This window comes from Micromys minutus (assembly GCF_963924665.1).
Source record: "Micromys minutus genome assembly, chromosome: X".
NCBI classification, from domain to species: domain Eukaryota; kingdom Metazoa; phylum Chordata; class Mammalia; order Rodentia; family Muridae; genus Micromys; species Micromys minutus.
Window position 1 is genome coordinate 55974744 of NC_137970.1, and position 72089 is coordinate 56046832.

The 72089-nt window shown below is 36.9% G+C and overlaps 1 protein-coding gene across 1 annotated transcript; it reads left to right on the forward strand.

The window, feature by feature from the left end:
- Window positions 1–12040: 12040 nt before the first annotated feature.
- CYLC1 (cylicin 1) lies at window positions 12041–39774 on the forward strand (the record flags this gene model as incomplete). The annotated part of the gene is made up of 6 exons (XM_080910117.1): window positions 12041–12054; window positions 14537–14590; window positions 33423–33463; window positions 35240–35355; window positions 36318–37997; window positions 39742–39774. 6 exons carry the CDS (start codon window positions 12041–12043, stop codon window positions 39772–39774), a joined length of 1938 nt encoding a protein of 645 aa, XP_080766243.1.
- Between the last annotated feature and the right edge of the window lie 32315 nt (window positions 39775–72089).

Genomic DNA, 72089 nt, shown 5'->3' on the forward strand with positions numbered 1-72089 from the left:
TGAATCCATCTGGTCCTGGGCTTTTTTATTTGGGATGCTTTTGATGACTGCTTCTATTTCTTTAGGTGTTATGGGATTATGTAAATGGTTTTTCTGGTCCTGATTTAACTTTGGTATCTGGTATCTGCCTCAAAATTTATCCGTTTCCTCTAGATTTTCTAGTTTTGTTGAGTATAGGCTTTTGTAGTAGAATCTGATGATTTCTACAATTTCCTCAGTTTCTGTTGTTATGTCTCTCCTTTAATTTCTGATTTAGTGAATTTGGATACTCTCTCTTTGCATTCTAGTTAGTCTGGCTAAAGATTTATGAATCATGTTAATTTTCTCAGAGAACCAGCTCCTGGTTTTGTTGATTCTTTGTATGGTTCTTTTTGTTTCTTCTTGGTTGATTTCTGCTCTGAGTTTGATTATTTCCTGCTGTCTACTCCTCTTGGGTGTATCTGCTTCTTTTTGTTCTAGAGCTTTCGGCTATGCTGTCAAGTTGCTAGTGTATGTTCTCTGTCACGCTCCCACGCTTCCCGCCGCTAGGAACAGGCATGCAACAAAACAAACAGCTTCTTCTGCGGATAACCTTTATTGAACAGCACTTTGAGCAGGGGCTTCTTGAGCAGAAAAATTCTCTCTGGGCCGGGGGCTCCCTACCGAGTTCTACTGTCTAGACGACCTCTCACGCGCAGTCCCCCATGATCGATCTTTCTGTCCAGTCTCTGTCCATGCGGGACCTCCCGCAATCTCTCCTATCGGGTCCCTCTCCAAGTGGTGTCTCTCCGCCATCCCTCCACATGGGGTCTCCTGCAATCTCCCCACTGTCTTCCTCTTCCCCTCACGTGGGGGAAAAAATGCACTGCTATACATGCCTAGGAGACTTGTCTTGCTACCTGACTGGTGCATCCTCCTGTAGCTCAATCACGTGCCCCGGGGGTGGGCTGTGACTTATGCGGTGCATGCGCATTAAGTCTCTTGGCTGGGCAACAGCTCTGTTTGCTGAGTTCTCGGCTGGAAGCTGGCACCATGTTTGGGTGCAGCACAAACGGCTCCCTACAGTTCTCTCCATTTACTTTTTGGAGGCATTCAGAGCTATGAGTTTTCCTCTTAGTACAGATTTCATTGCATTCCATAGGTTTGGAAATGTTGTGTTTTCATTTTCATTAAATTCTTTATTTCTTCTTTGACCATGGTATTGTTGAGTAGAGCATTGTTCAGCTTCCCTGTGTATGTGGACTTTTTGTTGTCTTTATTGCTATTAAAGACAAACCTTAGTCCATGGTGATCTGATAGAATGCATGGGAGTATTTCTGTCTTCTTATATCTGCTAAGACTTGTTTTGTGACTGACTATATGGTCAATTTTGGAAAAGGTGCAATGAGGTGCTGAGGAGATGGTTTGTTATTTTTTTTTAAGATGAAATGTTCTGTAGATGTCTGTTAATTCGAGTTCATTCATGACTTCTGCTAGTTTCACTGCATATCTGTTCAGTTTCTGCTTCCGTGATCTGTCCACTGATGAGAGTGGGGTGTTGAACTTTCCCACTCTTATTGTGTGTGGTGCAATGCATGTTTGAGCTTTAGTAGGCTTTCTTTTATGAATATGGTTACTCTTGAATTTGGAGCATATATGCTTGGGATTGAGAATTCATCCTGATAAATTTTTTCTGTAATGAGTAAAAAGTGTCCTTCCTTATCTTTTTGATAAAGTAGACTTTTGGTTGAAAGTCTACTTTATTCAATATTTGAATGGCTACTTCAGCTTTTTTCTTGGGGTAATTTGCTTGGAAGGATTTTTCCTAGACTTTAACTCTCAGTTGGTGTCTGTCTCTGTCTCTGAGATGAGTTTCCTGTATCCAGGAAAACACTGGGTTCTCTTTATGTATCCAGTCTGACAGTCTATGTCTCTTTATTGGGGAATTGAGTCCATTCATGTTAACAGATACTAAGGAATATTGATGTTTGTTTCCTGCTATTCTTGCTATCTAAGTTAGAATTATGTCTGTGTGTCTTTATTCTTATGGTTTCCTTGCTTAGTTATTTTGTTGCTTTTTCTAGGATGTTGTTTCACTCCTTGTGTTGGGTTTTCCATCTATTTTCCTTTGTAGGACTGGGTTTTTGGTCAAATATTGAGTAAGTTTTGTTTTTTCCTGGAATAACTTGGTCTCTCCATCTATGGTGATTGAGAGTTTTGCTGGTAACCTGGGCTGACATTTGTGTTCTCTTAGAGTTGGTATGATGTCTGTCCAGATCTTTTACCTTTCATAGTCTTTGCTGAGAAGTCAAGTGTGATTCTAATTGATCTTCCATTATATGTTACATGTCATTTTCCCTTACTGCTTTCAGTATTCTTCCTTTGTTTTTAACAATTAGTGTTTTGACTATTATGTGTCAGGAAGAATTTCTTTTCTGGTCCACTCTATTTGGAGTTTTGTAGGCTTCTTTCATGTTCATGGTCATCTCATTCTTAAGGGTAGGGAAGATATCTTCTATGATTTTGTTGAAGATATTTGCCTCTTAGTTGATATTCTTCACTCTCTTCTATTTCTATTATCTTTAGGTTTGGTATTCTCACTGTGTCCTGGATCTCCTGGACATTTTGGGTTAGGAAATTTTTGGTTTTTGCATTTTTCTGACTATTTTGTCTATGTTTTCTATGTTGTCTTTGACCCCTGAGATTCTCTCTTCCATCTCTCGTAGTCTGTTAGTGATGCTTGTATCTGTGACTACTGATTACTTTTTTAGGTTTTCTATCTCCAGGGTTGTCTCTTTTTTGTTTTGATTATTGTTTCTATTTCCATTTTCAATACTTTCACCAGTTTGTTTATGTTTTCCTGTAGTTCTTTGAAGTTTATTTGTGTGTGTGTGTGTGTGTGTGTGTGTGTGCGCGCGCGCACGAGCATTTCTTCTTAAAAAGCTTCTATTTGTTTTGTGTGTTTTGTCTTGTAATTGTTTAAGGGAGTTATTCAGGTGCTTTTCCAATATCTCCATCATCATCATGAAGTACGATTTCAAGTCTATGTCTTGTTTTTCTGAAGTGTTTGGCAGTCTACTACTTGCTATGGTGGGAAAGCTGGCTTCTGATGTTGCCAGGGTGTCTTTCTTTCCATTGCTTAAGTTCTTTTGCTTTCCTCTTGCCATCTTGTTATCTTTGATTATATGTGATCTTGTTTTCAGTGACTGGCACCTGTCTCCCCCATGGATCTGAAGGCCTGTGGGCTCAGGAAGAAAATTGCTTCTGAGTGTTTAGCTTTTTGTGGATGAGCAGTGAATTGTGTTGGCAGGTACTCAGTTGTGTTTGTGGGCTCAGGTGTGGGAGTTTTTGTGAGGCTGTTCTGGGAGCTCTCTCCTTTGCCCACTGGTCCTGAATACTAGTGGTGGGGACCTGGCTCTTTCTCTAGGCTAAACATGACCCTTTTCCAGGGAGGACAGCACTCTCTGCTCACTGAGAAATCACAGTGTGCCCTCCCTGGGCCTATGTTCAGTTTCACTTCCGGTCCTGGTGTAAAAGTGCTTGTGGTGCTCATCTTCCAGTATCATTTTTCCCAGGCAGATCAGGATTTTCTCTAACACAGGCCCAGGCACTACTGCCAAGCACTCTCTGTGCTCTGGGTACTCAGGGTGCATCCTCACCAGGCCTGTTCCTTAGGTAATCTGCTGGTCCAGGTAGACCAGGACATCTGCACCTGGACATCTGATCCACAAGTACAGCCTTTCTGGGCAGATACTGATACTCCCTTACTGTGGGCCTGAAAAGAATCTTGCAACAAGCACTGCTACCAAGCACTCTCTGTGCTCTAGGTACTTACTGTGTAGCCTTACCAGGCTTGTGCTCCAGGTTATCTCATTATTATTATTATTATTATTATTATTATTATTATTATTATTATTATTATTATTATTAATTATTAACTTTATCTCCCATTCACTGCCCCTCCCACTAATGATACCTCCCACAATTCTCTCCCCCACTTCCTCCTCCCCTTCTCCACTGAGAGGGTAGAGCCTCCTTCTGTGTATTCCCCCACCCAGGCACATGAAGTCTCTACAGAGGTAGGTGCATTATCTCCCACTAAGGACAGAAAAGGCAGGCCATATAGAAGAACATATACCACACACAGGCCACAGCTTTTGAGATAGCTCCTGATCTAGTTGTTTGGGACACATATGAAAGCCAAGATGCACATATGCTATATATGTGCAGGAGGGGATAGGAAGAAACTAGGTCTAGGCCTTGTATGCTCTTGGTAGGCTGGTTAAAGCTCTAAGAGTTCCAAGGGTTCAGCTGGGTTAACTCTCTGTTGGTCATCTTGTTGAGTTCCCTTAGACTACAATTCTTTCTCTTGTTCTTCCATAAGAGTCCCCAAGCTCCATCCACTGTGTGACTGTGGGTCTATGCATCACTGATTCAATTTCTGTGTGGACAGCAAATAGACTCCTGTCTGAAAGAGTGGCAGAGTATCATTAATAGTGTCAAGGATTGGTGCTTGCCCATGTGATGGGTCTCAACTTGGGCCAGTTATTGGTTGGCAATTCCCTCAGTCTCTGCTCCAACCCTGATACTGCATTTTCTATAGACAGAATAAACTTGGAGTTAAAATCTCTGTGGGTAGGTTTATGTCCCTATTGCTCCACTGGGGTTCCTTCCTGGCTACAGGAGGTAGTCTCTTCAAGTTCAACATCGCCAATGCTGTGAGTGACAACTATGATCTCCATTGTTTGTTGGGTGTCTTATTTAATACAGGTCTCTGACATATCCTCAAGATGTCTCCCACCCATGCCAATTGAATGTTTTTTCATTTCATTTTCATGATCATCTGCCCATATGACTTGTTCCTCTCCACACCTTATCCTGAAACCCACATTACTCTCAATAACCCCTCACCACAGTTCATTGTTTCCATATGCTTCTTATGACTATTTTATTCCCACTTCTAAATGTGACTTTAGCATCTTAGCATGGGCTTTTCTTCTTTACCATCTTTAGTTTTTGGAGTACATCTTGGGGATCCTGTATTTTAGGGTTAATGTATAATTGAGTATGTACCATGAATGTCATTCTGGGTCTGGGGTACCTCACTCAGGATGATATTCTCAAGTTCTGTCTATATGTCTATAAATTTAACACTTTTCTTGTTTTTAACAGCTGAATACTATTACATTGTGTAGATGTGCCACATTTTCTTTATCTGTTCTTCAGTTGAGGGACATCTAGGTTGTTTCCAGTTTCTGGATATTACAAATAAAGCTGCAATAATTTGCAAAAGACAAAGCAGTCAGGACCACAAAAGAGCCAAGGACCGAGGAGAAGGTTTAAACATGTGTCTTTATTTTTGCGTGCTTCTCTCCTTTGTTTTGTCCTTTTTAAACAGCTCAGGATCCAACCACCAGATTCCCATTCATTTGCCTCTAAGATTGACCATAGTTGTTTTTCTAATGCTACGTGTGGTGTGGTGTGGTGTGGTGTGGTGTGGTGTGGTGTGGTGTGGTGTGGTATGTGTGTGTGTGTGTGTGTGTGTGTGTGTGTGTGTGTGTGTGTGTGTGTGCAGAGGAGAGACTTAGGGAGTGGCTGATCTGGCTAGAGTCTATGTCACTCTCTCCTGTAGAGGTAGGGTTTGGGGCTTGCCTAGAGATTTGAACATCTGCCCCATTGTGGTGCATCCAGGCAAAGTGTATTTGCATGGGAAGTTCAGAAACACCTACCAGTTGACAGTTACCTGTCTTCCGGTCTTTGACTGACATCAACCTTTTGCATTTCCAACTTTGATCCTTCAAACTCACATGCCACCAGCAATGGAGACATGTTCCCCTTGTTCTATATCTTCACTAGCATGAGCTATCACTCCAGTTTTTTATCTTAGTCATTCTGACAAGTATAAGATGGATCATCATAGTGTTTTGATTTGCCTTTCCCTGATGACTAAGGACTTCAAACATTTTTTAAGTGCTTCTTGGACATTCAATATTCTATGTTTGGCTCTATAACCCATTATTTAATTGGGATATTTTGTTTTATGGGTGTCTAACTTAATTGAGTTCTTGATAAATTTTGAATATTAGCCCCCTGTGAAATGTAGGGTTGGTAAAGAGCCTTTTTTAATCTGTAGGTGGCTTTGCAGTTTCATGAGGTCTGATTTATCAGTTCTTAATCTTAGAACCTAAGCCTTTGGTTTTTCTGTTCATGAACTTATCTCCTGTACCAATGCATTCAAAGGTATGTCCAACTTCATCTTCTACAGAATTTAGTATTTCTGGTTTTATGCTGAGGTTCTTATTGCTCTTGTACTTGAATTTTGTGTAGGGTGGTAAGTACATATCTCTTCATTATTCTACATGTAGAAATCCAGTAAGTCCTATACCATTTATTGAAGATACTTTCATTCTCTTTTGCATGATTTTGGCTTTTGTATCAAAAAATGTGTCCTTAAATGCATGGGATTATTTCTAATTAGTGATTCCACTAATCCACTTGTCTGCTTCTATACCAGTCTTTTTTTTTTAATCACTAATAATCTATATTACAGTTTCTGGCGATTTCTCCCAAAGTTCTTTTATTGTTCATGATTGTTTTTGCTATCCTGAGGATTTTCATTTTCCATAAAATGTTGGGAATTGCTCTCTCAAGGTCAATAAAAAGTTGTGTTGGAACTTAAATGGGGATTGCCCTGAATATGTAGATTGCTTTTGGTAAGATGACCATTTTCACTATATTAACACTTATCCATTAGCAAGGGAAATCTTTCCATCTTCTGATATCTTCAATATCTTTCTTCATGGACTTGAAGTTCTTGGGATACAGATTTTTCACTTGCTTAGTCAGAGTTATACCAAGATGTTTCATATTATTTGTGCCTATTTTGAAGAAAGTTGTTTCCTTAATTTTTTTCTCAACCCAGTTATTTGTATAAAGGATGGCTCATAATTTCTTTGAGTTAATTTTTTTATCCAGTCATGTTGCTGAAGGTGTTTATCAACTGTAAGATTTCTCTGGTAGAATTTTTGTATTTGCTTATGCATACTGTCATATCATCTGCAAATAGTGATACGTTGGTTTCTCCCTTTTCAATTTGTATTCCTTTGATTTTCTATAGTTGTCTTATTGCTCTGGCTAGAACTTCAAGTACTATGCTGAATAGTTAAGGAGAAAGTGAGCAACACACCAAGAAAACTTTGACTAATTCCGGGTTACATCCTTTTTTACATGTACTTTTTGCTCATTGTAACTAGTAAGACCTTAATTCACACTATCAAACCTTTGGGAAAAAAAGCCAAGCACTGACAAAAATGTATTCATATACATTTATGCAAAATGCTTAAAATTTGTTCTTTTATCTTTGTTTTTTAAAATAAAATTGTTCAAAAAAAGTGAGCAACTTTGTCTTGTCCCTCACCATTTAATTTGATGTTTGCTATTGGCTTGCTATATAGTGCTTTGATTATATTTAGGCATGTGCCCTGTATTCATGATTTCTCTATTACCTTTAACATGAAGGGGATTTAGATTTTATCAAAAGCTTTTCAGCATCTAATGAGATAATCACATAATTAGAGTAATTTTCTGTCAATATTTAAAATAATTCTTTCGTTGTTGTGTCTCTGTGGTTTAGCTATCAGGCTGACTGTGGCCTCATAAAATAAGTTTCACAGTGTTCCTTCTATTTCTATTTTGTGAAACAGTTTGAAGAGTACTGAAATTAGCTCTTCTTTGATAGTCTAGTAGAATTCTGCATTAAACCACCTGGGTCTATTTGGGGGGGGGTGTTGGAAGAATTTTAATGACTACTTCTATTTCTTTATGGGTTATGGGTCTGTTTAAATAGTTTACCTGATCTGGATATAACTTTGGTAATTGGTATACATCTAGAAAATTATCTATTTTATTAAAATTTTTCCAATTTTGTGAAGTATGGGCTTTTGAAGTAGGAACTAATGATTTTTTTTTAATTTCCTCAGTGTCAGTTGTTATAACTCCCTTTTAATTTCTGATATTTGTTTATTTGGATACCGTCTCTCAGCCTCTTTGTTAGTTTGGCTAAGGTTTTATCTATCTTTTTGATTTCCTCAAAGAACCAACTCTTGGTTATGATGATTCTTTGTAATGTTTTCTTTGTTCCTAACTAATTTATTTCATCATTCATTTTGATTACTTTCTGCCTTCAGCACCTCTTTGGTGTGCTTACTTCTTTTTCTATGGCTTGCAAATATACTTTTAATATAAGAACTTTCTAATTTCTTTATGGGGTCTCTTGGTTCTATGAACTCTCCTCTTAGTACTGCTTTCATTGTGTCCCATAAGTTTAGGTATATTTTACCTTTATTTCATTAAATTCTAGAAAGTTTTTTAAGTTATTGAGCTATTTTTATTGGTGATTCTTTGTATTTACATTTCAAATGTTATCCCCTTTCCCTCCAATCCCATGCCCCTCCACCTCCACTTGTTTCCATGAAGATGCTCCCTCTCCCAACCACCCTTTCCACCTCAGCACCTTGCCATTCTCCTACACTGGGAAAATGTGCCTTCACTGGAACAAAGGCCTCTTCTCCAATTGAAGCCATACAATGTTATCCTCTGCTACATATGCATTTGGAGCCATGGGTCTTTCCACATGTACTTACTGGTTGGTGTTTTAGTCCACAGGAGCTCTGGAGGTTTTGGTTGGTTGATAATGTTGTTCTTCCCATGGGGTTGCAAACCCTTTCAGCTCCTTCAGGTTTTTCTTTAGCTCCTTCATTGGGGTCCCCATGTTCAGGTTGATGGTTAGCTGCAAGAATCCTCAACTGTATCTGTATGACTCTGGAAGACCCTTTGAGGAGGCATCCATATCAGGTTTCTGCCAGTAAGCACTACTTGGCATTAGCAATAGAGCTTGGGTTTGGTGGCTGCATATGATGTGGATCCCCAAGTGAGTCTCTGGGGTGACTTTTTCTTCAATTCCTGCTCCCCTATTTGTCCCTGTATTTCCTCCTTTGAGCATTTTTCTCCTTTCTAAGAAGGACTGAGCTTTGGGGGCTACTATCTCCTTAGTGAATGCATACCATGTGTGTCTTTTTGAGACTGGGTTACCTCACTCAGGATGATAGCTTTTAGTTCCATCCATTTGCCTAAAGATTTCGTAAAGTCATTGTTTCCAATAGCTGAGTAGTACTCCATTGTGTAAATATACCATATTTTCTGCATCTATTCCTGTTCTGGTTCTGTTAGGGTAGGAAGTTTTATTTGATTTTCAGGGAGATGTCTAAGTAGGAAACTTACAGAGGTTGGGGATATGGAGACTGAAGTAGCCAGCTCCTATAGCCAGTTGGGACTTCAGTGGAGGAAATAGGACATAAACACACCCATAAAATCTTTGACCCAAAAATTATCCTGCCTACAAGCTGTGCAGAGATACACATGGAGTAGAGACTGGAGGGAACTGCCAACCAAAGACTGCACCAAATTGAAACCCATCCCACAGGAGAGAGCCAATTTCTGACACTATTAATGATACATTATTATGCTTGTAGACAGGAGGCTAGTATAACTGTCTATAAGAGGCATTATTAAGCAGTAGTTGAGAGAATAAATGCAGAGACCCACAGCAAACATCCAGAGGAGCTCATGGAGTCTTGTGGAAGAGTAAGGGAAAGGATTAAGGGAGTCAGAGGGATCAAGGACACCACAGCAAGGCCTACAGAGTCAATTAACTGGGCCTATGGGGGATAGCAGAGACTGAACCACCAACAAAACAGCATGCAGGGGTTGGACCTAGGCCCCTATACATTTGTAGCAAATGTATAGTTTAGTCTTCATGTGAGTCCCCTAACAATTATGGAAGGGCTGTCTCTAACTTTGTTGCCTGCCATTGGATCCCACTTCCTGTAGCTGGACTGTTTGGTCTGGGCTCCTTAGGAAAGGATACACTTAGTCCTGCTGTGACTTCATGTCCTAGGCTGGACTAGTATGGGGGAGGTGCTTCCCCTTCTCTGAGAAGAAGAGGAAGTAATGGGGGAGGAATATGTGAGGGTCAGACTGAAAGGAGAGAAGGTACTGGATATAAAGGGAATAAAGACATAAATTAATGAAAAATTGCTTAAGCATAAATATTTATTTAAAATTTGAAGTAACACTGTATCATTGCATATTGAAACAGTATGAAATGATAAAAGAAGTAAAAAGGTAGATTTTTTTTAGAAAAATAGAGATTTTGAAGCCATCCATTTTTATAATTTAAAAATAAGGTAAGCTTCTACCCAACTAGAGGCCAAACCTATATCCTAAACCCCATTCTTGGCATATTTTAACTTTCAGTGACCATGTCTATGAGTCACATCCTTCCATTTTTAAGTGCATTGTTGACATTGTCTATGTCTGTAATCATATCGCCTCTTTTTAGCTATTGTAAGTACTTTCATGACACCACATTGTGCTTTCTTAACAATCAAGAATAATCTGATTCCAAATTTTTAAATTACAAACAAAGTTGCTTTTATCCTGTGAGATAATATATACAGTTTACAAAGATTGAGATATGTATATTTGTGTGGTGTTCACTTATCATCCTTCACCAGTGTTTAGTATTTATTTCTTGAATGAATGAATTATTAAAAGCTATGTCATTCTTTTTGTTCAAATTTGAGGATTATCTTATATAATTACTAAGGAATACAATATCAAAAACTATGACTATAACAAAGGTAGAACAGAAATAAATAGGACAAGAAGGAAGTAAATTTTTCAAAAACTGGATTTGAAGTAGATAATTCATGCATAAAATGAGAAGTGATGAATTTGGAGAGTAAATTTTACTCCACCCCATATTCAGCAAATTATAATTACTCAAGTATATTGAGCAATGTAATCCATTTGAATACTAATATGAAATACTAAACTGTTAGCTAGTTCTGATAGTACATGTGTGGAATACAATCTACTTCATAGGGTAAGGTAAGAGGATCACAAGTCAGAGATTATGTCTGTGTTTCAGACTGAATTCAAGGCCACCTAAGGCCTTGGTAGAATTTTGCATCAAATACAAAATCCAAGGACTTTAAATATACCTCACTAGTAAGGCCTTTCTGTGGCACATGGGTAGGTCTAGGTCATATGTGTCATATAACATACACGAATACACAAAGGTTTATACAGAGAGAGGGGGGAGGGAGGGAGGGAGGGAGGGAGAGAGGGAGGGAGAGAGAGAGGGAGAGAAAGAGGGAGGGAGAGAGATGGGTGCAATGGCTTTTTCTTTGAGAATTTAGTACATGGATATGCTGAGTCTGAGTCATTTCTCCCCATTCCCATTACCTTCTATTATTTTCCTCTCCATCCCAAATAAACAACTGTTGTTCTAAATAATTCCCTTCCTACTTTTATATTTTTATGTGGAATTCATATAGTTTAATTGCAGTTGTTTTCTGTCTTACAGTTTCTGTGGCTGTGAGGAAACATCATAACCAAAGGCAAATTGGGAAGGATAAGGTTTATTTAGCTTACAGTTCCATAACAGTGATCTTTAAGGAAATTAAGACAGAAATTCTAACATAGAAGGAACCTGGAGCCACAAGGCAGAGGAGTGAAGCTTATTTACTTGCTCCCATTGCTCTCTCAACCTGCTTTCTTATAGAACCTAGGACAACCAGTCTAGGGATAGCACCACACATAGGAGGCTGGGTTCTCTCCTATCAAATACTAATTAAGAAAATGCCCTAAAGATATTTTCTCAGTTGACACTCCCTCCCAACTGATGACTCTAGCTTGTGTCAAGATGACATAAAACTAGAAAGTACACTTGCTGTGAACATGAGTGGTGCATTGTTTATTGGAATAATGGCAATGTAGTGGTAGCTATACCACTCAATAAAATATTTATTTCCATTATTCCAATATTCACCAGGCTAACTCAGAAGCATTCTGAGTTCAAGGCCTGCCTGTGACACTTAGTGGGACCTTGTTTCAGAAAAAAAAAAAAAAAAAAAAACAACAAAAATGAACAAAGAAATAGAAAACACTTGAAACAATACAAGAATATAAACAATACGTGATTACTACTGACATGACAATATCATGGAAACGTTAAACTATGATGTGCAAAGAGTAAGTGTGTTGAGTCTTCTATTAGTTTTTAGTATTTTATTCTTGTAGAAAGGAAGATTTGGGGTATAATAATTTAATAACAGAAACCCAAATGCTTTCTATTCCATTATAGAATTTTATGTTAATGAAATGCTGCCTATATTACTATCACTAGGATAATCTGCTACCTCCTAATTATTTCAGATTTACCCTTCCTTTTTATGTATAAATTGTTTGAGATTGATTTAAACATATATTAAAAATAATTTTAAAGGATGACTTATTTGTAGACATTTCAGGGAATGATTTAATATATTTGAAAGTACCATTTTTTCTTAGAACATAATTTATAAACAATCCACATGTCTAAATCCATGTAAGTCATTTTTGTACTGCTTATTCTATTCCATTAAACTTTAAGTGTCACATTGACTTATGTTGAGAATAAGTTGGTGTGGTAATTGGACTGTATACCTTAAGGCGTGTTATTTTTCAAAATTAGACTTATTTTGAATTATTAAATTTTATTTTAATTATGTGTGTGTGTGTGTGTGTGTGTGTGTGATATTAATGCAGGAGATCTCAGAGGATATCAGATCCTTTAGAAATAGAATAATAGACAGTTTTGAGACTTTCTTCGTAGATACTGAAAACTGAATCCAGACTTTCTCAAAAAGCAACATGTGCTTATAAAAGCTGCATCATTTCTACAGTCCTTGTGCTTTAACTCTTTTTCATATCCCAAATCAAATTTAAAGCCTTATCAAAAAAGTGAAAACATGATTTATCAGAAGCATAAAAAATATGTTAATTTTAGGGAGAATTGCTGTATGTCTTCTAAACACTCACGATGGCATACACCTCCCTTTAATATTTTCTTCAGTTTTCTTCGTTTTATTGACTATATTATTTATTTACATTTCAAATTTTATTCCCCTTTCCAGTTTCCCCTCTACAAGCTCCTTATCCCTTTCTCCCTTTCCCCTGACTCCATTAGGGTACTTACTTACCTGCCCACCTACTCCTGCCTTAGGGGACTAGCATTTTTCTCTTCTGAATCATCCAGCCTCCACAGGACCAAGGGACTCCCCTCCCAGTGCTGCCTGATAAGGCAATCCTCTGCTACACAAGCAGCTGAAGCCATGGGTCACTTTGGTACTCTTTGGTTGGTGGTTTAGTTCCTTGGAGCTTTGGGAGTCTGGTTGGTTAATAGTATTGTTCTTCCCATGAGGATGCAAAACCCTTCAGCTCCTACAATTCTTGCCCCAACTTTCTCACTGGGACACATACACTCAGTCCAATGTTTGGCTGTGTACATCCACATCTGTATTGGCCCAGTTCTGCCAGAACCTCTCAGGGGACAGCTCTACTGGGCTCCTGTCAGTAAGCATTTCTTGGCATCAGCAATAGTGTCTGGGTTTGGTATCAGAGATGGGATGGCTCCCTAGATGAGGCAGTCTCTTGAAGGCCCTTTTTCAGTTTCTGCTCTACTCTTTATCCCTGCACTTCCTTTTGACGGGGGAAATTCTGGATTAATATTTTTGAAGAGGGTAAGTACCCCCATCCCTCAACTGAGGCCTCTGCCTATCCACTGGATATGGTCTCTACAGGTTCTATCTCCCATTTGTTAGGTATTTTTGCTAAGGTCTTTCCAATAATGGTTCCTAATTTTTAGTATAGAAGTATTACATATATATTATTTAGCTCAGTTCAACATATTTGATGTATATATAAAATAAAATAACTAGTATTTAATTAGTTTTTAATTGTTCGTGTGATGGTCTATTTAAATATAATTGGTTTGAAAATTTTCTTTTTCTAATAATCTTAATAAATTAACAAAATTATAATAGTATATGTACAGATATTTTAAATTTTTATACAAATCATTTTGTTTATTTTAAGTAATTATATTTTAATTTCTTACTTTTCTAAAAATGTTATTTGTTTGTCCTTTCTTTTTACTAGATTAAGTTGAGTGTCCCAACAATATGTGAAAACAAGACTAATGAATAACCTTATTTGTTGTTCTTGAGATGGGAGGATATTTCTAATTTTTTGAATGTTTCTAAATTTTTATCATTTAGAATTGTGTTTGATATTTACTTATATATATGCTTTTTGTTAAAAATTTTAAATTCCCAAACTGTGTCCACTATAAATTTTATCAAAAAGTTTTAAGTTTAAGGGATGATTTTATCATGCACTAACATAATTAGTTTTTTCTCTTTTGATGATATTCTAGTATCATAAATTTTGCATGTTAAACTAACCTAGCATAATCACCACTTACTCTTAACTTAATATCCCTCCTAAAAGTTTATTTTACCAAAAAATATATAAGGATACATATATAGCAGCAATAAAGTGTCCTGGATTTTTACTATTAGTGACATTTCTAGGTTTTGATATCAATGCTATATTATCATCATAAAATTTTATTAAGTATTCTCATTTTCTCTATTTCTTTAAGATTTTGTAATTATTATTTGTTTTTATTCAGGGATGGTGAAAAATTAAGTATTGAAGATGCTCAAACTTCCAGATCTTCCTGTCGGTTAGTTTCCTAATAATGAATGTGCAAATAATAGCTCATATTTTCTATTTTTCTTTATTTCAATTTTTGTATGTTTTAAGGAATTGTCTATTTCATCAATATTTTTTAAAATAATTAGTACAAGATTCTTTTTTTTTATTTTTCCTATTACATGAATTCCTCTTATATACACTTTGGCTTTAATTTATCATCCAAAATATTTTTATTTTTCCTTTGATTTTAAAAAAATTTAAATACCTAACATAAAAAAATATCACAAATTGCTATTCTTGGTGTTTTTAAGATGGTATAGTTGTAAAGTACTTGCTGTATAAACCTTACAACCTGAGTTTACATCCACAGAACATGTAAATCCTGTAATGATAGAAGTCTTTAAAGAGGATATAAATAATTACTCAGATAAATGTAGAAAAATATAGTCAAACAAGTGGGGGGTCTTTAAAGAGTAAATAAATTCTTAAAAAACACACAGAAAATAAAAACAGGTGAAGAAAATTAACAAAGTAGTCCAAGACCTTCCAATGGACACAGAAATAATGAAGAAAGCAAAGAAGAAGGCAGCCCTGTAGACAGAAAGCCTAGGAAAGAGAACAGGAACAACAAATACAAGCATCACCAACAGAATATAAAAGATGAAAGAGACAATCTCAGGTGTAGAAGATACAAAAAAGGAAATTGATAATCAAAAAATGCCAAATGTAAAAAGTACCCAACTCAAAACATCCAATATATTTGGGACACAATGTAAAGACCAAATCTAAGAATAGGAATAGAAGAAGGTAAAGACTCTAAGTCCAAAGGGCCAGAAAATCTCATTGACAAAATCACAGAAGAAAACTTCCCTAACCTAAAGAAAGAAATGGCTACAAATGTACAAGAAGCATACAGAACAACAAATAGATTAGACCAGAAAAAAAACTCCCACCAAATAATAATTAAAACATTAAATGTACAAAGCAAAGAAAATTCAAAGATGTAAGAGGAATGGTCAGGTAACATATAAAGGCCATGTAGCAGAATTACAACTGATGTCTCATTAGAGACTCTAAAAGCCAAAAGATCTGGGACAGATTTATGGCAAACTCTAAGAGACAACAGATGCCAGCCCAGACTAGTGTACCAGAAAAATTTTCAATCATCATAGATGAAGAAACTGATTTTCCATTATAAAACCAAATTTAAATAATAGATTTCTACTATTCCAGCCCTACAATGGATACTAGGAGGAAAACTTCAACACAAGTAGGGTAGCTACACACAAGAAAGAAATCATCTTACAGCAAACCCAATGGACAAAAATTAAATAGACACCATGGTACCATGTCCAACAACAAAATAACAGAAACCAACAATCATCTGTCATTAATATATTTCAACATCAATAGACTCAATTCACCAATAAAATGAAACATTATATCAGCCTAGATATGTATACATGGCCCACCATTGTGTTGCATGTAAGAAACTCACCTCAACTATAAGGTAGACACAACTGCAGAGGAAAGAAATGGAAAAGGATATTCTAAGCAAACATTTACAATCTGGAGAAGCCATTATAAAATCTAATAAAATAGACCTTCAACCAAAAGTAATCAAAAGTAATGCAGAAGGACACTTCATTTCCATCAAAGGAAAGATCCACCAAGATAAAGTTTTAATTCTCAACATCAATGACCCAAATACAAAAGCAACCACATTTGTAAAATGAAATTATTAAAGTCCAAGACACATATTAAACCCCCAGAGAATAATAATCGAAGACTTTAACACCCCACTCTCACCAAGGGGCAGGTAATCAAAACAGAAATTAAACAGATGCCATGGACTGAATGGACTTAACACACCGACAGAAACATTCTACCCAAAACTATGGAATTTATGTTCTTCTCAGGACCTCATGAAACTGTCTGCAAAATGGAACATATAACTGAGCACAAAGCAAGCCCCAAAACATACAAGAAGATAGGTATGTCTTTTTGGTAATGACAAACATGTTTTTTAAGAGAATAAAAGGGCCTGTTTTTTCCTCAATATACCTTTAACAGTTTTAAAATTGTTTCAGATCTGGTCAAGTTGAGATGTTAAGAACTTAATATATTTAATGTGTAATAATATTTACAACTTGATTTTTTTTAAAAAATCAACAAGCTGTTTTTCCCAATTTTATTTTCTTGGATATTCTCTGAATTTACATTTTGAATGTTATTCCTTTCCCACAATCCCATACCCCCACCAACTCTGAATGCCTACATAAAGGTGCTCCCTCTCCAAAATACCCTCTCCCACCTCAGTACATTAGGGTCTCCTACACTAGGAAAACAAGCCTTAGGTGGACCAAAGGACTCTGCACCCACTGATGTCTGAAAATGCTGTCCTTTCCTGCATATGTACCTTGGGCCATGGGTCTCTCCATGTGAACTCATTGGTTGATGTATTAGTCCCTGGGAGCTGTGGTGGGTTTGAATAGTTGATAATTTGGTTCTTCCCATGGGGTTTCAGACCCTTTCAGCTCCTTCAGTCTTTTCTCTGGCTGTTTCATTGGGGTACTCATGTTCATTCTGATGGTGGGCTGCAAACAACCATCTCTATATCAGTGTGGCTTTGAAAGAGCCTTTGAGGCATCCATATCAGGTTCATGACAGTAAGCACTTCTTGGGTTTATTGGGCACATATGGGCTGTATCCCCAGGTAAGGCAGTCCCTGGGTGATCTTTTATACAATCTCTGCTCCTCTATTTGTCCCTTTATTTCGTCCAGTAAAAGTTTTGTTCTTCCTTTGAAGAAAGATTTAGGCATCCACCTTCTGGTATTTCTTAACTTTAAGCTTCATACAATCTGTAGATGATTACTTGGATGTTCCATGCTCTCTGGGCTAGTATCTATTTGTAAGTGAGTACAAACCATGTGTGTTCTTTTGTGACTGGGTTACTTCACTCAGAATAATAGATTCAAGTTCCATCCATTTGCCTAGGAAGTTCATGAAGCCATTGATTTTTATATCTAAGTAGTACTCTGTGTTTATGTACCACAATTTCTGTATCCATTCCTCTTTTGAAGGATATCTGGGTTATTTCCAGATTCTGATTATTATAAATAAGGCTGATATAAACGAGGTTATGCTTGTGTCCTTGTTATATGTTAGATCTTCTTTTGTGTATATGGCCAAGAGTGTTATAGCTGGGTCCTCAGGCAATACTATATACAATTTCTGAGGAACCTCCAGACTGATTTCCAGATTTGATGTACCAGATTACAATCCTACCAGCAGTGGAAGAGTTTTCCTCTTTCTCCACACCCATGGCACCATCTGCTGTCACCAGAGATTTGAACATGGCCATTCTGACTGGTGTGATGGTAAATATTAGGGTAGTTTTAATTTGCATTTCCATAATGACTAGGGAGGAATGTTGCACATTTTTTCAATATTCCTCAGTTGGGAATTCTTTGTATAGCTATGTACACCATTTTAATAGGATTCTTTGATTCTCTGGAGTCTAACTTCTTGAGTTATTTGTATGTATTGGATACTACCCCTTCAATCTGATGAAAGACTGGTAACAATCTTTCCCCAATCTGTTGGTTGTCATTTTGTCATTTTGACAGTGGCCTTTGTCTTACAGAAGATTTGCAGTTTCATCAAGTCCAATTTGTTGATTCTTGATCTTAGAGCATAAGCCATTGATATTCTTTCTGCTCAGGAAAATTTCCACTGAGCTTATGTGTTCTAAGATCTTCCACCTTTCTTTTCAGTCAGTTTCAGTACACCTGGTTTTATGTGGAGGTCTTTGATCCACATAGACTTGAGCTTTGTACAAGGAGATAAGAAAAGATCTATTTGCATTCTTCTGCATGCTGAGTGCCAGTTGGACCAACACCATTTGTTGAAGAGGTTGTTTTCTTCCATTGAATGTTTATAGCTACTTTGTCAAAGATCAAATGAACATAGGTGTGTGGGTTCATTTCTTGGTCTTCAGTTCTACTCAATTGATCTACTTTCCTGTCTCTGTGCCAATACCATGCAGTTTTTATCAGGACGGTAATATAGCTTGAGGTCAGGGATGGTTATTCCCCCTGAAGTTCTTTTATTGTTGAGAAAGTTTTTTACTATTCTGGGTTTTTTATTATTCCAAATGAATTTGCAAACTGCTCTTTCTAACTCTATGAAGAATTAAGTTGGAATTTTGATGGGGATTGCATTGAATTTGTAGATTGCCTTGGGCAAAATGGCCACTTTTACAATGTTGATCCTTCTAATCCATGAGCATGGGAGATCTTTCCAACTTCTGAGGTCTTTCTCAATTTCCTTCCAGAGACTTGACATTCTTATCATACAGATTCTTCATTTGCCTGATTAGGGTCACAAAAAGCTATTTTTTTATTCTTAGTGACTATTCTGAAGGGTGTCAGTTCTCTAATTTTTTTATCAGCCTGTGTGTCCTGCAATTAGAGGAATGCCACTGATTTGTTTGACTCAATTTTATATCCAGGCGCTTTGATGAAGTATTTATCAGCAGTAAAATTTCTCTGGTGTAATTTTTGGGGTCACTTAAGTGTACTATCATCTCATCTGAAAATCATGGCATTTTGCCTTTTTTTTTTCCAATTTGTATCCCTTTGACATATTTTGCTGTCTACTGGTCCTGGCTAGTACTTCCAGTACTATACTGAATGGGTAAGGTGAGAGTGGTCAGCCTTGTCTAGTCCCTGATTTTAGTGGGATTGCTTCAAGATTCTCACCTCTTAGACTCATTCTGGCTACCAATTTGCTGTATATTGCTTTTACTATGTTTAAGTATGAGCCTTGAATTTCTGATGTTTTCAAGACTTTTAACATGAAGGGGTGTTGAGTTTTGTTGAATACTTTCTCAACATCTAGAGAGATGATCATGTGTTTTGTTTTTTTTTTTTCATTGAATTTGTTTATATGGTGGGTGACATTGATGGATTTCCTTATATTGAACTATCCTTGCATTTCAAAGATGAACCCTACTTGATCATGGTGAATGATTCTTTTGTTGTATTCTTGGATTTGGCTTGCAAGAATTTTATTGAGTATCTTTGTATTACTGTTCATGAGGGTAATTGGTCTATAGTTCTCTTTCTTTGTAGGTCCTTTGTGTATTTTAGGAATGAGTGTAATTGTGGCTTCAAAGAAAGAGCTGGGTGGAGTTCCCTTTGTTTCTAATTTAAGGGATACTTTGGAAAGCATTGGTATTAGGTCTTCTATGAAGGTCTGATAGAATTCTGCACTAAACTCATCAGGTCCTCTTTCCTCTTCTTTTGGAGGGGGTTGGGAGGTTTTTGATGACCATTTCAATTTCTTTAGGGGTTATTGGGCTGTTTAGATGGTTTATCTGATTCAGATTTAACTTTGGTACCTGGTATCTGTCTAGAAAATTGTCCATTTCCTCTAGATTTCTAGTTTTGTTGAATATAGGCTTTTGTAATGGGATCTGATGATTTCCTGAATTTCCTCAGTTTCTCTTGTATTGTCTCCCCTTTCATTTCTGATTTTGTCCATTTGGATACTGTCTCTGCGCCCTCTAGTTAGTCTGGCTAAAAGTTTATCAATCTTGTTGATTTTCTCAAAGAACCAGCTCTTGGTTTTGTTGATTTTGGGTATAGTCCTTTTTGTTTCTATTTGGTTGATTTCAGCTCTGTGTTTGATTATTTCCTGCTGTCTACTCCTCTTGGGTGTATGTGCTGTCAAGTTGTTTGTGTATGTTCTCTCCAGTTTCTTTTTGGAGGAACTCAATGCTATAAGTGTTTCTCCAGGCACTGCTTTCATTGTATGCCATAAATTTAGGTATATTTTCCCTTCATTTTCATTAAATTCTAAAAAGTCTTTGATTTATTTCTCTATTTCTTCATAGACAGAGCTATCATTGAGTAGAGCATTGTTTAGCTTCCATGTGTATATGGGCTTTTTGTTATTTTGTTATTGTTGAAGGTCAGCCTTGATCCATTGTGATCAGATAGAAATTATGGGATTATTTTAATATTCTTGTATCTGTTGAAGCCTGTTTTGTCACCGACTATATGGTAAATTTTGGAGAAGGTGCTTTGAGGTGCTGAAAAGAAGGTATATTATTTTGTTTTAAGATAAAATCGTCTATATATGTCTGTTAAATCCATTTGGTTCATAACTTCTGTTAGTTTCACTGTGCCTCTTTTCAGTTTCTGCTTCCATGATCTGTTCATTGATGAGAGTGGGAAGTTGAAGTCTCCTGCTGTTATTGTGTGTAGTGTAATGTATGCTCTAAGCATAGTAGAGTTTCTTTTATGAATGTGGGTGGTCTTGTATTAGGTGCATAGATGTTCAGGATTGAGAGTTTATCTTGATAGACTTTTTCTTTGATGAAAAGAAAGGTGTCTTGCCTTGTCTTTTTTAATGAATTTGGTTGAAAAATCTATTTTATTTGATATTAAGATGGTTATTTCAGCTTGTTTATTGGAACCATTTTCTTGGAATTTTTTTTTTCTCAACATTTTACTCTCAGGTAGTACCTGTCATTGTTGCTGAGATGAGTTTCCTGTGTGCTCCAAAATGCTGGATCCTATTTGCATATCCATTCTGATAGCCTATGTCTTTTTATTAAAGAATTAATTCCATTGATGTTAAGGGATATTAAGTAATAGTGATTGATGTTTCCTGCTATTTTTGTTGTTACAGGTAGAGTTATGTTTGTGTGCTTTTCTTCTTTGGTATTTGTTGCAAGAAGATTAGTTTCTTGAGTTTCCTAGGATGAGGTTTCCCTCTTTGTGGTGACATTGTTCATCTATTATCCTTTATAGGGTTTGATTTGTGGACAGATATTGTGTAAATTTTGTCTTTTTCTGTAATATCTTGTTTTCTGCATCTATGGTAAGTGACAGTTTTGCTGAATATAGTAACCTGGGCTGTCATTTATGTTTTCTAGGGTCTGTATGTAGGTTTCATAGTCTCAGATAAAAAGTCTGCTGTAATCCTGATCAGTCTGCCTTAATATCTTACCTGTCCTTTTTCCCTTGTTTCCTGTAGTATTTTTTTTTCTTTGTTTTGTATATACTGGGCCTTTTAGTTAAGACTCTTTGCTCTCTTCTACACCTATTATCCCGAGGTTTGGTCTTCTCATTGTGTCCTGGATTTTCTGGATTTGATTTTTGCATTTTCTCTGACAGTTGTGTCAATGATGTGATGATATATTCTGCTCCTGAGATTCTCTCTTCAAACTCTTATATTCTGTTTTTGATGCTTGCATGTATGACTCCTGATGTCTTTACTAGGTTTTCCAACTTCATGGCTTTTTTTGTTGTTGTTGTTGTTGTTATGTTTTCATTTCCTTCACCTGTTTGTTTGTGATTTTCGGCAGCTCTTTAAGTGATTTTTGTGTTTTTGTGTTTCTTCTGTAAGGGCTTCAACATGTTTATGTGTATTCTCTTGGCTTTCCTATACTTCTTTAAGTATGTTATTTATGTGCTTCTTAAGGATATCCATCATTATCATGAAGTATGATTTTAAGTCTACACCTTTTTTTTCTGGTGAGTTGGAATATCCACTACTTGCTGTGGTGGGAGAACTGTCAGCTTGTCTTCGTTTCCATTTCTTAGAGTCTTGTTCTTGCCTCTTGCCATCTTGTTATGGGCGATGATAAGTGATCTTGTTGTTTCTTACTGGAGCTTGTGTCTCTTGTGGGTCTTTTGGCCTGTGGTCTCAAGAGGGAGATTGTTCCTGGGTGTTCAGCCCTCTGAGTAGGCTGTGAGTTTTGATGTCAGGGCCCAGTCCTGGTGCAACTAGACTGGCTCTGACTTTGGGCTGGAAGTGTATGTTTTCAGGCAGCATTGCTGCCTGCATACCTGTACCTGAGAGTTATAAGCAGCCTTTACCTAGTTAGACAGTGGGGAGTAAGTGTGGACTTACCCCTGTACTAATGAGTGAAAGCCCTCCTGTGACATTTCCAGGCATCAAGTAACCTGCAGGCAGGCTACCAGTACTGATAAAACACAAAAAAGTTTTTAAATACTAAAACAAAAGAAGAAAAAAGAAAGAAATTTTCTCAAGGTTTGTTTTATTTTGCGTTTCCCTGATGGCTAAGGATGTCTAGCACTTCCTTAGATGTTTCTCAGCCATTCCATATTCCTCAATTGAAAACGTTTTGTTTAGTTCTATACCCCATTTTGATAGGGTTGTTTGATTGCCTGGTGTCTATCTTTTTGAGTTCTTTGTATACCGTGGATACTAAGCGTCTATCTGATGTGGAGTTTGTAAAGATCTTTTTTCATTCTGTTGGCTGCTGTTTTTTTTTTTTTTTTTTTTTTTTTTTTTTTTTTTTTTTTTTTTTTTTTTTTTCTTGACCATGTCCTTAGCCTAACAGAAACTTTGCAATCTCATTAAGTCCCATTTATTAATCTTTGACCTTAGCACTTGAGGCATTGGTGTTTGGTTTAGAAAAATTTCTTCTGTGCCTATGTGTTCTAAGGTTTTCCCTACTTTCTCATCAAATAGTTTCAGTGTATCTGCTTAATTGTGGAGATCTTTGATCCACTTACACTTGATTTTTGTACAAGGAGATAAGAAAGGGTCTGTTTTCATTCTTCTGCATGCTGAGTGTCTGTTGGACCAACACCATTTGTTGAATAGGCTGTCATTTTTCCATTGAATGTTTACAGCTCCTTTGTTAAATATAAGGTGACCATATACATGAGGGCTTATTTCTGGATCTTCTATTTTATTCCATTGATCAACGTGCCTAGTTCTGTACCAGTACCATGCAGTTTTCAACACAATTGCCTTGTAATATAGCTAGAGGTCAGGGATGGTGACTCCTGCAGATGTTTTCTTGTTGTTGAGGATGGATTTTGCTATTCTAAGTCTTTTGTTATTCCAGATGAAAATGCACATGGATCTTTCCAACTCAGTGAAGAACTGGATTGGAATTTTGATGGGGATTGCATTGAATCTGTAGATTGCTTTGGGTAGGATGGCCATTTTTAAAATGTTGATCTTTCCAATCCATGAGCATGGGAGATCTTTCCATTTTCTGAGATCTTCCTCGATTTCCTTCTTTAGAGGTTTGAAGTTCTTGTCATACAGGTCCTTCACTTGCTTAGTTAGAGTCACACCAAGGTATTTCTTAGTTTTTGTGAATATTGTGAAGGGTATCTTTTCCTAATTTCTTTCTCCACATGTTTGTCCTTTGAATATAGGAAGGCTACTGATTTATTTGAGTTAATTATATATCCAGCCACTTTGCTGAACTTGTTTATCAGCTGTAGGAGTTCTCTGGTGGAATTTGTGGGGTCACTTAAATACACTATGATGTCATCTGCAAAGAGTGATGTTTTTACTTCTTCCTTTCCGATTTGTATCCCTTTGATTTCCTTTTGCTATCTAATTGCTCCAGCCTGGACTTCCAGTAAAATGTTGAATAGGTAGGGGGATAGTTGGCAGCCTTGTCAGGTCCCTGATTTTAGTGGGATTGCTTCAAGTATCCCAGTTAAGTTTTATGTTGGCTATTGGTTTTCTGTATATTGCTTTTATTATGTTTAGGTATGGACTTTGGATTCCTGTTCTTTCCAGAACTTTTAACATAAAGGGGTATTGAATTTTGTCAAATGTTTTCTCAGCATCTAGTGAGATGACTGTGTGATTTTGTTCTTTGAGTTTGTTTATATGGTGGATTACATTGATGGATTTCCTTACGTTAACCCATCCCTGCATCCCAGGGATGAAGCCTACTTGGTCATGGTGAATGATCCTTTTGATGTGTTCTTGGATTCGGTTTGCAAGGATTTTATTGAGTATTGTTTCATGAAAGTTCATAAGCAAGATTGACCAGACGTTCTCTTTCCTTGTAGATTCTTTGTGTGGTTTAGGAACGAGGGTTATTGTAGCCTCAAAAAATGAGTTAGGTAGTATCCCATCTGATTCTATCTTGTGGAATAGTTTGCAGAGTATTGGTGTTATGTCTGCAATAAATGTCTGATCAAATTATGCACTGAACCCATCTGGACCTGGACTTTTTTTGGTTGGGAGGCTTTTGATGACTTCTTCTATTTCATTAGGTGTTATGAGCTTATTTAGATGGTTTAATTGGTCCTGGTTTAACTTTAGGATCTTGTATCTGTCTAGGAATTCATAAATTTCCTCCAGATTTTCCAACTTTGTGGAGGTTAGGTTTTCGTAGCAGGATCTCATGATTTCTTAAATTTCCTAAGTTACACTTGTTATGTCTCCACTTTCCTTTCTGATTTTGTTAATTTGTATACTCTCTCTTTGCCCTCTAGTTAGTCTATCTAGGGGTTTATCAATCTTGTTGATTTTCTCAAAGAACCAGCTCTTGGATTTGTTGATTTTTTTCGATGGTTCAGTTTGTTTCTATTTGGTCTATTTCTTCTCTAAGTTTGATTATTTCTTACCATATACTCCTCTTGGGTGTATCTGCTTCCTTTTGTTCTAGAGTTGTTAGCTGTGCTGTCAGGTTGCTGATGTGAGCTCTCTCCATTTTCTTTTTGGAAGGGCTCAGAGCTATGAGTTTTCCTCTCAGTACTGCTTTCATTCCCTCCCATAGGTTTGGGTATGTTGTGTTTTCGTTTTCATTGAATTCTAGAAAATCCTTAATTTATTTCTTTATTTCTTCTTTGACCCTGCTTCATTTAACAGAGCATTGTTTAGTTTCCATGTGTATGTGGGCTTTTTGTTGTCTTTGTTGTTGTTAAAGACCAGCCTTAGACCATGGTGATCTGAGAGGATGCATGGGAATATTTCAATCTTCTTATATTGATTGAGGCTCGTTCTCTGTCCAATTATGTGGTCAATTTTTGAGAAGGTGCCATGAGGTGCTGAGAAGAAGATGTATTCTTTTACTTTAGGATAATATGTTTTGTAGATATCTATTAATTCCAGTTGTTTCATAGTCTCTGCTTGTTTTACAGTGTCCTTGTTCAATTTCTGTTTCCATGATCTGTCAATTGGTGAGAGCGGGGTATTAAAGTCTCCCACTATTATTGTGTGGGGTGATTCTACCTCACACCAGTCAGATCGGCCAAGATCCAAAACTCAGATGACAGCAGATGCTGGCAAGTTTGTGGAGAAAGAGGAACACTTCTCCACTGCTGGTGGGGTTGTAAACTGATACAACCACTCTGGAAATCAGTCTGGCAATTCCTCAGAAAATTGGACATAGTACTACCTGAAGACCCAGCTATTCCACTTCTGGGCGTATACCCTAGTGACACTCCAATATACAACAAAGATACATGCACCACAATGTTCATAACAGCTCTATATAACAGAAGCCGGAAAGAACCCAGATGTCCTTCAGTAGATGAATGGATACAAAAATTGTGGTACATTTACACAATGGAGTACTACGCAGCTATCAGAAACAAGGACTCAACCAAATTCTTAAGAAAATGGTTGCATCTAGAGAATATCTTCCTAAGTGAGATAACCCAGTGACAAAAGAACAGACATAATATGCAGTCACTGATAGTGGGATGATAACCCCAGAGGCTCAGACTGCCCCAGAAACAACTCACAGACTGTGTGAAGTTCAAGAAAAAAAGAAAACAAAAACAAACCAAAAAAACATTATGTTCCATCCTTACACACCAAGGAAAAGTTGACTAATTCCGGGTTACATCCTGTTTTACATGTACTTTTTGCTCATTGTAACTAGTAAGACCTTAATGCAGAGTATCAAACCTTAAAAAAAAAAGAAAATAAAAAGCCAAGCACTGATAAAAATGTATTTGTATACATTTATGCAAAAATGTTTAATTTTCTTTATTTATCTTTGTTTTTTAAAATAAAGTCTAAAAAAGATAAAAAAGACATTTGAAAGAAAAAAGAAAGAAAATGAGCATTATGGCAGATATACTGGTTTTTTGTTTGTTTGTTTGGTTGGTTGGTTGGTTTTTTTTTTTTTTTTTTTTTTTTGCTTTTTATGAAGACTGACTGTGCAGGGAAATAAAGCTGTGTTTATTAGGAAAAAAACAACTGAAAAATAAAATAAAATAAAAAAATAATCATCAATTAAAGTGACATCAAGAAGAGATGGACCCTTAGTATCTCAGTGTTGAACAATATTTTGCCCAAAGGAAGAAATAATGTTTTACAAATATATAAGGTAGCTTAAAAGTATTTTTCTCTGGATTCCATTCATCAGAATAAGTCTCTAAACAAACTGAAAGGCAAAATAAAACAATATTTAAAAATGTCTAGTGATATGCTCAATAAACATTCATTGGGTATTTGCTAATACCATTATTAATTTCATAATAAATTCCACTCTTGCTTTCTTCAAAAAAAAAAAAAAAGGAAAAATTTTCTACCAGAAAATTACAGCTGCTAAATAACTTCAGCAATGTTACTGGATATAAAATTAAATAGAAAAAAATCAGTTGTCCTTCATTATACAATTGATAAACAGGTCAAAAGAGAAATTCGTGAAATAAGACCCTTCACAATGGTCACAAATAAGATAAAATATCCTGGTGTAACTCCAACCAATTAAGTAAAACATCTGTATAACAAGAACTTCATACAAGTCCAGGAAGGTGAGGAAATCTCCCATGCTCATAGATATGTAGGGTTAGCGTAGTAAAAATTGCCATCTTACCAAAAGCAATCTACATATTCAATGCAATCCTCATTCAAACTCCAACACAAATTTTTACAGACCTTGAAAAAGCAATTCTCAAGTTCATATGGTAAAAAGCAACAAAAAGAAAAAAACAAAAATAAAAAAAAAGGATGAGAGCCAAAACAAATAAAAGATGGTTTGAAAATATCACCATCACTGACCCAAAGTTATACTACAGAGAAATAGTAATAAAAACTGCAAAGTATTGGTACAGAAACAGATGGGTTACTCAATGGAACAGGATACCCAAATAAACCCACATATCTATGGACACTTAATTTTTTACAAAGAAGCTAAAATCATACATTGGGGAAAAAAAAAGCCTTGTCCACAAATGGTCCACAAACTGGATGTCTGCATTAGAAGAATGCAAATAGATCCATACTTGTCAATGCACATAAAGCTCATATCTAAGTGGATCAAGCACCTCAACATGAAACCAGGTACACTGAAACTAATAGATGGAAAATGGAAAACAACCTTGAACGCATTGGCACAAGAGAAAATTTCCTGAACAAAACACCAGTGATTTAGTCTTTAAGACCAACAATTGATATGTGGGACTTCATGAAACTGCAAAGCTTCTGTAAGACAAAGGACACTGCCAATAGGAACAATGGTAGCCTACATCCGACAAAAGGCTAATACTCAAAATATATAAAGAACTCAAAAAGTTAGACTCCAAAAAACCAAATAACTAAACCAAAAAATAGTGTGCAGAGCTAAACAGTTCTCAACAGAGGAATCTTGAATGGCTGGTAAGCACTTAAACAAATGTTTAACATCCTTAGTCATTGGGAAAATGCAAATCAAAACAACACCTAGATCCCATCTTTCACTGGTCAGAATGGCCAAGACCAAAACTCAACCAACAGCATATGTGGCAAGGGTTTAGAGAAAGAGAAGAACCATCCTCCATGGCTGATGGGATTGCAGACTTGTAAAACAACTCTGGAAATCAATACAGCAGTTTCTCAGATATTGGAAATAGTTCTACCTAAAGATCCATCTATACAGCTCCTGGAAATATACCCAAAAGATGCTCTACCATATCCACAAAGACACATACTCTGCTATGTTCATAGCAACTTTATTCATAATAGCCAGAAACTTGAAGCAACCTATATAGATGTTCCTCAACTGAAGAATGGATACATAAAATATGGTATATTTAAAAAATAAAACACTATTCATCTATTAAAAAGAACATTATGAATTTCAAGTCAAAAGGATAGAACTAGAAAATATCATCCTGAATGCGGTAACCCAGACTCTAAAGGACAAGCATGTTGTGTACTCACTGAGAAGTGGATATTAGCCAAACCGTTCCGAATACCAGCGATATGCCCCACAGACCCAAAGAAGTTAAATAAGAGAAGGCCTAAGTAAGGATACTTTAATCTCACTTAGAAGGAAGAACAAAATAGTCATGGGGGACAGAGATGAGAAGGAAAATAGGTAGGAGATTCAGGGAGGGTAATTGGTATAGGGATGAACAGGAGAGAGGTCCAGAGAGCCAGGAGAATGACTAAAAATATGCAGTTGCAACAAATGGCAGGGTGGGAATCTCTAGGAAGCCATAGACACCTGGGAAGAAGGAGGCTCCCAGGAGTCAATGTAGTTGACTTTAGCAGAAATGCCCAAAAGTGGGGATGTGGAACCTAAAAAGAACCCTTCCATTACCCAGGCAGGACCCCCAATAGAGGGTAGGTATACTAACTAACCTATAAAACCTTGGCCTCAAATTGGTCCTGTCTAAAAGAAATGCAGGGACAAATAGGGAGCAGCACCTGAAAGAATGAGTGACTAGTGACACTCATAGCCAAAAATTGGAAGAATGTCAGGGACCCCTATGAAAGAGTTAGAGGAAGGACTAAAGGCCCTGAAGGAGATGATAATCCCATAGAAAGACCAAAAGTGTCCACTAACCTGTACCCTTGAGTGTTCCCAGAGACTGGACCACCAACCAAAGAGCATCATGGGCTGGTTCGAGGCCCCTGCCACATATGTAACAGACTTGGTCTGACCTCAATAGGATACTCAAGAAGGCTGATCGCTCAGAGATAAAGGGGAGGTAGAGGAGCAATGGAACTCTGCAAGGAGGAACTAGAAAGGGAGAGAGAATCTCAATTTTAAAGAACTCTACTTTGCTTGATAATACTCTGCAATTATCATTGGCTGTTTCGCTCTTTTTTGTTATCTCCCATCACCAATCAGTTTATTGGTTCTTTTTTCTGCTTGGCTATGAATTATGTCTGCTATTAAAATGAAATATGGGCTTATGCAGTTTGGCCTGCAACAGGGGTGTTTGAATGCTAGCTAAGAACCCTAGTCTACCTTGGTAGCTTTTGTCCTTGATACTGAAATATGCAGGGATTAGTAGGCCCTCTATCTGCTGAAGTGTGGATTTGTAGGATTTGATTTACAGACTAAAGATTTAAGGCCCTCCCTAGCACTGAGTAACACTTGAATTTACATATAGGGTAGCTTCTCTGCAGGCTGGATCTATAGATGCTAGTCTGGTGCCTGAAGTAAATAAGGCTAGTACAGAATTAATATCTATGACATAGAACCTTATAGTATAGGCCCACAGTCCCTAACCTAGTACCTATGTAAGATTGAAATATAAGATGATGTGAGCTATACTGGCAGTATACCAACCTACTGGGACATTAGCGGTTGTCCTTGCTTTGGCAGGCTTAGATCTTATACATGAAGGGGCTTCTCTGATGACTGGGTTTGCGGGTGCTGCACTAGACTGTGAGCTTCATGAGTCAGCTGGATCTGTAGCTGTGAAAGATAGTCAGGGGCTACAACAAAATTGAAAGGCCCCATGGTATAAAAAAGGACACCTAGTGGCAACTGTATTAAAGATATGGGGAAAATGAAGTACTCCGTGGAAAGATGGAGAATAAAGCAAAGCCAAGGGATTTGCACCCTGTGGGAAAGGTGGAACTCTAGACTCAACAGCAGGGAGGAACAAGCAGATATAAGGAGACAATAGTGAGGTCCTGCCCAGGGCTGCCACCAAGGGCCATGACTGTGGTTCTACTGCAGTTGGGGTCTAAGCTGATATCTGTGGCTCCAGTTACCACCAAATTCCAAGTGGATGTTCATGATCAGGGCTGGCAGTGTAGACTATGTGGATGTCTGGGAGCTGGACTACCATGGGTATGGGGAGACATGATGATTAACCAGATCTGCTACCTAAGGTCATGGGAAAATCTGGACCAATGCTGCTGCCAGGGACCATGTCTGGGACTATGACCCTATTAAAGTCTATGTTGATGAACCAGGCCTTTGTTACCACCAAACACCATACAGATGTCCCTGGTCTGGACTGCTGCCTGAGGCACTGTGCTGAGCTGACCTAGCCAGGCTATCATATTCAAGAGAGCTGGCCTTGCCCCTTTTCTGAGCAGCACAGTAGACCTGACTCGACTAGTGGGGAGCTAGGAACCAGCTCTGAATGTAAGAGTATGGGAGAGCACATCTTTTCCTAGAGCAGACCACATCTTGGGGTGGTGTGGGTGAGGGAGAGATGCTCTCCACCACCTTGCCCCTCACCAATCACAGCAGGCAAGATAGCTGGCCATAAGGTCCTGAGGCTGGAGGGCTGGCTCTACCCCTCACAGGCTGAAACAGGCCCTGCACCTCATCTGGAGAGCAAAGTACAGCTGACCCTGGTTGTGAAGGCTCTGGCGAGATGACCCCAATGGCATGAGAACAGAACTGGTCCAGCCCCTTACTGGCTACAGCATTTTGGTGAGCTAGCTGGGGCAGTGCTGGAGAGCTCACACTGGTGGTCTGGGCAGGAGAACTGGCAGCTACACAATTTAGCTAATTTACAGGCCCAAATCCAGGACTTTGAGTTGACCTACCTAAACATCTACCTCTTCTATGTTCTGATAGAATGCATTAAAATATTAGCCCTGTAGTTTCAAAACTGCAGGATCTTCACGTCACAGGGAAACAACAGGATATCTGAAAGGAGTCCAGGTGAGGATCCTGTATTGATTGTGTAACCGAAGCCAGAGAGACCTTGAACCAGACCAATGACTCATTGCCATGAACAGTTACAAGTAAAGATGTCTGTGAAAGAGTATATACTGTGTGACACCCTGGGGTACATTACAGCTTCTACAACAAGATGTATTATTATTATTATCATTATTATTATTATTATTATTATTATTATTATTATTATTATTGGTTATTTTATTTTCTTTGGGGTGGAGGTTATATGAAGAGACAGAGGGAGATGAGTAGAATTGGAGTGCATGATCATGATGGAAAATTCAGTAAGAATCAATGAAAAGTTTTTTAAAAGACTAAAATAGGAGTGTATATGCATCAGATCATTGTAGCTAGCTGGTATTTGGAAAAATGTCTATTGCCTGGCACTAAAGTCTTCAAAAGCAGACCCAGTGTCTACAATATTTAAAGAGAGTCTAATACTAAATCCTGCCTTGAACATGAAATTGTGTTGGTTTTCTGACACAGGGACAGATCTGTCTCCTGATGCCACACTATTGGGGTCAGAATAATGGAGGAGCATGCCTATAGTGGGTTATTTTACTTTTATGTATAAGTTCTAATATGAATTGTACAATAGACTCTGAGTTATATATGCTTCATAATGAATTGATGTTCTCAAAATGGCTTACTGATAAAAATTTTTGAAAAGAGACTTTAGAAAACAAAGATTATAGAAAGGAAATTAAAAATCAATATGCATTCACAATCTTCCTCTAAGAGTATAAAGAGCTAATGTAATGGTTTGTATATACATGGTCCAGAGAGTGGCACTATTAGGATGTGTGTCCCTGTTAGAGTAGGTGTGTCACTGTGAGTGTGGGTTATAAGACTCTCATCCTAGCTGCCTGGGAGCCAGTGTTCTGCTGGCAGCCTTCAGATGAAGATGTAGAACTCATTATCCCCCTGTCTCTACCTCTGCCTCTGCCTCTGCCTCTCCCTCTGCCTCTCCCTCTGCCTCTGCCTCTGCCTCTGCCTCTGCCTCTGCCTCTGCCTCTGCCTCTGCCTCTGCCTCTTCCTCTGCCTCTGCCTCTGCCTCTGCCTCTGCCTCATTCAGCAAATCCTAGGGGTGTGCACTGCAAGTCATCATGGTTGACATCTAAAGAAATAAATTTTCAGAGATAAAACTCATCAAATATTTAAGTTACTCCATTCACTTAATGCGCTCTAACCAGAAACAACTAGGTCATCATTCAATTATGTGAAAAAAAAAAAGTGAAAACTTTATTTAAGAAATCTGAATACCCAAGAAACAAGCTCAAAAAAGAGAAAGGCCAAAAAGTGGAAGCCTCGGTCCTTCTTAGAAAAAAAAGGGTATAGCACCGTCTTAGAGTGGGGTACACCTACACCTTAAATCATCCATAATTCAAGAGCTAAGAATATAAACTTGTAGCAATTCTTGGTATTTAAAAATCATTATGTTTAATCTTTACACACCAAGAAAGCTTTGACTATTTCCATGTTACATTTTGTTTTACATGTACTTTATGCTCATTGTAACTAGTAAGATTTCAATGCATACTACCAAACCTTTTTTAAAAAATCATGTACTGACAAAAAATATCTTCATATAGTTTTATGCAAAAAATGCTTTTAAAAATATGTACATGTACCTCTGTTTTTTAAATAAGGTTGAAAAAAGAAATCTGCAATAATTTTGTTTTCCAAATATTCAGAGAAATGGCTGTGTTATACAGCTTAATACCTGAGTTTTTAAATGCATATTTGATTAACAAAATCTAGGAATTGGAATTCATAAATTGGAATAGTCTTATTTTTTTCAATTTTCTAATATTTACTTTTTGTTGAAAGCCTCCTTCGCTGCCAATTATAGAATACACTATATATCACAGCAGACTCCTGTATCCTCTGGTTCTTACAGTCTTTGTGCTTTCTCTTCTTCATTAGTCTATGAGTATCTTTAGAGCGTTATTAAGATAGTATTTATTCAGTAATGATTATGGACTTGACGTTTTCTGGGTATTAGGAAGTATAAATAGTTTAGATTCAAAATTAATTATATCTTGTCATGTTGATTTATTTTTATTTTAAATTAAATAATTTAACAATAAAAGAGTATATTAAAACATATCAACATGTTGATACTGAAAACATAATGCATAATAATGATTACTCAAAATTCAGCTTAAACGTTTTCTTTATCTTTTACAGACAAGAAATAAATACTACAACATATGATGGTTACATTTTGAGTAAGAATTCTTTCTTTGAAATTTGTTTTCATTTACATTTCTAAAAACTGAATCAACAAATGACTAGTACCTCCTACTAAATGTGACAGATAAAAATTGTCCTGAATTTGTTGCAGTTTTGACAGCTGTTTGTGTACATGCACAAACATACACACATACAAGCATACATATAGATGTACATGTACATGTAGATGTAGATGTATATATATATATATATATATATATATGCATGTACAAGAACATTTCTGACTTGAAAGCATGTATTAGTTCAAATACAAGATTTATTTAGTTTGTTCTTCCTTCTTATATAGAAATCATGCTTACTCTCATAAGCTCCCCTTGTGCTCAAAGTTCACAATTAAAACACTTAAAGTGAAAAGGGTAAGAAAAAATAAAACAAAGAGAGTAGTTAGCAAATAATCCATTTGTTGAGAAGCTGTAAGTTTACAGAGGTCAACTTAACATGATAAAGTAAAATCTGCCTACAGTAGCATATATTATTTCTATTAGTTCAAGCTCTATCCTCAGCTATAAGGAACATTATGACACTTCAGTTAATGGATTTGCTCTGAAGTCAAATTGCATATGAATCTTAACTCAGCTGTTTATTAGCTTTATGATTTAGAATAAGAAGTTAACACATGCCAGTGTGGAATTTTTATACTTCTGTAGGCTATGCAATGGCAATGTCTAACTCAAAAAATAATTTCAAAGATTCAGTTGAAAATTATGAAGGTATAGAAGACAATCCATAATATAAACCATCAACTATTAATAGTATCAGCTATGATATAATTATTGCTATAGCTACTTTCACACATAGAAGCTCTTTAAATACATACAAAAAGCAATCACATTTCTCAGTAGCCTCTTCCTGTCTAGGAAAACTATCTGAAATGTTGTTCCCAATTCCTCTTTTGTCAAAGTTTCCATATAGCTCGATATTCCTAATTTTCTCAATAACATCAAATATGTATATATCCTTATAGAATATACAGAATGGAAGACAGTATTCACATATATATTAGTGGCTGGCAATGCCATTAAATTCAGAGGGGAAACCATTCTGTGACATTCTTGAAAATTAACACTTTCCCTAATTACTTTATGCTCAGTGTCATGCTATGTATTAAGGAAATCATAAAAGTATTAATCATATGATCTTCCACCTAACCTAAATAACATTAAAAATCAAGATGGGGAGACAATGTAAGTAAGCATTTGAAAGGAAACAATGGAAGTATGTCTATATTTTATTTCTATTGTTTTATTTAAGTAGTTTAATAACATTATTTTTTCCTGTGTCTCTCTTAATGTTTTTTTTTTTTTACACTCCAAATATTATTCCCCTCCCGGTCCACTCTCCAACTGTTCCACATCCCATACCTCCTTCCCCACATCCCCTCCCATCTCCACAAGGATGTCCCCATCCCCATCCACCCGGCCAGAACTCTATACTTGCTGGGACCTCTTCTGGATGCATCTTCTCTGACTGAACCCAGACCTTTGCTGTATGTGTGTTTGGAGCTTCATATAATATCATTATTTAAGCAATTGTCTTTATCTGAAAACAAATTTGAATGTTAAACATAAGCCAATACTAACTTGGAAAATGTTTTTTATGTTCTCTAATTGCTATTTAGATGCACTGCAAGGAGAAGGGCTATATTTTACTACAACTTAATTTTACTTAATTAGTATAGTTCTTGCTTTGTAATGTTTTCTATGTAAGAGTCTGGCTATTAACTTTATTTTTTTGTTATTTTCTCATCTCAGTCAGTCAAACTAGAGAAAAATGGAATCAAGTACGTTTTGCTTTGACATTTCCCAAAACACCTATGCCAGATATAAAGAAGAGATCAGGACCTTCAGAATTAGACGTTGCAGTTACTGTATGTATTGAAAAATAGTTTTATAGTAAATGTATGCTAATGACAGCATATATAAACACAAGCAAGACATACAAAATTTGAGTATTTCTATGCAGAAGTAGAACTTAAAATTTATAACTCTATAGGACAAGTTGTCCTCACAATTTCAAAATAAACTTTTTCTTTTACTTTTGAGATTATAATTACATCTTATCACTATTAGAAATACATTAATCATTAGTGGTACTCATCTTTGATAAAGGTTCCTGTGTTTTGGTATTACATTTTGAAACAATATTCTTATGGTGCTACATTTATGTATTGTTTATACTTTAATCTAGTGTTATAACTTTGATGTTGTAAAATTATTTTGATGTTGTTTGATTTATTATTATTAGTGTCTATATGTGTGCCTAATGAGTGTTTGAGTGAGTGTGAGCATGAGGGTACAATTATTCAGAGTACATCTTTCACTAGCAGCTTCTCTTCCTCCACTATGGAATCCAATTTAGGTCACTAGGATTATATAGTAAGCATTATTATAAACTGAGCTACCTCACCAGTGCTAGCAACTTGTTTTTAACTGAAGCATAAAACTGTAAAAAAATTACATCATCTCCCCTTCTATTCTCTCCCTCCAAAGTGTCCCATTTTCCCTTCTTTGCTCTCTTTCAATTTCATAGTCTCTTTCTTCATCCATTATTGTTATACACACACACACACACACACACACACACACACACACACACACACACACACACACGCACCCCCCCCCACACACACACACACACAGAGAGAGAGAGAGAGAGAGAGAGAGAGAGAGAGAGAGAGAGAGAGAGAGAGCATTAGGAATGTTAAATACACACAATATTAAAATAAAAATGTTTATATTTTCTAGATGACTGATTTTATATTTTATGCTGCACATGAAAATATATCAATCATTTACATATTCTTATCATTATTCTCCCCAGTCTTTTCAGAGTCAAGAGCAAAGGAAAATTGAGGAAGGTCAGAAACCAACTTACATATGGATAAACCAGTTTTTAAGAGACTTTTTCTTAAAGTCATCATTTTCTCTAGCTTTTATTATACAGGCACCATCCAAAGATCTTTATGATCCTCAAAACCAGTACACAATGGCAGAAACTAGAAAGCCCAAAGATGGTAAAAGAAGAAAAACGTTGAATAAAAAATTCATGGGAAAAACAGGCTCATGTGTAATAAATCTGGAGTCCAAGAGAACAATAACCAATGGGAAACCTGAAATGCTAGGCAATACAGAAAAATATCCATCAAAATCACCACATAAGAGGAAATTGCCTAAAAAGTCAAATTCTATTTCAGAAACCTATCTAGAATCCAACAATTCTAAGAAAACCTTGGAAATGAGCTTGAGAAATGATAACAAAAATTCAATGAATTCAATTTGGGAGAAGATCAATAATGTGGTCACATGTTACAAGGACAATCCCAGTACAAACTCTAAGAAGAGCATTGAGAAATTTTCTGATGAAATATCAGAATGTATTCACAGGTCAAATATGGATTTAATGTTGCATGTAAATGATTTCAGAGCTGAATCCACAGATTTTGATGAATGGTCAACAAATTGCTCGCAGAACAATGCAAAGAAGCCTTCAAAGAAGAGTGGAAAGAAGGAAAAGGACTCAGATGTTGATTCTGGAGACTCAAAAGATGCAAAGAAAGAGGGAAAGAAAAAAGAAAAGAAAGAATCCAAAAAAAAGAAGGATGCAGACTCTACTGATGCTGAATCTAGTGACTCCAAGGATGGAAAGAAAACAAAAAAAGATAAAAAGAAGGAACCCAAGAAAAAGAAGGATACAGAATCTCCTGTTGGTGAATCTGGGGAGTCCAAGGTTTCAAAGAAAGATAAGAAGGAAAAGAAGAGTGCAGACAAAAAGAATATAGAATCTCCTGGTAGTGACTCTGGAGATTCAAAGGGTGCAAAGAACGTAAAGAAACAACCAACAAATGATGTCATGAGTAATGCATTGTCTACTGATTCTGAATCAGAGGTAGAGTCAAAGAAGGGCAAGAAAGATGAAAAGAAGGAAAATAAAGGAAACAAGAAGAAGCCTGTTAAGGATACAGAGTCTACTGATGCTGATTCTGAATCTGAAGTTAATTCAACAGGTAAAAAGGGTGAAAATAAGGATAAGAAAATTACAACAAAAGAAGAAAAGAAGGATACAAAAAAGAATGCAGCATCTCCTGGAAGTGATTCTGATTTTGGAGTAAAGAAGGAAATGAAAAATCAAATAAAGGACACAGGGAGTTACAATGACTCAGCATCTGATACATCTTCCAAGGCAGGCAGAAGAAAAATTTCAAAGGCTTCAAATTCTGAATCTGAAGACTCATCAGAGTTTAGAGTTATAAAGACCACTGATGATTCAGATGCCTCATCCACAGACTCAAAGAGGGGAATGCTAGGAATGAGAAAAGGATTCAGAACAGTATCCAAAAAGACTACTTTCAATGAAAGGGGGAAAATAAATGCGGCTGGTAGAATTCCTTCATCAAGAGAAAGACTACCCTTCCCTCCTTGTGAGCCTTTTAGAGCATCACCTAAGCCCATATGTGTCTGTAAGTGCAAGACACTACCTCCACCACTTCCAAAAGCAAGATATGCTCCTTTGGTATGTTTACTAATATTTAGTACTTAGGACAAGTTGGATTTTAAAGTGAGACAGCTTAAAAGTCTGTGTGTGTGTGTGTGTGTGTGTGTGTGTGTGTGTGTGTGTGTGTGATCTAGGCAATGATTTTCTTTCATCTGATATTTAACACTATTCAATACTTAACAGTAATTTGGAACTTGTAGGTGAGCAAGATGAAAATCTATCAAAACAGCTTAACCAAGTTACCAAACAAATACTTAAATTTCAAGAGAAAAATACTTATTTTTACTAGAGCAGGGAAAAGTGGTTTGTGACTTAAAGCAAACATTTTATTCACTTACATCATTTTACAGAAATAGTTAACTCTACAAAACTTTTGGAAAACAATTTTTTAAATATAATTTAAACTCCATTTTCTGGGAATGGTTGATGTAGTAAGTCACAATTAAATAAATTCCACTCAACAGATAAAAAGAATACTGAGATTCAGAAATACATAAAACTTATTCTGTCCAAATTGGAAGAAAGGTTTTAATGAGCCCTGATTCTTACTGACAATGAAAACCAAAGTTAACTTTTCAGAAGGGATAAAATCTCCTTTGGTTTCTAACCATTCTTTTCAGGCTAATGCCCTCTTCTTGGGGATACTTTGCTCTTTTATCATTTCTACTTTTCTCATCTAAGAGATTGTTTCTCCAATTTCCTTTTCTAAATAGCCTGGGGGATTTGGGGAATATAAATATACAAATCAGGAAGGCACTACTGACATATATGTTGTCATCTTTCCCTAGGTTTCTCTAATCTTTGAGTGAAGTATTATTCAGTTATATATTTGGGACAAACATCACAAAACTCTTCCCTCTGCTTTTACCTTGTTCATTGTCTGTTATTACTGTGGTAGAGCAGAAGCTCTCTGTCATCCTACATGCAAGACAATCCAAGTTACAGTTATGCATCAAACTTTTCCTTTTCATTATCATTTATTATTTATCTGTCTCATCCTCCCTGACATCCCCCTAACTTTTATCTAAGTCCAAGTTTGGATATGTCTGAAGAGTCATAACAACATATTACTATTTAAGATATTTGCTAAATTTTTTATAGGAAGAAAATCAAAGTATGCATAATTATGAAGATTATAATATAGAAAAATTCTGAAATTAAAGTTATAGAATTATTGCTTATCAAAGCATGAAATGATTATGTAAACACACATACATACTTACACATGTACATATATGTATACATGTACACAAGCATACATATATTCATGTGATGCCTATAAAGTTAAGAGAAAGAAATAGGAAAAAATACTATGACATTAAAAGTAAGAGGAATACCTTGTGTAATTGTAGAAAGACTAAATAGCAATTTATCTTGTAAAAATATTTTTATTAGTCTTGTGGAATTAGTGTTGTATTTTCAAATTTGGAGGATTCAATTATAAAAACAGTGGTGATAACACAGTGTGACATTTAGTGGGTTTTAGTTAGTTACTCCAAAAAGAATGGTAACTACACTAGCATTTGGGAATTTACTCTCTAAGTGCCATTAGGTGCCCCTTAGGGGTGGATGTGTGTACCACTGGACTCTATTTTCAAAGGCTTCAAAATTATAGATCTTTGGTGCAGTCCAAGGAGGGACAGTCTTTAGAAACAATCCAAGTTCTCCTCAATCTACAATACTCTGTGTTTGATTATATTTCAGCCATTCTTTCTAATTAATGATCCTTTCTTTTTATTTCCATCTTTCAACTAACCTTCAGCCTGGAGTGGAATGGATTCATAAGCTGCTCTGAAGAACAGCTGAGTCCTAGATTTCACAGAATGACCTCATGGAAGCAAACTACTTCCAACCCTGCCTCCTTGCTTCTGTGGAACTATAATAAAGACCAGCATCCAAATACAACAGCTGTGAGTTAATGTTTTGTGTGTATGTATGTGAGTGTGTGTGTGTTAGTGTGTGTGTGTGTGTGTGTGTATATATATATATATATATATATATATATATTTGTGTGTGTATCGTATGATTTTCATCATTAATTAATTAATTTTTTATTCATCTTATATCCCAATCTTTGACTTAACCCATCCTAGTCCCCTGATCACACACTCCTTCTTCCTATTCCTTCACTCTGGCACATCATCTCTCTACAAGGTTGGTGCATCCTCTCCCACAATGCAATGCAGTTGGGGAACAGATTCCATAGATAGGCAATAGCTTTAGGGACAGCTCCTGTTTTGCTTGTTGGAGAACCCACATGAACACTGAACTGTGCATCTGCTACATGTATGCCTGGGGCCTCAGTCCAGCCCCTGTATGACCTTTGGTTGGTGGTTCAGTCTCTGAGAGACCCAAGGATCCAGGTTAGTTGATTCCTTTGGTCATCCTGTAGAGTTACTCTCAATTTGGGGCCCTCAGTCCCCCTTTAATTCTTCCACAGGAGTCGCCATCCTCCATCTACTATTTGGCTGTGGGTCGCTGCATCCCTTTAAGTCATATTCTGGGTAGAGCCTCTCAGAGGACAGCCTTTCTAAACTCCTGTGTAAAAGCATAACAGAATATCATTAATAGTGTCACGGATTGGTACTTGCCCACAGGATGGGTCACAAGTTGGGCCAGTTATTGCTTGGCCATTCCCTCGGTCTCTGCTCCATCTCCCATTCCTGCATTTCTTATAGACAGGATACATTTTCGGTTGAATGTTTTGTGTGTGGGTTTGTGTCCTTAGTGCTGCACTGGGGTTCCTGCCTGACAAGAGGAGGTGGCCTTTTCAGGCTCCATATTTCCAAAGCTATGAATAACAGCTAAAGTCACATTCATTGATTCTTGGGTACTTCTCCAATCATAAATCTCTAGCACGTTCTTAAGATCCCCTACCCCTGTCAGTTGCATATTTCCAATGTCAGTTGCATCCTTGCTTGGTCCTTCCTTCTTGTTTAGCTCCTATGAGTCTGTGGAATGTAGCATGAAGATTCTGTATTTTATGGCTAATATCAATTTATAAATGACTACCATGCATGCACTTTGTGGTCTGCGTTACCTTACTCAAGTTGATATTCTCAAGTTCCACCCATTTGCCTGAAAAATTAATATCTTTACTTTTAGTAGCTGAGTAGTTTCCATTGTACAAATGAACCATATTTCCTGTATCCATTCTTCAGTTGAGGAACATCTAGGTTGTTTCCAGTTTCTGGCTATTACAAATAAAGTTGCTATTAACATAATTGAGACACCAAACTGATCTCCATAAGTGCAAGTCTGCACTCCTACCAGCAACAGAGGCAGGTTCCTTGTTCTTCATCATCACCAACACATGGTATTACTTGAATTTTTGATCTTAGCCACTCTGACCAGTGTAAGATGAAACCTCAGAATTCTTTTGATTTTCATTTCCCTCATAACTAAGGACTTTGAATATTTTTTAAATGCTTCTGTGCAATGCAACATTCCTCTGTAAAGAATTCTGAGTTGAAATTTACATACCATTTTTAATTGGGTTATTTTGTTTCTTGGTGTCTAAGTTCTTGAGTTCTTTACAAACTTTGGATATTAACCCTCTGTCAGATGCAGCATTGATAAAGAACTTTTTCCAGATTGTAGGCTGACATGTTGTTCTGTTAACAGTGTCCTTTGACTAACAGACGGCTTAAATTTTTTGAGGTCCCATTTATCAATTGTTGATCTTAGAGCCTAAGCTATTGATACTCTGTTCAGAAAGTTAACTTGTGCACCAATGAGTTCAAGGCTATTTCGAACTTGTTTTTTTCTTTCTTTCTTTCTTTCTTTCTTTCTTTCTTTCTTTCTTTTTTGATTTTTTCTTATTGTATATTCTCTATATTTACATTTCAGATGTGATTCCCATTGCCCCAATTCCAACCCCCTCCCATTGTATCCATTAAGGTACTCCCTCTCCCAACCACCCTCTCCAACCTCAGCATCTTGGTGTTCCCCTATGCTGGACCAAACACCTCTTATCCTATTGATATAAGAGAATGCTATCCTCTGTTGCATATGCAACTAGAGCCATTGGTTTTTCTATGAGAACTCATTGGTTGGTGTTTAGTCTCTGGAAGCTGTGGTGGGCTTGGTTAGTTGATAATTTTGTTCTTCCCATGGAGTTGTAGACCCTTTCAGTTCCTTTAGTCCTTTCTCTGGCTCCTTTATTGGGGTCCCTGTGTTGAACTTTCTTTTCTAATAGATTTAGTGTGAGGTATTTCATCTACTTGGACTTGAGTCTTGTGCAGGAAATTAAAAGAGATTTATTTGTATTCTTCTACTTGTACCTGGTTGCTCCAATACTTTTAACATGAATGGATGCTGTATTTTGTCAAAAGCTTTTTTGGCATCTAATTAGATGATCATGTGGATATTTTTTCTTTGAGTTTGCTTATATAGTGGATTATATTGATAGATTTCTGTACAATGAACCATCTTTGCATTCCTGTAACGAAGCCTACTTGATCCTGTTAAATGAACATTTTGATGTGTTCTTGGATTCACTTTGTGAGAATTTTGAGTAATTTTGCATCAATATTTATAAGGAAAATTGGTCTGTAGTCTTATATCTTTGATGAGTCTTTTTGTTGTTTAATTTATCAGTGACACTTTGACTTCATAGAAAGCACTGGATAGTATTTCTTCTGTTTATATTTTATGGAATAATTTGAGGAGTATTGGTAGAATTCTGCACTAAACACATTTGGTCCTGGGCTTTTTTTTAAATAACTGCTTCTATTTCCTTATGGTACAATTTAGAAATTTTATCTGATCTTTATTTAACTTTGAGACCTGATATCTGTCTAGAAAATTATCCATTTCCTTCAGGTTTTACAGTTTTGTTGAGTATAAGCTTCTGTGATAGGATCTGATGATTTTTTTTTAATTTTCTCAGTTTCTCTTGTTATGTCTCAATTTTCATTTCTGATTTTGTTAATTTAGATACTTTCTCTGTGCCCTTTGGTTAGTTTGGCTAAGTGCTTATCAATCTTGTTGATTTTCTTAAAGAACCAGCTCCTGGTATTGTTGATTCTTTGTATAGTTCTTTTTGTTTCTATTTAGTTGATTCCAGCTCTGAGTTTGATTATTTCCTGCTTTCTCCTCCTCTTGGGTATATTTGCTTCTTTTTGTTATAATACTTTCAGTTGTTCTGTCAAGCTGCTAGTATATACTCTCTCCTGTAACTTTATAGAGGCATTCAGACCTATGAGTTTTCCTCTTAGTACTGCTTTCATTGTATCACATAAGTTTGGGTATGTTATGACTTCTTTTTCATTAAATTCTAAAAAGTCTTTAATTTCTTTCGATATTACTTCCTTGGCCAAATTATCACTGAATAGAGCTTTTTTTCAAGTTCCATGAGCATGTGTGCTTTTTGTTGTTTGGTTATTGAAGACAAACCTTAGTTGATGGTGATCTCATAGGATTCATGGGATTATTTCAATCTTCTATCTATTGAGACCTATTTTGTGACCAACTACATAGTCAGTTTTGGAGAAGGTATAGTGAGGTTCTGAGAAGAATGTATATTCTTTTTCTGGAGGGGGCATGAAATGTTCTATAGATATCTGTTATATCCATTTGGTTTATAACTTCTGATAGTTTCACCGTGTCTCTGTTTAGTTTCTGTTTCCATGCTCTGTCCATTGATGAGAGTAAGTTGTTAAAGTCTCCCACTATTATTGTGTGAGGTAAAATGTGTACTTTGAGCTTTAGTAAGGTGTCTTTTATGAATATGGTGTCCTTGCATTTGGAGCATAGATATTTAGAATTGAGATGTCATCTTGGTGGATTTTTCCTTTGATGAGTATGGAGTGTCCTTCCTTATCTTTTTTGATAACTTTTGGTTGAAACTTTATTTTATTCAATATTATAATGGATACTCCAGCTTGTTTCAAGGGACCATTTGCTTGGAAAATTTTTTTGCATCCTTTTACTCAGAGGTAGTGAATGTCTTTGTCACTAATGTTGGGTACTTCTTAGGTATCCAGTCTATTAGTATATGTCTTTTTATTGGGAAATTGAGTTCATTTGATATTGAGAGACATTAGGAACCAATGATTGTTGATTCCTGTTATTTTTGTTGTTAGAGGTGGAATTATCTTCATGTGGCTGTCTTCTTTTTGGAGTTGGTGAAAGAAGTAATTTCTTGCTTTTTCTATGGTGTGGTTTCCCTACTTGTGTTGGAGTTTTGCATCTATTATTGTTTGTAGGGCTGGATTTGTGGAAAGATATTATGTAAATTTGGTTTTGTCATGGGTTTTGTCATGATGGCCAATCTTGGAGTCAGTATTCTGGAGGCCTTCAGGTGAAAATGTAAAACTCTCAGCTCCTACTGCACCATGCATAACTGAACATTGCCATTTTCCTGCCTTGAAGATAATGGACTGAATTTCTGACCTAGTAAGCCAGCTTTCCATTAAATGTTGTTAGTTTAAGGGTTGTCTTTGTCATGGTATCTGTTCATAACAGTAAATCCTTATGGTATTCTCACCTCTTAACTAGGAGCCCTGTCTAACTACTAGAAATAGTAATTTTGGTTTCCATATCCCTACTGTTGAGCTTTTTGTCTAAGATCACACACATTGAGTCCTGGGAGTCTCCCCCATTCAGGTCTTTGAAAATTTTTAGAGGTCCTACCTCAAAGACCATTCCTTACCCCTGACAGCTGTATATTTCCATTCATTTTCTTGCCTCCTCCCCCATACCTGATCCTGCTCCCCCTTTCTTCTTTCTCTCCCCTTTGCCACCTAGTTCCCTCCCTCCTATGGAATCATTTTAACAGATATTTTTTATGAAGTAAAAATCACTTAGAAGAGTCATATCAAGAAGACACTAGAAAGAGATATTACAACTGATATGCACTTATAGAAATAATACAATGGAAAACATCCATAGCGAAAATACAAGAGCTTTGTGATCTGTGATGGTTTGAATACAATATATCCTCTACAGGCTCATATACTTGAATACTTGGTCTCCAGCTGGTGGCCATATTTGAGGAGATTGTCGAATATTTAGAATGTGGAGAAATATATCAAGGGGTGGGGGAGCATAACTTAATGGTCTGTGGTCTTATTCCACTTCTAGTTCATTGTCTCATTTTCCTGTATGAGATTAGAAGCTTCCTGCTCCAGTTGTCTGCTGTCATGCCTTCTTTACCATTGTGGACTTCACCTTTGAAACTATAAGCCACAACTAACTCGTTAACCTATAAGTTGCTTTTTTTCATGATATATTATGACAGCAACAGAAAAGTAACTGATAGAGGATCCAAGTAAAAGTTTATAAAATACAAGTGAACAGGAAGACTAAATAGGTCTTCTTTTCGAATACAAGCTTGTATCCAGGTGGCTAAATTATTAAGCATTGTCTAACCAGGCAACCCTATAACCAGAAATAGCCCTGGCTACTCATGGAATAAAACTATGTTTGGGCTTGTTCATGACCTCAACACTATTGTTTTTTTTGACAAAAGACCCAGCACATACCATTTCCATCCATACATCATGTAATAGGCCTTCTCTACATATTCCCAAGTAAAGATATAAAATTAACATATTACCCTGTTACAATCCCCACCCACAAATATCACAAGAGTATCCCTACTCTCTAAGATACAAAATATGTTACATTTATGAATGCTGTTTGGGACAGACCTTGAAACCTTGGAATAGGAACCATACCTTTTGAAGAATTTATCACTACCAGTAAGTAACTCACGCAATACCATTTCAGAAAGACAAATAATATTATAAAAATAATCAATACACCTCAAAAGACACTTTCCCAAAGAAGACATAGAAAGAACATAGATAAAAAGTTGCTTAGTGTCCCTACTAATCACAAAAATATAAATAAAAATTGCTGAAATCTGTTAAAACCTAACATCTGTTAGGATGTTTGTTATCAGAAATACAAAGAACAAGTGTTATCAAGGATGTGAAGAAAAGGAAACTCCTTTTTAAACTTCACATTTATATACATTTTTATTAATTTATTTTATAAAATATGATTATAGGTAACAAAATTTATTACATAATAATATATAATGAATATACAATTTTTTCCTTTTTCTTTCTTTTTTTTCTAAGAACTGAGGCTTCCACAATTTGACCTTCCTTCTTTTTGAGCTTCATATGGTCTGAGAGTTGTTTCTTGGGTATTCAAAGCTTTCTAGGGGTAGTATCCAAATACCAGTGACTGCATATCATGTGTGTTCTATTATGACTACAATACTTCACTCAGGATGATAGTCTCTAGTTCCATCCATTTGCCTAGGAATTTTTTAAAGTCATTGTTTCTATGCTAGCTGAGTAGTACTCCATTATGGAAATGTACCACAATTTCTGTATCCATTCCTCTACTTAAGGACATCTGGGTTCTTTCCAGCTTCTTATAAATAAGGCTTCTATGAACATAGTGAAATGTCTGTCCTTATTGTATGATAGAGCACCTTTGGGGCATATGCCCAGATATGGAATAGCTGGATCTTCACATAGTGCTACGTCCAAATTTCTGAGGAACCACCAGAACTATTTCCAGAGTAGTTTACAACCCCACCAACAGTGGAGGAGTGTTCCTTTTTCTCCATATTCTCAACAGCATCTGCTGTCATCTCATTTTTTGATCTTAGTCATTCTTACTAGTATGAGATGGAATCTCAGGGTTGTATTGATTTGCATTTCCCTGATGATTGGAGGTGTTGAGCGTTTCTTTAGGTGCTTCTCAGCCATTCTATATTCCTCAGTTGCAAATTCTTTGTTTAGCTCTCAACCCCATTTTTAATAAGATTAAGTTCTCTGTATATATTGAATATTAGACCTTTATCAGATGTGGGATTGGTAAAGATACTTTCCCAGCCTGTTGCTGTGTTGTTTTTTTGACAATGTCCTTAATCTTACAAAACTTTGCAATCTCATGAGGTCCCATTTATTGATTCTTGATCTTAGAGCATAGACCATTGGTGTTCTAGTCAGAAAAATTTCCCCTATGCCTATGTGTTCTAAGCTTTTCCTCAATTTCTCTTCTAATAGTTTCAGTGTACCTGGTTTAATGTGGAGATCTTTGATTCACTTGCACTTGAGATTTGTACAAGGAGATAAGAAAGGACAGATTTACAGTCTTCTGCATGCTGCCTGCCAATTGAACCAACACCATTTGTTGAAGGGGCTGTCCTTTTTTCCTCTGAATGTTTTTGGCTCCTTTGTCAAAGATAAAGTGACCATATGCGTGAGAGTTCATTTCTGGATCTTCATACCTATTTCTGAACCAATACCATGTGGTTTTTAACACAATTGTTTTGTAATATAACTTGAGGTCAGTGATGGTGATTCCCATAAAATGTTTTCTTGTTGTTGAGAATAGATTTCACTCTCCTAGATTTTTTATTCTTCAAGGTGAATTTGCAAATTGTTCTTTTCAACTTTATGAGGAATGGAGTGGGAATTTTGATAGTGATTGCTTTTGGTAAAATGGTCATTTTTACAATGTTGATACTTCCAATCCATGAGTATGTGAGATCTTTTCATCTACTGAGATCTTCTGTTTATTTTTCAGAGTTATGAATTTCTTGTCATACAGATCTTTCACTTGCTTAGTTAGGGTCACACCAAATTATTTCATATTGTTTGTGACTACTGTGTAGGGCATCTTTTCCCTAATTAATTTCTCAGCATGTTTTTCCTTTGAGTAGAGAAAGGCTACTGATTTGTTTAAGTTAATTTTATATCCAACCACTTTGCTGAAGCTGTTTATAAGCTCTAAAAGTTCTCTGGTGGAATTTTTGGGGGTCAAATATGTATACTATCATGTCATCTGCAAATAGTGATGTTTTTACTTCTTCCTTTCCAATTTGTATCACTTTGGCTTTCTTTTGTTGTGTAATTGCCCTGGCCATGACTTCCAGTACTATATTGAATAGATAAGGGAAAAGTGGACAGCCTTGTCTAGTCCCTGATTTAATGGGATTGCTTCACCATTTAGTTTGATGTTGGCAACTGGTTTGCTGTATATCTCTTTTACTATGTTTAAGTATAGGATTTGGATTTCTGCTCTTTTCAAGACTTTTAACATGGTGGGGTGTTGAATACTGTCATATACATTCTCAGAATCTAGTGAGATGATTATGTTTTTTTTTTTTCCTTTGAGTTGGTTTACGTGGTGGATTAAGTTTATGGATTTCCTTATATTGACCCATCCCTGCATCACAGGGATGAAACCTACTTGATCATGGTGAATGAACTTTTTGATTTGTTCTTGGATTTGGTTTGCAAGAATTTTATTGAATACTTTCGCATCATTGTTCATGAGGGAGATTGGCCTGAAGTTCTCTTTCCTTGTAAGGGTCTTTGTGTGCTTTAGAAATAAGAGTAATTGTAGCTTCGAAGAAAATGTTGGGAAGTCTTCCCTCAGTCTCTATTTTTTTGGAATAGTTTGGAGAGGATTGGTAGTAGGTCTTCTATGAAGGTTTGATAGAATGCTGCACTGAACCCATCTGGTCCTGGGTTTTTTTTTTTTTTTTTTTTTTTTTTTTGATGACTTTTGATGACTGCTTCTATTTCTTTAAGTGTTATGGAACTGTTTAGCCAGTGTATCTGATCCTGATTTAACTTTGGTATCTGGTAGCTGTCTAGAAATTTGTCCACTTCCTCCAGATTTTACAGTATTGTTGAGTGTAGGCTTTGGTAGTAGGATCTGATAATTTCTTCAATTTCCTCAGTTTCTGTTGTTATGTCTCCATTTCATTTCTGATTTTGTTAATTTAGATACTCTCTCTGTGCCCTCTAGTTAGTCTGACTAAGGCTTTATCAATTTTGTTGATTTTCTCAAAGAACCATCTCCTGGATTTAATGATTCTTTGTATGGTTCTTTTTGTTTCTATTTGGTTGATTTCTTCTCTGAGTTGATTATTTCCTGCTGTCTACTCCTCTTTCATGTATCTGCTTTTTGTTGTTGTTCTAGAGCTTTCCATTGTTCTGTCAAGCTGCTAGTGTATGCTCTCTCTAGTTTCTTTTTGGAGGCATTCGGAGCTATGAGCTTTCGTCTTAGCACTGCTTTCATTGTATCCCATAGGTTTGGGTATGTTGTGCTGTCATTTTCATTAAATTCTAAAAAATCCTTAATTTCTTTATTTCTTTCTTGACCATGTTATCATTGAGTAGTGCATTGTTCAGCTCCCATGTGTATGTGGGCTTTTTGTTGTCTTTGTTGTCATTAAAGACCAGCCTTAGTCCATGGTAATCTGATAGGATGCATGGGAGCATTTCAATCTGCTTATATTGTTGAGGTTTGATTTTGTGACTGACTATATGGTCAATTTTGGGGAAGGTGCCATAAAGTTCTTTTCTTTTAGGATAAAATATTATGTAGATGTCTGTTAGTTCCCATTGGTTTATAACCTTTGCTAGTTTTGCTGTGTCTCTGCTCATTTTCTGCTTCCAGGATCTGTCCATTAATGAGAATGGGGTGTTTAAATCTCCCACTATTATTGTGTGTGATGAAATATATGCTTTGGGCTTTAGTAGGGTTTCTTTTATGAATGTGGGTGCATGTGTATTTGGATCATAGATGTTCAGGATTGAGAATTTTTCTTGATAGTTTTTTTTTTTTTTTTTTTTTTTTTTTTTTTTTTTTTTTGATGAGTAAAAAGTAATCTTCCTTATCTCTTTTGAAAACTTCTGGTTAAAAATCTATTTTACTTAATATTAGAATGGCTACTCCAGCTTGTTTCCTGGGGCCATTTGCTGGAAGTTTTATCCCAGGCTTTCACTCTGAGGTAGTTTCTGTCTTAGTCTGAGATGAGTTTCCTATATGCAGCAAAATTCTGGATCCTATTTACGTGTCCAGTCTCAGAGTCTATGTCTCTTTATCGGGGAATTGAGTTCATTGATGTTAACAGATACTAAGGATTAATGATTGTTGGTGATTGTTGTTTCTTGTTATTTTTGTTGTTGGAAGTAGAATTATGTTCCTGTATCTATCGTCTCTTGGTTTTCTTGCATAGTTTTTTTTTCTTTTGCTTTTAATAGGTGTAGTTTTCTTCCTTGTGTTCAATTTTTCCTTTAATAGGTGTAGTTTTCTTCCTTGTGTTCAATTTTTCCATTTTTCATTCTTTGTAGGGCTGGATTTTTGGACAGATATTGGGTAAGTTTGGTTTTCTCCTGGAATATCTTGGTTTCCCCATCTGTGGAGATTGAGAATTTTGCTGGATAGTAACTTGGGCTGGCATTTGTTTTCTCTGAGGGTCTGTATGACGTCTGTCTAGGATCTTCTAGCTTTCATAATCTCTGTTGAGAAATCTGGTGGAATTCTGATTGGTCAGACTTTATATGTTACATGTCCTTTTTTCTTACTTCTTTTAGTATTCTTTCTTTGTTTTGAATATTTGGTATTTTGACTATTACGTGTCATGAAGAATTTCTTTTCTGGTTCCATCCACTTGGAGTTCTGTGGGCTTCTTTTGTGTTAATGGTCACCTAAAGATAGGGAAGTTTACTTCTATGATTTTGTTTAAGATATTTACTATGCCTTTTAGTTGATATTCTTTGGACTCTTCTTTACCTATTATCCTTAGGTTTGGTCTTCTAATTGGGTTCTGGATCTCCTGATTGTTTGTGTTAGGAACTTTTTGGTTTTTGCATCTTATCTTACTGTTTTTTTTCTATGTTTTCTATGTTGTCTTCGGCCACTGAGATCCTCTATTCCATGCCGTGTAGTCTGTTGGTGATGCATGTATCTGTGACTCCTGATTTTTTTCTTAGGTTTTCTATCTCCAGTGTTGTCTCTTTTTGTGATTTCTTCATTGTATCTATTTCCATTTTCAATTCCTTTATGTTTGTTGTGTTTTCCTGTAGTTCCTTGAGTAATTTCTTCTGGTTCTCTTTTAATTGTTTAAGGGATTTATTCATGAGCTTCTCAAATATCTCTATTATCATCATGTAGTATGATTTTAATTCTAACTCTCATTTTTCTGAAGTGCTGAGAAATCTACTACTCGTTGTGGTGGAAGAACTGGGTTCTGATGTTGCCATGTTGTCTTGGTTTTCATTGCTTGGGTCCTTGTGCTTTCCTCTTGCCATCTTATTGTCAGTGATTGTAGGTGATCTTTTTGTTTCTGACTGGTGCTTATCTCTCCTGTGGGTCTGAAGGCCTGTAGGCTCAGGAGGGAGATTGCTCCTGCGTGTTCAGCTCTTTGTGGGCAAGCAGTGATTTCTGATGTCAGTGACTCAGTTCTGTCTTTGTGGGCTCAGGTATGAGAGCTCTTGTGATGTGAGGCTGTTCTGGAAGCTAGGCTCTCTGCCCACAGGTCCTGAGTCTTAATGGTGGAGACCTGGCTCTTTCTATAAGCCAAATAGGACCCATTTCTGAAGAGCACCATGCTCTCTGCACTGTGAAAACTCTGTTTTCTGTGTTCCGTGCTGTGTTCCCTAGAGTCCCAGGAGTTGAGACCCAGCCCTCATGTCACTGTTGGCTGGAAAAGACTTTTTCAGAGAGAACTCCCTTTTCTCCAAGAATTCCTGGTGTGACCTCCCCAGGCCTGTGCCACAGGCTCACCCCTGGTCCAAGTAGAAAAGTGCTTGTTGAGCTGACCTGGGAGCTCAGCCTTCTGTGGGAAGATCCTGAGTTCTGATGACAAAGACCAGGCCCTCTCTGTGGGCTGGAAAGGGCCCTTTTCCAGAGAGCACCGTGCACTCCATACTCCAAGAACTCCCCGGGCCTATGCCCCAGGCTCACCACTGGTCTAGGTGGAAAAGCACCTGAGCAACTGCTCTTGGGAGCTCAGCCTTCAGAGGAAAAAAATCCTGAGTCCCAAAATAGAAACTCTTATACACTGTTTATATAAATATAAAATCATACAGTCAATGTAGAAAACAAGGAGGTTCCTTGAAGAATGGAAAATAGGACAATATGATAAAGCAATCTCACTTTCTGAACTTCCATGTCCATTGCAGCAGCATTATTTGAAATCATTCCAAGTATCCATCAATAAACAAATTTATAAAGAAAATAGTATAGCCTGTCCTGGTTGCACACACTATTAATCCCAGCAATCAGGAGGCAGGTAAAATCTCTGTAAGTTTGAAGCTAGCCTGGTCTTCATAGTGTGTTCCAGGACAGCCAAAATGGTGAATATAGTACATATTTAGAATACTTTTAATCTATACAATGATATCCTGTGATCTGGGACAACATAGGTGAATCTGCAAAACATTGTGTCAAATTAAATAATCAAGACACAAAATAGAAAAATGCTGCCAATCATATGGGAGGTCTTACAAATGTGAAAATCACAAAAGTATAAAGTAGAAGAATGATTTCAAGGACACATCATCACTTCAGGACTCTGACTGTTTATAAGTATACAGCTGCAGTAATACAATGGTTGTATCAAATACTACATATTACTCCTATCATTTTTTATTCTACAATGATAGTTATACAGTGAATGTGGGAGTGTCAATCAATAAAAAGGAATTGCAGAAAGAAAAGTAAGAGGGGAGAGGAAAGACAGAGATGGAAAGAAAAAAATTAAAAGTCAAAAGAACAATGAAGAAAGAGATTCAATGTTATATACTTTGAGATTCATACATGCATGTTTCTAGAGCACAATAAGTTTTTCTTGCCAAGAAAAGGGGGCTCCTTATTTACCCGATGCTACTCCAATATTCCGATAAGATCATAATCTATTAATGTTCTAATAAAACTTAATCAAATCTTTCGTTGTGTCATTTGATATTATATCCAAGGATGATTTAGGACCATTTTTTGAATAAAATAGATGAAAAAGAACTATATATTTTAGACAATAAATCACCTATGGCACTTATTGGTTATTCTTATATGCTTAAAAGACATTTTATAAGTCATTAAATTACCTTTAAAAATTCAATTATTTTCTGTCCCTAAGGCTTACAATGTGTTTCTGTTAGTAAATTAAGCTTAGTGGTAAAGGTTAGAATATTGGGAACTTTTCATTTGGCTGGTAGCAGCAAATATATTTGTTTGTATTTATTAATTGGAAACAAACTTAATCATGTCTGACATGAGGGAAATTTAAACTATAAATCTAATGGTTCTAAATTATCTTTGTATTTTAGTGGATACTATTTTCAGGTGTTCACAATCCATTATCTGCTTTTATTTTTTTCACAAAAGTGAAACTTGCCATGTCATTGAGATATGATGTTTTATGATTTGCCCTGAAAACTTGCATACCCATTGTAGTTTTAAATAGAGTTTGTAGAAAGATGACACTAAAATCTGCAAAAAATTAGACAGTGAGATAGAATAAAATAGTTCATTAGATAGCTGGACAGGGCAACAGGGATAGGAATGGAAAGGCAATAAAGCTTAACCCACATATACAGATGTCTCAAATAGAAAGAACAAAGACAACACTCAAAGAATAATAAGAAATAAACAGCTATAGAAATGTTACTTAACCTAAGATCAAACCACTGTTGTTGCTGCAGCCAAAAGCCCCCATTAATGTCCCTTTTATAGACAAGACACAGAAGTGGTATGCCCATAAACTAAAGGAGTAAAATACTTGCTCCACATATCAAAATATACTTGAAACTGTATTTTCAAGTTCTAAACCTGCAGAATCAACTATGAAATGAAAATATTTCTATTGAATATTTTATTTATTTACATTTCAAATGTTACACCCTTTTCCTAGTTTACCCTCCAGAAACATCCCCTACCCCTGCTTCAACGAGGGTGTTTCTCCCACCAACTCCAGCCTCCCAGTCCTGGCATTCCCCTGCTTTGGAGCATCATGCCTTCCCAGGACCAAGGGTCTCTCCTCCCACTGATGTCTGACAAATCCAACCTCTGCTACATATGCAGTTGGAGAAATAAGTTGCTCCATGTGTACTCTTTGGATGGTAGTTTAGTCCCTGGGAGCTCTGGGGGCAGTCTAGTTGGTTGATACTGTTGTTCTTCCTATGGGCTTGCAAACCCCTTCAGCTCCTTCAGTCCTTTCTCTAACTCCTCCATTAAGGTCCCTGTACTCAACCTGATGGTTACTTGCAAGCATCAGCCTCTGTATTTGCCAGGCTCTGTCAGAACCTCTCAGGAGACAGTTATATCAGGCTCCTGTCAGCATCCATTTCTTGGCATCCACAATAGTGTTTGGTTTGGTTTCTATATACGGGATAGGTCTCCTGGTGGGGAAGTCACTGGATGACCCTTCCTTAAGTATCTGTATTTTCAAGTTCTAAACCTGCAGATTCAACTATGAAATAGAAATACTTTAATTTGTTGCTTTAAAAAGATGTCCATCACTGAAGCCCTCTAGAGAGTGTTTCCTGCCCTTCACCTGGGCAGGAAAGTAGTGCTGACCGTGGTCTAGAGGTCACAGGTGAGCAAGCCCTAAGGAAAAGAGCAAGATAGAGTTGGCCCTGCCACTTCTCTGCCATGAGGGGCCATGGGTTCTGGGTTAATGTTTCGCCTCAACCCTCACTACCTGCAGCATTCAGGAGAGCAGGCTCTTTACCTCACCTAGGCAACACAGTGGAGTTGGCCCTCACGGGGAAGGCACAGGTGAGCCATCCTTCGGTTAGGTAGGGAGTGAGAGCAGCAGAGCTGGCCCAGCCACCCTGCAAGATGCAAAACCTTGACTAGGCAGCACAGTGGAACAGGTTCTAGAGGCATGGGTGCCGGTGAGCTGCCCTAAGGGCATGAGAGGAGAGCTGACCTTGCTTCCTGCTGATGGCAGCATTAGGTGGTCTAGCCAGAGGAGTGCTGGAGAATTCACCCTAGTGGTACAAATAAGGGAGAGCCAGTGTGCTGAACAGCTCGGATGTCACCCAGGCCCAGATCCAGAGCTCTGTGTTGGCTTAACCCAAAATCAGTATCATTTTTAAATGGTTGGGACAGGTGACAGAGATAGTCTTGCTGATTCAAACCTTGACACAGAAAAACAGGATGATTTGGAGAAGTCCTAATGAAGATCTAATACTGATAGTGTCACAGAAGATAGAGATCTCGAAGCAGATCAGTGATATTGCAATGAAGATTTACAAGTAAAGATGTGTAGACAGAGGGATATACTATAGGACAAGACACTCTATAACATACTACAGTTTCCATAATGACATGGTTTTCTATGGTGTGTGTATGAATTTGAGTGTGGGTGTGAGTGTGTGGGTGGATGGGTGTGTGTCTCTCTTTCTCTCTATCTCTGTGTGTATGTATGTGTCTGTGTGTCTGTGTGTCTGTGTGTGTAATATTAGGGGTAGGTTGTAAGAACAAAGGACAAATATGAGATAATTAGGAGGTGAGGACTGGAGTGACTGGAGAGAATGATGTGAAACTCAAAAAGAATCAATGTGTTTTTCAATCATATAAAACACTCTATTTTATTTTATTTTTTATTAGATACTCTGAATTTATATTTGAGATGTTATCTCTTTTCCCTCACCCTGCTCCCATCACCCCTCTCCCTCCATTTGCCTTCATGAAAGTACACTTGCTCCTAATTACCCTCTCCACCCCATTGCCTTGGCATTCCCCTACACTGGGAAAACATGCCCTCCCTGGACCAAAAGCCTCTTCTCACATTGATGCCAGACACTGGTATCTTCAGCTACATATGCAACTGTAACCATAAGTCTCTCAGTGTCTGCTCTGCTGTTAAAAAAAGTTTTAGGGGCTCTGAGACTATTCCAAAACACTCCATTCTTAGAATGTGAGACCCTAAAGACACAGAAATGGTTAAAATCAGACTCAGAGACTTTCCAGTCATCCCAAGTCTATGAGATCCTGCATGTGCCTGACAAATAAAAACAATGGCCCAGAGTAATTCTCAGAAAGAAAAAAAAACACAGAATATACTGACTGATAGCCATCTGGCCCTCTAGATAGTCCTAGATAGGGTCCTGATGCATGTCCTAGTTAACTCATGCTCTAATCACCCAATTCTGAGAAACAAAACAAGGACAAAACCTCTCAAAGTTTTGAAATATATAAACAAGTTTCTGAAAAGAACAATGTTTTAGTGGACAGGTCAAGCTATACTGACCAAGATGAGTTAAGACAAAACAAAAAATGACTGCTTTAGGGACAGCTCCCCTTCCCCTATCTGTACTGAATTTCAAGGAGAATGCAAATTGTCAACCACCTTACTACCAAATTTTCTCCCTACTTTCTTCCCCCATTCCTCTCCACTTTCTGAAAATTAAACTGCTGACCAATGGTAAAATAGTAGTTCACCCCCCACAAAAAAGTATAAAAGCTATATGCTTTTTTACTTCAGAGTTGACACTCCCTGCAAAGATGAGCAACTCCATGTACATAGAATAAAAGCTTCTTGTTATTAGAGCAGTGTATCATCTAATAGTGGTCTGTGGGTCGCGATCCTGAGGTAAGTCTCCTAGAGATCTTACAACATGCACAATGGTTGGTGTTTTAGTCCTTAGGTGTTGTGGAGGTTTTGGCTGGTTGATAATGTTGTTCTTCCCATGAAGTTGCAACCCCCTTTCAGCTCCTTCAGTCCTTTCTTTAGCACCTTTATTGGGGTCCACAAGTTCAGTTCAATGGTTAGCTGCAAGCATGCTCAGCTGTACCTATATGACTCTGACAGAGTACCAGAGGAGGCATCTCTATCTGGTTCCTGCCAGAAAGTACTTTTAGAAATCAGCTATAGTGCTTGGATTTGTTGGCTGCATATGTGGTAGATCCCCAGGTGAGATAGCCTCTGAATGCTTCTATTTTTCTTCAATCCCTGCTTCTTTATTGGACCTTGCATTGTTTCACTTGAGTGTTTTTATGTCGCTTCTAAGGAGGACTGAGGCACCCCCATTTTGGCCTTCTTTTTAAGCTCCATAAGGTCTGGGAATTGTTTCTTGGGTATTCAGAGCTGTCGAGACCTAGTATCCACTTATCAGTGAGTGCATACCATGTGTGCTCTTTTGTGACTGGGTTACTTCACTCAGGATGATAGCTTCAAGTTCCATCCATTTGCCTAGGAATTTCATAAACTCATTGTTTTTAATAGATGAGTAGTACTCCATTGAGTATAAGTACCACAATTTCTAAATCCATTCCTCAGTTGAGGGACATCTGGGTTCTTTTCAGCTTCTAGCTATTATAAATAAGGCTGCTATGAACACTGTTGTGCATGTCTCCTTGTTAGATATTGGAGCACTTTTGGGTATATGCTCAGGAGTGGTATAGCTAGGTCCTCAGGTAGTACTATGTCCAATATTCTGAGGAACCACCAGAATGATTTCCAGAGTGGTTGTACCAGCTTACAACCCCAGAAATAGTAGGAGTGTTCCTTTTTCTCCCCATCCTGGCCAGCATCTGCTGTCACCTGAGTTTTTATCTTAGCCTTCTAACTGGTGTGAGGTAGAATCTCAGGATTGTATTGATTTGCATTTTCCTGATGAGTAAAGATGATTAGAATTTCTTTAGGTGCTTCTCAGCCATGTGATATTCCTCAGTTGAGAAGTCTCTGTGTAGCTCTTTACACCATTTTAATAGGATTCTTTGATTATCTAGAGTATAGCTTCTTGAATTCCTTCTATATATTGGATACTAGTCCTCTATCAGATGTAGGAAAGATCTTTTCCCAATCTGTTGTTTGCTATTTTATCCTTTTGACAGTGTCCTTGGCCTTACAGAAACTTTACAATTTCATTAGGTCCCATTTGTCAATTCTTGATCTTAGAGCATGAGCCATTGGTGTTCTCTTCTGTGATTTTCCCCCTGTGCCTATGTGTTCTAAATTCTTTCCTACTTTCTATTCTATTAGGTTTCAGTGTATCTGGTTTTATGTGGAGGTCTTTGATCCACTTGGACTTGATCTTTGTACAAGGAGATAGGAAAGGATCTCTTTGCATTCTTCTGCATTCTGACTGCCAGTAGAACCAGCACCATTTGTTGAATAGGCTGCCATTTTTCCTTTAAATGGTTTTAGCTCCTTTGATAAAGATCAAATGTCCATAGCTGTGTGGCTTTCTTTCTGTGTCTTTAATTCTCTTCAATTGATCTACCTGCCAGTCTCTGTACCAATAACAGGCAGTTTTTGTCATGATTGACCTCTAATACTGCTTGAGGTCAGGGATAGTGATTCTGCTACAAGATTTTTATTATTCAGAAATGGATTTTGCTATCCTGGCTTTTATATTATTCGCAATGAATTTGAAAATTGCTCTTTCTAAATTAATGAAGAATTGAGTTGAAATTTTGATGGTGATTGCATTGAATCTGTAGATTTCTTTTGGTGAGATGGCCATTTTTACAATGTTGATCCTTCCAATCCATGAGCATGGGAGGTCTTTCCATGGTCCCAGGCTTTCTTCAATTTCCTTTTTCAGAGACTTGAAGTTCTGTACATATTCTTCACTTGCTTGGTTAGGGGCACACCAAAGCATTTTATATTCTTTTTGGCTATTGTGAAGGGTGTCATTCTTTTTTTTTTTTTGTAAACTAATATTTTTCATTTTCATAAACACTTTATTTTTTTATTTATTTTAAAAAACAAATATAAAAGAAAATTTTTAAGCATTTTTGCATAAATGTATACAAATACAATTATGTCAGTGCTTGGCTTTTTTTTTCTTTTTTTTTTTTTAATGTTTGATACTCTGCATTAAGGTCTTACTAGTTACAATGAGCAAAAAGTACATGTAAAACAGGAGGTAACCAGGAATTAGTCAAATTTTTCTTGGTGTGTAAGGATTGAGCATGACATTTTTTTGTTTTTTGGTTTTTTTGTTTTGTTTTGTTTTCTTTTTTTCTTGAACTTCACACAGTCTGTGAGTTGTTTCTGGGGCAGTCCGAGCCTATGGGGTTAGCATCCCAATATGAGTGACTGCATATTATGTCTGTTCTTTTGTGACTGGGTTCTCTCACTCAGGATGATATTCTCTAGATGCAACCATTTTCTTAAGAATTTGGTTAAGTCATTGTTTCTGTTGGCTGGGTAGTAATCCATTGTGTAAATGTACCACAATTTTTGTATCCATTCATCTACTGAAGGACATCTGGGTTCTTTCCGGCTTCTGGCTATTATATATAGAGCTGTTATGAACATTGTGGTGCATGTATCTTTGTTATATATTGGGGTGTCTCTGCGGTATATGCCCAGAAGTGGAATAGCTGGGTCTTCAGGTAGTACTACATCCAATTTTCTGAGGAATCGCCAGACTGATTTCCAGAATGGTTGTATCAGTTTACAACCCCACCAACAGTGGAGAAGTGTTCCTCTTTCTACACAACCTTGCCAGCATCTGCTGTCATCTGAGTTTTGGATCTTGGCCAATCTGACTGGTGTGAGGTGGAATCTCAGGGTTGTTTTGATTTGCATTTACCTGATGGCTAAGGATGTAGAGCACTTCCTTAGATGTTTCTCAGCCATTCCATATTCCTCAATTGAGAATGTTTTGTTTAGCTCTGTACCCTATTTTTAAATAGGGTTGTTTGATTCTCTGGTGTCTAGCTTTTTGAGTTCTTTGTATACCTTGGATATTAGGCCTCTATCTGATATGGAGTTGGTAAAGATCTTTTCCCATTCTGTTGACAGCCGTTTTGTTTTCTTGACAATGTCCTTAGCCTAACAGAAACTCTGCAATCTCATTAAGTCCCATTTATTAACCTTTGACCTTAGAGCTTGAGCCATTGGTGTTTTGTTCAGAAAATTTTCTCCTGTGCCTAAGATTTTCCCTATTTTCTCATCTAATACTTTCAGTGTATCTGGTTTGATGTGGAGATCTTTGATCCACTTACACTTGAACTTTGTACAAGGAGATATAAAAGAGTCTATTTTCATTCTATTGCATGCTGAGTGCAAGTTGGAACAACACCATTTGTTGAATAGGCTGTCCATTTTCCATTGAATGTTTACAGCTTCTTTGTCAAAAATCAGGTGACCATATACATGAAGGCTCATTTCTGGATCCTCTATTTTATTTCATTGATCCACGTGCCTATTTCTGTACCAGTACCATGCAGTTTTCAGCACAATTGCCTTGTAATATAGCTTGAGGTCAGGGATAGTGATTCCCGCAGATGTTTTCTTGTTGAGGATGGATTTTGCTATTCTAGGTCTTTTGTTATTCCAGATGAAATTGCACATTGATCTTTCCAACTCAATGAAGAACTGAGTTGTAATATTGATGGGGATTGCATTGAATCTGTATTATTTCTTTGTTTTCTTTCTTTGTTTTTAGTATTGGTTGTTTTGAATATTATGTGTTAGGAAGAATTTATTTTCTGGTCCAGTCTATTTGAGGTTCTCTAGGCTTCTTGTATGTTCATGGTCATATCTCTCTCTCTCTCTCTCTCTCTCTCTCTCTCTCTCTCTCTCTCTCTCTCTTTTTTTTTTTTTTTTTTTTTTTTTTTTTTTTTTTTTTTTAGGTAAGGAAAGTTTCCTTCTAAAATTTCATTGAAGTTATTTACTGTGCCTTTCAGTTGATATTCTTCGCCCTCTTCTACACCTATTATTATTAGATTTGGTCTTCTCTTTGTGTCCTGGATTTCGTGGAAGTTTTGGCTTAGAATCTTTTTGATTTTTGCATTTTCACTGACTTAATGACTTCTATGTTTTCTTTTGCTCCTGAGATTCTCTCCTTCATCTCTTGTATTCTGTTCGTGATGCTATCACCTCCTGATGTGTTTTCTAGGTTTTCCAATTTCAGGGTTGATTCTTTAAGTTTTTTTTTTCATTGTTTCTACTTCTGTTTTCAGTTCCTTCACCTGGTTGTCTGTGCCTTCCTTTAGCTCTTTAAATGATTTTTGTGATTTCTGTTTGAGGGCTTCATCTTGTTTTTGTGTATTCTCCTGGTTTTCCTGTACTTCTTTAAGTGTGTTATTTATGTTTTTCTCAAAGATCTCCATTATCATTGTGAAGTATAATTTTAGGGCTAAATCTCGTTTTTCTGGTAAGTTAGGGTATCCACCACTTGCGGTGGTGGGAGAACTGGGTTCTGATGTTGCCAGTTGTCTTGGTTTCTGTTTCTTAGACTCTTGCACTGGCCTTTTGCCATCTTGATATAGGTAATCTTGTCTCTTACTGGAGCTTGTCTCTCTTGTGTTCTGTGGGCCATGGTCTCCATGGTCTCCAGAGGAAGATGGTTTCTAGGTGTTCCTCTCTCAGTGTAGGTTGTGAATTCCAATGGTAGAGTCCAGTCCTGATGTATCTGGGATGGGTCTGGCCTTGGGCCAGAAGTGTGCACCCCAGGCAGTTTTGTTGCTTGATGCTCAAGATTTCTGGGCAACCACTCCCAGGGTACAACATGGGCAGAAGAAGTTGACTCACCCTTCCACTTAGGATGTAAAGTGTTCCTGCAGGTCTTCTGAGTTCCCAGGGACCTGTGGGTGGGCGGGCCCCAGGTCCTAATGAAACTGGGCTGGGTCTGGCCTTGGGCAGGAAGTGTATGTGTCAATGTTTTCTATGTTGTTTTCTGCCCCTGAGATCCTCTCTTCCATCTCTTGTAGTCTGTTTGTGATGCTTGTATTTATGATTCCTGCTTTCTTTCTTAGGTTTTCTATCTCCAGGGTTGCTTCTTTTTGTGATTTATTTAATTGTTTCTATTTCTGTTTTCAATTCCCTCAAATGTTTGTGTTTTCCTATAGCTCTTTGAATGATTTTTGTGTTTCCTCTTTAAGGGCTTCTACTTTTTTATGTGTGTTCTCCTCTAATTTTTTTTTTTTACCTGTGCAGTTCAAATTTTTATTTTAATAAAACCAGTATATGCACAGCACATGAAGTGTTAGCATCTAAACTAATACAATAAGCAACTACTAAAGCTAAAGTGACTTGAGGGTCAGTCTTTACATTCAACAGGTTTAAGCCCATTCAACAGGTTTAAGCCAATTCTTAATGTTGAAACATAACTGAGATAGAGGCTGAGCAACTGCAATTGGGAATAGAAAATTAGAACTTCTGTTTCCATTCAGAGGCGACTTCCGGACGCAGAGCGGAGCCTGACCTACCTGCCAGGCGGAACGGCGGCCCATAGAGGCTGAGCAACTGTGCCTGATCCAGCAAACAGAAACAAAACGTTGGAACTTCTGCTCACACCCGACGACTCTGAGGCATAAAACAGGGCTTGACCCATCTGACACTTCAACCAGTGGAGGACCAGGGACTCAGACCAGATACAAGGGAAAGGTAAGAACATATCACTGACAACAAAATGGCAAGAGGAAAGAGAAAGAGTATATTCCAAGGGAACCAAGACAATCTAGCAACACCAGAGCCCAGCTCTGCCATAACAGCAAACATCGGAACTCCAAACACTCCAGAAAAAGAAGACACAGACCTGAAATCATGCCTCAAGACGCTGATAGAGTTAATTAAACAAGAAAGGGAGGAAAAGCAAAAAGATTCAGAAGCTTTTAAAGAAGAAACAAGAAAAACACTCAAAGAACTCAAAGAACTAGAGGAAAACAGAACCAAAGAAATAAAGGAATGGAAGAGGGAAATTAAAACAGAGATTGACACAATAAAGAAAACACTGAAAGAGATAACCCTAGAGTCAGAACACCAAAAAAAGAAATCAGGAGTCACAGAAGCAAGCATTTCCAATAGATTACAAGAGATCGAAGAGAGAATTTCGGGGGCAGAAGACAACATTGCAAACATAGACAAAACAGCCAGAGAAAATGCAAGAAACAAAAAGCTCCTAACCCAAAATGTCCAGGAAATCCAAGACACAATGAGAAGACCGAACCTACGGATAATAGGAATAGAAGAGGGAGAAGAGTATCAACTAAGAAGCACAGTAAATATCTTCAACAAAATCATAGAAGAAAACTTGCCTACCCTCAAGAATGAGATGACCACGAGCATAAAAGAAGCCTTCAGAACTCCAAATAGGTTGGACCAGAAAAGAAATCCTCCTGACACATAATAGTAAAAACATCAAGCGCCCAAAGTAAAGAAAGAATACTAAAAGCAGTAAGGGAAAAAGGTCAGGTAACAAATAAAGGCAGACCAATCAGACTCAGACCCGATTTCTCAACAGAGACTATGAAAGCTAGAAGAGTCTGGACAGACATCATGCACTCCTTAAGAGAGCACAAGTGCCAGCCCAAGCTGCTCTACCCAGCAAAACTATCAAGCACCATTGATGGAGAGATGAAGATATTTCAAGACAAATCAAAATTCACACAATATCTGACAACAAACCCAGCACTACAACGAATTATAGGTGGAAAACCCAATACAATGAGGGAAAATACAGCCTAGTAAGAACAAGAAAACTCCTAAACAAGAAAACTAAAAGAAGGAAAAAAAACACAGACACAACTCAACCCAAAAAAGCAATAATAGCAGGAAACAGAAACAACTATTCCTTGATATCTATTAACATAAATGGTCTCAACTCCCCAATAAAGAGACATAGACTATCAGACTGGATACATAAACAAAATCCAGCCTTTTGCTGCATACAGGAAACTCATCTCAGAGACAGAGACAGACACTATCTCAGAGTAAAAGGGTGGGAAAAAAACTTCCAAGCAAACAGCTCCAAGAAGCAAGCTGGAGTGGCTATTCTAATATCGAATAAAGTAAATTTCCAACCAAAAGTTATCAAAAAAGATAAGGAAGGACACTTTTTACTCATTACCAGGTAAATCTGTCAGAAGGAACTCTCAATCCTTAACATATATGCTCCAAATAAAAAATCACCCACATTCATAGAAGAAACCCTATTAAAGCTCAAAAAATACATTTCACCGCACACAATAATAGTGGGAGACTTTAATACCCCACTCTCACCAATTGACAGATCAGGGAAACAGAAACTGAACAAGGACACTGCGAAACTAGCAGAGACTTTGAACCAACTAGAATTAATAGATATATACAGAACATACTATCCCAAAGTAAAAGAATACACCTTCTTCTCACCACCCCATGGCACCTTCTCAAAGATTGACCACATAATTGGACACAGAACGAGCCTCCATCGATATAAGAAGATTGAAATACTCCCATGCATCCTCTCAGATCACCATGGTCTACGGCTAGTCTTTAACAACAACAAAGACAACAAAAAGCCCACATACACATGGAAACTAAACCATGCTCTGTTAAAGGATAGCAGGGTCAAAAAGAAATAAAGAAAGAAATTAAGGATTTTCTAGAATTCAACAAAAACGAAAACACAACATACCCAAACCTATGGGATGCAATGAAAGCAGTATTGAGAGGAAAACTCATAGCCCTTAGTGCTTCCACAAAGAAACTGGCGAGAGCTCACATCAGCAACCTGACAGCACAGCTAAAAGCCCTAGAACAAAAGGAAGCAGATATTCCCAAAAAATAATCAAAATTAGGGCAGAAATAGACCAAATAGAAACAAAAAGAACCATTGAAAAAATCAACAAAACCAAGAGTTGGTTCTTTGAGAAAATCAACAAGATTGATAAAACCCTAGCCAGACTAACTAGAGGGCAATGAGAGAGTATACAAATTAACAAAATCAGAAATGATAGTGGGGACATAACAACTGAAACTGAGGAAATTAAAGAAATCATCAGATCTTACTACAAAAACTTATACTTTACAAAATTGGAAAATCTGGAGGAAATGGATGAATTCCTAGACAGATACAAGATCCCAAAGTTAAACCAGGACCAAGTAAACCATCTAAATAACCCTATAACACCTAAAGAAATAGAAGAAGTCATCAAAAGCCTCCCAACCAAAAAAAGCCCAGGTCCATACGGGTTCAGTGCACAATTTTATCAGACTTTTATTGAGGATATAACACCAATACTCGCCAAACTATTCCAAAAGATAGAATCAGATGGAATATTACCCAACTCATTTTTTGTGGCTACAATAACCCTCTTACCTAAACCACACAAAGACCCTACAAGGAAAGAGAACTTCAGACCAATCTCACTTATGAACATTGATGCAAAATTACTCAACAAAATCCTCACAAACCGAATCCAAGAACACATCAAAACGATCATTCATCATGACCAAGTAGGCTTCATCCCTGGGATGCAGGGATGGTTTAACATAAGGAAATCCATCAAATAATCCACCATATAAACAAACTCAAAGACCAAAATCACATGGTCATATCACTAGATGCTGAGAAAGCTTCGACAAAATCCAACACCCCTTCATGTTAAAAGTCCTGGAAAGAACAGGAATCCAAGGCCCATACGTAAACATAATAAAAGCAATATACAGCAAACCAACAGCCAACATCTAAGTTAATGGTGAGAAACTTGAAGCAATCCCACTAAAATCAGGGACTCGACAAGGCTGCCCACTCTCCCCCTACCTATTCAACATAGTACTGGAAGTCCTGGCTGGAGAAATTAGACAGCAAAAGGAGATCAAGGGGATACAAATCGGAAAGGAAGAGATAAAAACATCACTCTTTGCCGATGACATGATAGTGTACTTCAGTGACACCAAAAATTCCACCAGAGAACTCCTACAGCTGATAAACAAGTTCAGCAAAGTGGCTGGATACAAAATTAACTCAAACAAATCAGTAGCCTTCCTGTACTCAAAGGATAAACATGTGGAGAAAGAAATTAGGGAAAACGTACCCTTCACAATCGTTACAAAAACTATGAAATACCTTGGTGTGACTCTAACTAAGCAAGTGAAAAACCTGTATGACAAGAACTTCAAACCTCTAAAGAAGGAAATTGAGGAGGATCTCAGAAAATGGAAAGATCTCCCATGCTCATGGATTGGAAAGATCAACATCTTAAAAATGGCCATCCTACCAAAAGCAATCTACAGATTTAATGCAATCCCAATCAAAATTCCAACCCAGTTCTTCATGGAATTGGAAAGATCAATGTGCAATTTCATATGGAATAACAAAAGACCTAGAATAGCGAAATACATCCTCAAAAACAAAAAAACATCTGCGGGAATCACTATCCCTGACCTCAAGCTATATTACAAGGCAATTGTGCTGAAAACTGCATGGTACTGGTACAGAAATAGGCATGTGGATCAATGGAATAGAATAGAAGATCCAGAAATGAGCCCTCACATATATGGTCACCTGATTTCTGACAAAGGAGCAGTAAACATTCAATGGAAAAACAACAGTCTATTCAACAAATGGTGCTGGGCCAATTGGCACTCAGCATGCAAAAGAATGAAAATAGACCCGTTCTTATCTCCTAGTACAAAGCTCAAGTGTAAGTGGATCAAAGATCTCCACATTAAACCAGATACACTGAAACTATTAGATGAGAAAGTAGGGAAAACCTTAGAACACATAGGTACAGGAGAAAATTTCCTGAACAAAACACCAATGGCTCAAGCTCTAAGGTCAAAGATTAACAAATGGGACTTAATGAGATTGCAAAGTTTCTGTAAGGCTAAAGACATTGTCAAGAAAACAAAACGGCAACCAACAGAATGCGAAAAGATCTTTACCAACACCACATCAAATAGAGGCCTAATATCCAAGGTGTACAAAGAACTCAAAAAGCTAGACACCAGAGAATCAAATAACCCTATGAAAAAATGGGGTACAGAGCTAAACAAAACAATTTCAGTTGAGGAACACCAAATGGCCGAGAAACATCTGAGGAAGTGCCCTACATCCTTAGCCATCAGGGAAATGCAAATCAAAACAACCCTGAGATTCCAACTCACACCAGTCAGATTGGCCAAGATCCAAAACTCAGATGACAGCAGATGCTGGCGAGGCTGTGGAGAAAGAGGAACACTTCTCCACTGTTGGTGGGGTTGCAAGCTAATACAACCACTCTGGAAATCTGTCTGGCGATACCTCAGAAAATTGGATATAGTACTACCTGAAGACCCAGCTATTCCACTTCTGGGCATATACCGCAGAGACACCCCAATATACAACAAAGATACATGCACCACAATGTTCATAACAGCTCTATATATAATAGCCAGAAGCCGGAAAGATCCCAGATGTCCTTCAGAAGATGAATGGATACAAAAATTGTGGTACATATACACAATGGAATAATACTCAGCCACCAGAAACAATGACTTAACCAAATTCTTAAGAAAATGGCTGCATCTAGAGAATATCATCCTGAGTGAGATAACCCAGTCACAAAAGAACAGACATAATATGCAGTCACTGATATTGGGATGCTAACCCCAGAGGCTTGCACTCCCCCAGAAACAACTCACAGACTGTATGAAGTCCAACAAATAAAGAAAACAAAAAAATATATATATTTACAAAACAAGAAGACTTTGAATATTTCCATGTTGCGTTTTGTTTTGCATGTACTTTACGCTCATTGTAACTATTAGGTTTTCAATGCATACTGTCAAGCCCTTGAAAAAATCAAGTACTGACTAAAAAATATATTCAAAGTTTTATGTAAAAATTATTTTAATATCTGAAAAAACAGTACTGACAAAAATGTATAATTTTAAGCAAAAATGTTTAAAATCTGTACATGTATCTTTGTTTTGTAAAATAAAGTCATTTAAAAAAATTAAAGAAGAAACAAGAAAAACACTCAAAGAACTCAAACAAGTAGAGGAAAACAGAACCAAAGAGAGAAAGGAATGGAAGAAGGCATTTAAAACCAAAATGGACACAATAAAGAAAACACTAAAAGAAACAACCATAGAGGTAGAACACCTAAAAAAGAAATCAGGAGTCACAGATGCAAGCATTTACAACAGACTACAAGAGATGGAAGAGAGAATATTAGGGGCCGAAAACAACATTGCAAACAAAGACAAAACAGTCAGAGAAGATGCAAAAACCAAAAAGCTCCTAACCCAAAATGTCCAGGAGATACAGGATACAATGAGAAGACCGAACCTAAGGATAATAGGAATAGAAGAGGGCAAAGAATATCAAATAAGAGGCACAGTAAATATCTTCAACAAATTGTAGAAGAAAACTTCCCTATCCTTAAGAATGAGATGACCACGAGCATAAAAGAAGCCTACAGAACTCAAAATATGATGGACCAGAAAAGAAATTCCTCCCGACACATGATAGTCAAAACACCAACTGTCCAAAGCAAAGAAAGAATACTAAAAGCAGTAAGGGAAAAAGGTCAGGTAACATATAAAGGCAGACCAATCAGAATCACACCCTGATTTTTCAACAGAGACTATGAAAGCTAGAAGAGCCTGGATAGACAATGTGCAGACCCTAAGAGAGCACAAGTGCCAGCCCAAGATGCTATGCCCAAAAGGAAAAAAAACTATCAATCACCATAGATGGAGAGACTGAAATATTCCAAGACAAAAATAAATTTACACAATATCTGACCACAAACACAGCACTACAATGAATTATAGGTGGAAAACACATTTAATGAGGGGAACCACATCCTAGTAAAAACAAAACCCCTAAGCAAGGAAACCAAATGAAGAAAGACCCACAGGAAAAATTCAACCTACAAAAGCAATAATAGCAGGAAACAGCAACCACTATTCCTTGATATCTATTAACATAAATGAACTCAATTCCCCAATAAAAAGATATAGGCTATCAGACTGGATACATAAAAAAAATCCAGCATTTTGCTGCATACAGGAAACTCATCTCAGACAAAGACAGACACTACCTCAGAGTAATAGGATGGGATAAAAACACTTCCAAGCAAACGGCCCCAGAAGAAAGCTGGAGTGGACATTCTGATATCGAATAAAGTAGATTTTCAACCAAAAGATATCAAAAAAGATAAGGAAGGACACTTTTTACTCATTACAGAAGGAATCTGTCAGGCAGAATTCTCAATCCTTAACATATATGCTACAAATACAAAAGCACACATATTCATAAAAGAAACCCTACTAAAGCTCAAAAAATACATTTCACCCCACACAATAAAGTAGGAGACCTTAATACCCCAGTATCACAAATGGACAGAACATGGAAACAGAAACTGAACAAGGACACAGTGAAAATAGCAGAAGTTATAAAACAATTGGAATTAATAGACATCTACAAACCATATCATCCTAAAACAAAAGAATACACTTTCTTCTCAGCACCTGGGGGACCTTCTCCAAAACTGACCACATAATCAGTCACAAAACAAGCCTCAGTATATATAAGAAGATTGAAACACTCCCATGCATCCTATCAGATCACCATGTTCTAAGACTGGTTGTTAATAACAACAAAGACAACAAAAAGCCCATATACACATGGAAACTAAACAATGCTCTATTAAATGATAGCCTGGTCAAAGAATAAAGAAAGAAATTAAGGATTTTCTAGAATTTAATGAAAACAAAAAACAATATACCCAAACCTATTGGAGGCCATGAAAGAAGTACTGAGAGGAAATCCCATAGCTCTGAATGTTTCCATAATGAAACTGGAGAGAGCATACCCTAGCAACTTGACAGTACAGTTGAAAGCTCTAAAACAAAAAGGAAGCAGATACACCCAAGAGGAGTAGACAGCAAGAAATAATGTAACTCAGAGCAGAAATGGGCCAAATAGAAACAAAAAGTTCCTTTCAAAGAATCAATGAAAACAAGATCTCGTTCTTTGAAAAAAAAAAAAAAATAACAAGATTGATAAACCCTTAGCCAGACTAATTACAAGGCAAAGAGAGAGTATCCAAATTAATAAAAACAGAAAGGAAAGTGGAGACATAACTGAAACTGAGGTAATTCAAGAAATCATCAGATCCTTCTACAAAAGCCTATACTCAACAAAGCTGGAAAATCTGGAGCAAATGGGTGAATTCCTAGACAAATACCAGATACTATACTTAAACCAGGACCAGGTAAAATATTTAAATAATCCCATAACACCTAAAGAAATAGAAGTAGTCATCAAAAGCCTCACAACCAAAAAAAGCCCAGGTCTAGATGGGTTCAGTGCAGAATTTTATCAAATATTTATTATTTACTTAATACCAATACTCTCCAAAGTATTCTACAAAATAGAGTCAGATGGAACACTACCTAACTCATTTTTCGAGGCCACAATAACCCTTGTTCCTAAACCACACAAAGACCCTACAAGAAAAGAGAAATTCAGACCAATCTTACTTATGAGCACTGATGCAAAAACCCTCAACAAAATTCTTGCAAACTGAATCCAAGAACACATATAAACGATCATTCACCATGATCAAGTAGGCTTCATCCCTGGGATGCAGGGATAGTTTAAAATATAGAAATCCATCAAATAATCCACCATATAAACAAACTCAAAGAAAAAAAACCACTTGCATGATCATCTCACTAGATGCTGAGAAAGTATTTGACAAAATTTAACACCCTATCATTTTAAAATTCTTGGAAATTCATGGCCCATACCTAAATGTAATAAAAGCAATACACAGAAAACCAATAACCAACATCAACTGTAATGTTCAAAAACATAAAGCAATCCCACTAAAATCAGGGATTAGACGAGGCTGGCCACTCTCCCCCTACCTATTCAACATAGTACTGGAAGTCCTGGCCAGAGCAATTAAACAGCAAAAGGAAATCAAATGGATACAAATTGGAAAGGAAGAAGTAAAAACATCACTATTTGCAGATGACATGATAGTGTACTTAACTGACTCCACAAATTCCACCAGAGAACTCCTACAGCTGATAAACAAGTTCAGCAAAGTGGCTGGATACAAAATTAACTCAAACAAATAAGTAGCCTTCCTATATTCAAATGACAAATATGTGGAGAAAGAAATTAGGAAAAAGATACCCTTTATAATAGTCACAAAAACTATGAAATACCTTGGTGTGACTCTAACTAAGCAAGTGAAGGACCTGTATGACAAGAACTTCAAACCTCTAAAAAAGGAAATCGAGGAAGATCTCAGAAAATGGAAAGATCTCCCATGCTCATGGATTGGAAGGATCAACATTGTAAAAATGGCTATCTTACCAAAATCAACCTACAGATTCAATGCAATCCCCATCAAAATTCCAACCCGATTCTTCATTGAGTTTGAAGGAGCAATGTGCAATTTCATCTGAAATAGCAAAAGACCTAGAATAGCGAAATCCATCCTCAACAACAAGAAAACATTTGCGGAAAACACTATCCCTGACCTCAAGCTATATTACAAGGCAATTGTGCTACAAACTGCATGGTACTGGTACAGAGATAGGCATGTGGATCAATGGAATATAATAGACAATCCAGAAATAAGCCCTCACATAAATGGTCATTTGATTTTTGACAAAGGAGCTGTAAACATTCAATGGAAAAAGGACAGCCTCTTCAACAAACGGTGTTGGTCCAACTGGCACTCAGCATGCAGAAGAATGAAAATAGACCCTTTCTATTCTCCTTGTAAAAAGCTCAAGTGTAAGTAGATCAAAGATCTCCACATTAAACCAGGTACACTGAAATTATTAGAAGAGAAAGTAGGGAAAACCTTAGAACACATAGGCACAGAAAATAATTTCCTGAACAGAACAACAATGGCTTGTGCTCTAATGTCAAAGATTGACAAATGGGACTTAATGAGATTACAAAGCTTCTGTAAGGCTAAGGACACTGTCAAGAAAACAAAAGGCAGTCAACAGATTGGAAAAAAATCTTTACCAACCCCAAATCTGATAGAGGTCTAATATCCAAGGTATACAAAGAACTCAAGAAGTTAGACACCGGAGAATCAAACAACCCTATTAAAAATGGGGTACAGAGCTAAACAAAACTTTCTCAATTGAGGAATATCAAATGGCTGAGAAGCATCTAAGGAAGTGCTCTACATCATTAGCAAACAGGGAAATGCAAATCAAAACAACCCTGAGATTTCACCTCACACCAACCAGAATGGCTAAGATCAAAAATTCAGATGACAGCAGATACTGGCATGCAAGCAGAGAAAAAGGAACACTTCTCCACTGTTGGTGGAGTTGTAAATTGGTACAACCACTCCAGAAATCAGTCTAGCGGTTCCTCAGAAAATTGGACATAGTACTACCTGAAGACTCAGTTATTCCACTTCTGGGCATATACCCCAGAGAAGCTCCAACATACAACAAAGACACATTCATCACAATGTTCAGCAGCTCTATTTATAATAGCCAGAAGCTGGAAAGAACCAAAATGTCCTTCAGTAGTTGAATGGATACAAAAATTGTGGTATATTTACACAATGGAGTGCTACTCAGCTGTCAGAAACAATGACTTTATGAAATTCTTAAGAAAATGGATGCATCTAGAG